General features: G+C 39.3%; 1 protein-coding gene and 1 pseudogene across 1 annotated transcript; both read right to left on the bottom strand.

The window, feature by feature from the left end:
- Nucleotides 1–20,423: 20,423 nt before the first annotated feature.
- On the bottom strand, nt 20,424–23,632 carry Ldoc1 (LDOC1 regulator of NFKB signaling). The gene is made up of 2 exons (XM_032889881.1): nt 23,579–23,632; nt 20,424–21,971 (listed from the first exon to the last, which is right to left on the bottom strand). The coding sequence occupies exon 2, from the start codon at nt 21,643–21,645 to the stop codon at nt 21,208–21,210; it is 438 nt and encodes a 145-aa protein (XP_032745772.1). The 5' UTR covers nt 21,646–21,971; nt 23,579–23,632; the 3' UTR covers nt 20,424–21,207.
- An 18,573-nt stretch (nt 23,633–42,205) lies between these two features.
- On the bottom strand, nt 42,206–49,910 carry LOC116888190 (annotated as a pseudogene).
- Between the last annotated feature and the right edge of the window lie 22,179 nt (nt 49,911–72,089).

Below are 72,089 nucleotides of genomic sequence, written 5' to 3'. Positions count from 1 at the left end.
TAGAATTCGGCACTAAAATCACCTGGTTCTATGTTTTTTGTTTGATTGATTGATTTTGTTTTTGTTTTTCTTTTGTTTGGGAGACCTTTAATGATGGCTTCTATTTCTTTCCAGGGTTTAGGGACTGTATAAATGGTTTATCTGGTCCTGATTTAATTTTGGTACCTGGTATCAGTCTAGAAAATTGTCCATTTCATCCAGATTTTCCAGTTTTGTTGAACGTAGGCTATTGTAGTATCATCTGATGATTTTTTGAATTTCCTCTGGCTCTGTTGTTATGTCTCCCTTTTCATTTCTGATTTTATTAATTTGGATACACTCTCTGTAGCCTCTGGTTAGTCTGGCTAAGGGTTTATCTATCTTGTTGATTTTCTCAAAGAACCAGATCCTAGTTTTGTTGATTCTTTGTATAGTTCTTTTGGTTTCTCCTTGGCTGATTTCAGCCCTGAGTTTGAATATTTCCTGCCATCTACCCTCTTGGGTATATTTATTTTTTTTTTTTTTCTATAGCTTTCAGATGTTATGTTAAGTTGCTAGTGTATGCTCTTTCCAATTTCTTTATGGAAGCACTCAGAGCACGGAAAGCTTTACTTTTAGCATTGATTTCATTATATCTCATAAATTTGGGTATGCTGTGCCTTCATCCTTGTTAAATTCTAAAATTTCTTTAATTTCTTTATTTCTTCCTTGACCAAATTATTGAGCAGAACATTGTTCAGCTTCCTTGTGTATGTGGGCTTTCTGCTGTTTTTGTTGTTGTTGAAGACCAGCCTTAGTCTGTGGTGATCTGATAGGAAGCATCTATTGTATCTATTGAAGCCTGTTTTGTTAGTGATTATATGGTCAATTTTGGAGAAGGTACCATGAGGTACTGAGAAGTAAGTATATTCTTTCATTTTAGGGTGAAGTGTTCTGTAGATATTTATTCAGCACTTTTGGTTCATAACTTCTCTTTGTTTCACTGCGTCTCTATTTAGTTTCTGTTTCAATGATCTGCCAATTTATGAGTGTGTGATGTTAAAGTCTCCTACTATTATTGTGTGGGTTTCAATGTTTATTTTGAGCTTCAGTAATGTTTCTTTTAAAATGTGGGAGCTCTTGAATTTGGGGCATAGATCTTCAGAATTGAGAGTTGTTCTTGGCGGATTTTTCCTTTGATGAGTATGTAGTGTTCTTCCCCATCTTTTTGGATAACTTTTGGTTGATAGTCTATTTTATTGGATACTAGAATTGCCACTCTAATTTGTTTCTTTAGACAATTTGCTTGGAATATTTTTTCCAGCCTTTTACTTTGAGGCAGTGTCTGTCTTTGACACTAAGTTGTGTTTCCTGTGTGTAGCAAAGTGCTGGGTCTTTTTTACATATCCAGTCTGCTAGTCTATGTCCTTTTACTGGGGAAATAAGTCCACTGATGTTAAGAAATATTAAGGACCAATGATTGTGGCTTCCTGTTACTTTTGTTGCTGGAGGTGGAATTTTGTTGTGTGGTGCTCTTCTTTTAGTTTTGTCGTGAGAATATTTTTTTCTTGCTCTTTCTTGTTTATAGTTTCCCTCCTTATTTTGGATGTTTCTTTATATTATCCTCTGTTGGGCTGTATTGGTGGAAAGATATTGTTTTGTCATGGATTATCTTGGTTTCTCCCTCTATGGTAATTGAGAGTTTTCCTGGAAATAGTAGTCTGGGCTGGCATTGGTGTTCTCTTATGGTCTCTATGACATCTGCCCAAGATCTTCCGGCTTTTAGATTCTCTATTGAGAAATCTGGTGTACTTCTGATAGGTCACCTTTATGTGGTACTTCTGACCTTTTTTTCCTTTACTGCTTTTAATATTCTTTCTTTCTTCTGTACATTTGATGTTTTATTATGTTTTTGGAGGAATTTCATTTCTGGTCCATTCTGTTTTGAGTTCTGTAGGCTTCTTTTATGTTATGGGCATAGCTTTCTTTAGGTTAGGGAAGTTTTCTCCTTCAATTGTGTTGAAGATGTTTACTGGCCCTTTGAGTTGGAAGTCTTCACTCTCATATATACCTATTATTCTTAGATTTCATCTTTTCATTGTATCCTAAATTTTTGAATGTTTTCAGTTAGGAGAAATTTGCTGTTTATATTTCCATTGACTGTTGAATCAATGTCTTCTATGGTATCTTCTCCACATGAGAGTCTCTCTTCTATCTCTTTTATTCTGTTAGTGATGCTTGCATCTGTGACTCCTGATCTCTTTCCTAGCTTATCCACCTTCAGGGTTTTCTCCCTTTATGTTTTCTTAAATGTTTCTATTTCCATTTTTAAATCCAGGATGGTTTTGTTCATGTCCTTCACCTGTTTGTTTCTGTTTTTCTCTAATTCTTTAAGGGATTTTTGTGACTCCTCTTTAAGGACTTTTACCTGTTTACCTGTATTTTCTTATATTTCTTTAAGGGAGTTATTTATGTACTTCTTAAAGTCCTCTATCATCATCATCACGAGAAGGGAGTTTTAGATCTAAATCTTGCTTTTCAGATGTTTTGTGTTATTCAGAAGGGGACGATGAGGTTCTGATGTTGTGAAGTAGCATTGGTTTCTGTTGCTTATGGTTTTGTGCTTGCCTCTTGCCATCTGGTTATCTTTAGTGCAAACTGCCCTTGCTGTCTCTGACTGGATTCTGTCCTTCCTGTGACTTTGGTTGTGTCAGAACTCCTGTGAATCTAGCTGTGTCTTTGACCCTGTGATTCCAGGATCCTTCGATCCTGGGTGCATCACAGCTACAGTGATCCTGGGTATGTTAGATCTCCTTGGGAGTCATGCTTCCTCTGGGTATTATAGTAGTAGTTGGAGGGGGAGCCAACACTCCAGGTCTGCTACAGGCACAGGTGGAAACCAGAGGGAACCCATGCCTCTGGCTGGGTGGTGGTAACTGTCTCCCTGGATTCTGGGGGGTGCCAGTAACTCTGTGTGGTGAGCCAGATTTTTTTTGGCAATTCATCTTTTGAATGAATTGACAAACTGGGTATAAATTTCAGATCAAACTGAAAAATATTTCTAATACATTTCATAGTCTTAAAAGGATAATGAGGCTTGAAGTCTTATATTCTCTCAATTTCAAAATTTATTCCAAATTCAAATTAAATAAATAAACCTATATATTTATGGTAGGTTGATTTTTGGTAAGAATACAAAAATAATTCAATGGGAGTGTGTGCATCTTTTCAATAAATAGTACTAGGAAAACAGAACTACTACATATAAAAAATAGAGTTGAATTACTTCTTTACATCCACATAAAAAAGTCAGATTAAATAAGATGAGGTTAATATGAAAGCTTAAAATATAAAACACAGAAAAGTACCATGAACACATAGTTACAGAACATGAAATCTAAATATAGTTGTAATTAGCACGATCCTGTGTTAGACAATGATTTCTCAAGTATACCAAACACTGCTTCAGTGAAAGAAAAATATTCAAACTTGACTTCACTAAAATTAAGTAGTTTTGTACATCAAAAGACAGTATAAATAATGTGAGGAAATAACCCTGAAATTGGAGAAATATTATGTGCATTATATATGCGATAAGGGTCAATTGCACACAAAATATAAAAAGTTCTTATAACAGCAATACATCATAGTGATTATCTTAAGATAGGAATTTATCTACAAAGAGGAAATAGCAAATAAATACACAACAACATGTCACAATCTGCAACCACAATCTGCATATCACTCTGCACCTATTAAGACAAACATAAAAAGCAAAGTTCATATAGTCATAGTCACTGTATTCAAAATCCTATCTCATTAGGGACCACTGAAGGTCAGAGATCTGGAGTTCAGCTGATGTATGTAAAGAGAGCCCCTCTCAGTAAAAAACAAAAGCAAAATGCAAATGATGAAAGATTTTTCTAAAAATGTGAAGCAATTAAAAAATCTATACCTCACTAGTAATAATGTAAATATTACAGCCTCTTTGGCAGCCAACATAGACAAAGTTGCATTAATTTATTAGGAACATTCAGAAAAAATGAAAGCGGATTCCACCCATATGAGCATGAAGTGATTAATGTAAAAACAGTGCAGCCACAGTGTAGAATATTATTACGTCATAAAAAATAATTAGGTAGTGATATGACATAAGAGAAGCTTGGAAATAATAAATAAAATAAATAAATAAAATAAAAAGACATGCAATCTGTTATTTTATTTATGTAAAATCTACAAAATTAGATTCATCCCAAGAGGGGGAAAATGGATAAAGAAAAGACGAGTAGTCACTGAGTCTTCCTATTCTTGTTTTTTTCAAAATGATGAAAATGTTCTCAAGTCCATGGATAACTTCTTATAACTCAGTGAATGAATTAAAATCACTGACTCCTGAAAATAAAAGAATGTTGAAGTATATAAATAATATCTAAACAAAAAGAAAATTTTCAGTTTGAAAAAGAGTAACCCAAGCATTTGCCCTGCAACTGAGTACTGGCTCCTATTAGGATACTTCTGTTTGCGCAAATAAAGCAAGAACCATGGAAATTCAGAACCGCAGGAAGAGCTCCATGCCCTTATTTTCAGGGCTCCAGTGCTCATAACAACACTGAAGATTGCAAACAAGGAAATGAGGGCAAAGAGGAAGTGGGAAATCTGCACAAAGGCATTATTTTCAAGTGGAACACAGAGTTGTAAACTCAGCACTGGACCTGAGCTGGGAATTTCTGGCCCATATTCTGGCATGACAAGAGGATAATCAGCACTGATTTTTAATATCTCAATTTTCAAAATGTGAATAAAAATTTCCTATACAAGTTGTTGGAACAAGTAAGAAGCATTATAAAAGCCAGACATAAGGGAATTACCTTCACACACTAATCCCTAGAATCTCCCTGACCTTCTTTAGGGTATAAGTGTATTTATTTTAAAGAACTGATTATGATATTCTACATCTTCCAGAGACTAAATCTATCATTGTTATCAGTTTTTATATTTTTACTAATATAAAATATAAATACACTAAATAATAATACACTGAAGAAAACGATGATTGAGGCTAACAATTACTGACAATAAACCAAGATATTTCATAGATTTTCCCCATAAATAAAATTATCCCCAAGATATATTTATAGATGTCTAGAATCAGAGATGTCAATGGAAGTTGTCTTAGCTAGCCATGGCATGACTATATTAAAATGCTGACAAAGAGAATAATATTTTTGATAACCAAGCCATCTTTAAAGAACCAAAACATTCATCAAATAGTCTCTTATTAGCTCACAAGCTGTGCTTTCTTTATATGCTTGTCTATTTCCTCTCTTGTCCTTTATAAGATAGGAGCATTGCTATGCTGTTCAAACTAGGCTCAAATTTGCATTCCTCCTACTTCAACTTCTTTCACAGATATCTTGAGCTCCAGACATGCAGCATTATGTCCAACCCTGTCTATCTTTAATGAGGTTCAATATTCACATGCTTGTTTAAGCCTTCTATGCTTTTTTTTCTAGTAAGTCAAAGATTTCTTTGTTTCACACTAATCAGGTCTTGCACATAGGCAAATTCTCTTTCCCAAAGACTAGCAAAAAATCTATTTTTATTCTTGCACATAGGAGATACAATTTTATTCTAAAAAGATCAGAAAACTATTGACCTTGCTTTTGAAAAGACACACACACACACACACACACACACACACACACACACATACATATATACACACACACACACACACATACACACACCACTGTTTGTGTGAAAGCAATGTAATATATTCTCTTTTTGCTACATAGCATCTGAGTTCTTGCATCCCCAGAGGTGAATCTTTTTCAATCCATCTCAATCCCCACTGTCCAAGAATATTGACTAATTTATATTATTTAGATATCAAAACTATGGCTCTGCGGGGATAAAATCAGAACAGACAGTCTGTTACTCTAGAAAATAATGCAAAGTGTCATTCAGATTCATCCAAATCTATTGTGGACAAGAGAGTGTTATTGAAATAATCTGTTAAATGCTATAAAAGGATAAAAGGTCAGAAGCAAGATGTTTATCTGGACTGTCTCATCTCTACAAAACATGAAGAATGCAATGTTCCAGGCAATAGCATTGAGTTATTTCTACCTCAGGGAGCACTGCTAAAACGTGGACTGGAAAGCACAGAAAGCTGATATCTAACTCCCCTTACAGAGAAAGAGCCATGTCTTAGTCACTGTTCTATTGCTATGAAGAGACACCATGACCAAGGCAACTCTTATAAAAGAAAGAATTTTGTTAAGGGCATCTTTACACTTTCAGAGATTGAGTCCATCATCATGTCGGTTAGGCAGACATAGTTCTGCAGTCATACCTGAGAGCTGTATTCCGATCTATAAGCAGAAGGAGAGAGATCCACTCTGTGCCTGGTGTGAACTATTAAAACCAAGCCCACCTCTAGGGACACACTATTCAAAAAGCCTATGCCTACTCCAACAATGGTACACTTCCTACTTTATCTGAAACAGTTTAACTCCCTGGTGACTACGCATTAAAATAAATGACTCTCCCCTACTTATTCAGTATAGTACTCAAAGTCCTAGGCAGAACATTCAGACAACAAAGGGAGGTTAAAGGGATACAAATTAAAAAGGAAGAAGTCAAAATATCACTATTTTCAGATGATAGTATAATTAAGTGACCCCAAAAGTTCCACCAGAGAACTACTGAACCCAATAAACAGTTTCATCAAAGTGGCTGGGTATAAAATTAATTCAAACATATCAGTAGGCTTCTTCTATTCAAGGAATAAACAGACTGAGAAAGAAATTAGGGAAATGACACCTTTCAGAATAGTTCCAAATAACATAAAATACCTCTGTATGACTTTAACCAAGCAAGTGAAAGATCTGTATGACAAGATCTTCAAGTCTCTGAAGAAAGAAATTGAAGATCTCAGAAGAAGGAAAGACCTCCCATTCTCATGGATTGACAGAATTAATATAGTAAAAATGGCTATTTTGCCAACAGCAATCTACAGATTCAATGCAACCCCCATCAAAATTACAACTCAATTCTTCATAAAGTTAGAAAGAGCAATTTGCAAATTCATTTGGAATAACAAAAAAAAACAAAAAAACAAAAGAGGAAAGCGAAAACTATCCTCAACCATTAAAGAACTGGGGAAATCAACATCCCTGATTTCAAGCAGTATTACAGAGAAATAATGATAAAGACAATATGGTATTGGTACAGAGACAGGCAGATAGATCAGTGGAATAGAATTGAAAACCAGAAATGAACCCCACACCTAGGGTCACTTGTTTTTGACAAAGGAGCTAAAACCATCCAGTGGATAGTATTTTCCACAAATGTTGGTGGTTTAACTGGAGGTCAGCATGTAGAAGAATGCAAATAATCCAGTTCTTATCACCCTGAACAAAGCTTAAGTCCAAGTGGATCAAGGACCTCCACATCAAACCAGATACATTCAAACTAATAAAAGAAAATGTGGGGAAGAGTCTCAATCCCATGGGTACTGGGGAAATTTTCCTGAACAAAACACCAATGGCTTATGCTCTAAGATCAAGAATTGAAAAATGGGACCTCATAAAACTGCAAAGCTTCTGTAAGGCAATGGACACTGTCATTAGGACAAAATGGCAACCAGCAGATTGGGGAAAGATCTTTACCAATCCTACATTTGATAGAAGGTCAATATCTAACAAATAAAAAGAACTCAAGAAGTTAGATTCCAGAGAACTAAATAATCCTATGAAAAATGGGGTACAGAGCTAAACAAAGAATTCTCAGCTGAGGACTATAGAATGGCTGAGAAGTACCTAAAGAAATGCTCAACATCCTTAGTCATCAGGGAAATGCAAATCAAATCAAACCGAGATTCTACCTCACACCAGTCAGAATGGCTAGGATCAAATACTCATGTGACAACAGATGCTGGTGAGGATGTGGAGAAAGAAAAACACTCCTTTGTTGTTGGTGGGATTGCAAACTGGTACAACCACTCTGGAAATCAATCTAGAGTTTCCTCAGAAAATTGGACATAGTACTTACTACCTGAGAAGCCAGCTATACCACTCCTGGGCATATACCCAAAAGATGCTCCAACATATAACAAGGACACATGCTCTGCTATGTTCATAATATCCAGAAGCTGGAAACAACTGAGATGTCCCTCAACAGAGGAATGGTTGCAGAAAATGTGGTACATCTACACAATGGAGTACTACTCAGCTATTAAAAACAATAACTTCATGAAATTCATATGCAAATGGATAGAAATAGAAAATATCACCTGAGGAGGTAAACCCAATCACAGAAAAAACACACATGGTATGCAATTAACTGATAAAATGGATATTAGCACAAAATCTCAGATTATCCAAGACAATCCTAAGACCACATGAAGCTCAAGAAGAAGGGAAACCAAAGTGGATGTTTCAGTCCTTCTCAGAAGGGGGGAACAAAATATTAATAGGAAGAAATATGGAGACAAGGTTTGGAGCAGAGACTGAAGGAAAGGCCATCCAGAGACTGCCCCACCTGGAGATTCACCCCATTTACATACAACCACCAAACCCTGTCACTATTGGGGATAACAAGAAGTGCATGCTGACTGTAGCCTGATATAGTTGTCTCTGGAGAGACTCTGCCAGACCGTGAGAAATACAAAGGTGGATCCTCAGAACCAACCATTGAAGTGAGAATGGGGTCCCCAATGGAAGAGTTAGAGAAAGGATTGAATGAGCTGAAGAGTTTTGCCACCCCATAAGAACAACAATACCAACCAACCAGAACTCCCAGGGACTAAACCACACTTTAAAGAGTACACATGACAGACCCATGGCTCCAGCTGCATATGTAGCAGAGGATGGCCTTGTTGGGCACCAATGGGAAGAGAGGGCCCTTGGTCCTGTTAAGGTTTGACAATTCCCCAGTATAGGGGAATGTCAGGGTGGGGAGGCAGGAAGGGGTTGGTAGTTGGGTGGGAGAACACCCTCATAGAAGCAGGTGAAAGGGGGATGGGATAGGTTGTCTATGGATGACAAACCAGGAAATGGGTTAACATTTGAAATGTTAATAAAAATATCCAATAGAGTATTTGCTATCAAAACCTAGCAACACTAGGAAAGACAGTCTAAGTGACTAAGTTTAGCAGTACAGTGAAGGGAGAACAGGAAAAAATGGAAGTCTATTGTGATGGTTTGTATATGCTCAGCCAAGGGAATGCTACTATTAGAAGTTGTGGCCTTGTTGGCGGAAGTGTGTCACTGTGGGGTTGGGCTTAGAGACCCTCCTCCTTGCTGCCTGAGGATGCCCAATCTGTTAGTGGCTTCCTTCAGATGAAAACGTAGAACTCTCAGCTCCTCCTGCACCACACCTGCCTGAATGCTGTCTTGCTCCTGCCTTGAAGATAATGGACTGAACCTCTGAAACTGTAAGCCAGCCTCAATTAAAATATTGTTAAGAATTTATTTATCATAAAATACTAAACTAGTCAATGAATCAATTTGGTGTCTGGACATTAAGAAATATTACATGAAAATTCTAAGATAGAAAATGGGTAAATGAAGCAAAAATAAAAGATTACTTTTGAATACAGAAAATGAGACATGGGGGATTTATTACACCATTCTAATACTGTATGCATGAAAATTGTGTGTGTGTGTGTGTGTGTGTGTGTGTGTGTGTGTGTCTGTGTGTGTGTTTGATGTATGTACACATAGGTCAGGTGATACCTGCTTCCATGTACACAACTGTAGACCAGAGAAGGAAACTGTGTCCTGTTCTCTCACTGTGCTTTATTCTTTAAGACAAGATCTCTAACTGAACTTTGGAGCTAAGCTAGTGAATGACAAACCAGAAACATCCATCTGTCTCTCTGCCCCTGATCCTTATCACTAGAATTAAAAGTATGCCAACATAGAGAACTTTTGATGTGTATTGGGGTTGGAATGTGCTAATCTTTTTTTTATCTCTGGACCTCCCATAACGCAGTTCCTCTTGCTTGTGCAACAAATTGTCTTATTCACGGAGCCATCTCTCCAGATCACCGCCACCCTCAACTTTTATTATACATGTTCAAATTTGTGGTATTTAAAAGTGCTACATATCAGTATAATTATAAGTATTTAGAGAACAGATAAATCAGCTAATGACATTTAGTTCAGCTCCCACTGAAGTGTAATTCTATTTCCTTTTGCCAGTATTTATTTTTAAAGTAAAGCTTTAAAAGATGCATATCAACAAGCCAACAAAAGTATTTTGTGTCTTCAGCTGCCTAGAGAATTCTGTACTGTTTGTTCCATTCAATTAAACTATTTATGGATACTGGTTAAAATAGAAATATCATATTCTTCTCATTTCATTGATGAAATCATTCCTTAAGGAAGGGATAATATGTGAATGCTGTGGGAAAAGTCATAAGAAAAATACATATGTTAGTGATCTACTCAGTCAGCAGCATCTGTGTGGACAAAAGGGAGTTAATGCTAGAGCTGGATACTTTCTTACACTTTTGCATCCTCTCTTGCCCCTCTTCCTAACTTGTTTTTGCAAGCATTTCTGCCCCATTAACAAATCTTGCTATGATATTCATAATTCCTTCAAGCTCAGTATCACCTAGATCATGGGTTTTGTTTTTGTTTTTCATTTTATTTTGTTGTTGTTGTTGTTGTTGTTGTTGATAATGGCTCTAGACAATAGAACAAATGAAGACAAAAAACTGAATCAATGGTTCAAGCAGGTGAGAGAGTGCAACATGAATAATCAGCTTGTAACCCAGGAATAGAGAGGTTAACACCACTGTAGAAGGACACCAAACAGGAAATCAACCTTTGGGACTAAAAGAATTCAGACTGTGGGGAAAATATTTGACCTACTCAATAATTCAAACTGCTATTAGAAATTTTAATTGGGGAGAGAGCTTGACTCTCAGAAGTACAGATAATCCTGAAAGCTCAGAGGAGACAAGTACTGTCCACATTCCTGAACCAAGAGGAACCCACCTACTTCACTCTATGCCCTCTGGGCACAGGGACCTAGGAGCAGTCAGCGGTAGGACCCTTCCAGTTTCTGCTTGTGCCAAGAGCTGAAAACCAGTCATCAGTAGCACAGACAAGCCTGAGAGCTGAGGTAAGACCAACTCTTGGGCTCCAAGTCTGGAGACTTCATGTCACACATACCCAGGAGCAGCTTTCTGTTTCCAGATCTGGCTGAAAGAAAACAGGTCTAAAGGAGTGCTGACACGCAGGCCTATAGAAGAGTGAAGCCACTGTCAGAAACAGCAAAGCAAACTAACACTAGAGACAACCTGATGATGAGAGGCAAGAGCAGGAACCTAAGCAACAGAAACCAAGACTACTTGGCATAATCAGAGCCTGATTTTCCCACCAAAACAAATACTGGATATCCGAACACTACAGAAAAGCAAGATTTGGATGTAAAATCACATCTCATGATGATGATAGAGGATATAAAGAAGGACATAAATAATTCCCTCAAAGAAATACAGGATAACACAGGTAAAAACTTAGAAGCCATTAAAGAGGAAACACAAAAATCCCTTAAAGAATTACAGGAAAACACAACCAAACATATGAAGGAATAGAACTAAAACATCGAGGATATAAAAATGTAAATAAAAAAAAATAAAGCAAGCACAAAGAGAGACAACTCTGGAGATAGAAAATCTAGGAAAGAGATCAGGAGTCATAGATACAAGGATCAACAACAGAGTGCAAAAGATAGAAGAGACAATGTCAAGGCAGAAGATACCATAGGAAATATCAACAAGATCATCAAAGATAATGTAAAATGGAAAAAGCTCCTAACCCAAAACATCCAGAAAATCCAGGACACAATGAGAAGAGCAAACCTAAGGATAATAGATATAGAAGAGAGTGAAGACTCCCAACTTAAAGGGCCAGTAAATTTCTTCGATAAAATTATAGAAGAAAACTTCCCTAGCCTAAAGAAAGAGATGCCCATACACATTCAAGAAGCCTACAGGACTCCAAATATATTGGAGCAGAGAAGAAATTCCTCCTATCAAATAATACTCAAAACACCAAATGCACAAAACAGAGAAAGAATATTAAAAGCTGTAAGGGGAAAAAATACAAGTGACATAAAAAGGTGGACCTATCAGAATTATACCAGACTTCTCAACAGAGACTATGAAAGGCAGCAGATCCTGGGCAGATGTCATACAGACACTCAGAGAAAACAAATGCCAGCCCAGGCTATGATATCCAGCAAAACTCTCAATTAACAAAAATGGAGAAACCAAGATATTCCATGACAAAACAAATTTACACAATATTTTTCTACAAATCCAGCCCTTCAAAAGATAATAGATTGAAAACTCCAACACAAGGAGGGAAATTACACTCTAGAAAAAGCAAGAAAGTAATCTCCTTGCAAAACAACCAAAAAGAGAGACACACAAACGTAATTCCACCCCTAATAACAAAAATAACTGGAAACAACAATCAATATGTCTTAATGTCTCTTAACATCAATTGATTCAATTCCCCAATGAAAAGACATAGACTAACAGACTGAATATGTAAAGATGACCCAGCATTTGGCTGCACACAGGAAATACACCTCAGAGATAAAGACAGACACTACCTCACAGTAAAAGCCTGGAAAACACTTTTCCAAGCAAATGTTCCCAAGAAACAAGCTGGAGTAGCCATTCTAATATCGAATGAAATCGAATTTCAACCAAAAGTTATCAAAAAAGATAAGGAAGGATACTTCATACTCCTCCAAGGAAAAAAATCTAACAAGATGAACTCTTAATTCTGAATATCTCTCCTCTAAATGCAAGGGGACTTACATTCATAAAAGAAACCTTACTAAAGTTCAAAGCACACATTGCCCCTCACACAATAGTAGTAGGAGATTTCATCACTCCACTCTCATCAATGAATAGATCATGGAAACCGTAAGTAAACAGAGACAGACAGAAACTAACAGAAGTCATGAACCAAATGGATTAAACTGATATTTATAAAACATTCCATCCTAAAACAAAAGAATATACCTTCTTTTCAGGTTCTCAAGGTACCTTCTCCAAAACTGACAATGTAATCAGTCAGAAAACAGGCCTCAACAGATACAAGAAGATTGAAATAATCCCATTCATTCTATCAGATCCCCACAAACTAAGGCTGGTCTTCAATAACAACAATAATGATAGAAAGCCCACACATACATGGAAGTTGAACAATGCTCTACTCAATGATAACTTGGTCAATGAAGCAATAAAAATAGAAATTAAATACTCTTTTAGAATTTAATGAAAATGAAGGCACAACATACCCAAACTTATGGGACACAATGAAAGCTGTGCTAAGAGGAAAACTCATAGCTCTGAGTGTCTCCAAAGAGAAATTGGAGAGAGCATACATTAGCAGCTTGATAGCACACCAAAAGCTCTAGAACAAAAGCAGCAAATACATCCAATAGGAGTAGAAGGCAGGAAATAATCAAACTCAGGACTGAAATCAACTAAGTAGAAACAAAAAATACTATACAAAGTATCAACAAAACCAAGAGCTGGTTCTTTAAGAAAATCAACCAGATAGATAACCTAACCAGACTAACCAGAGGGCAAAGAGAGGGTATCCAAATTAACCAAATTAGAAATGAAAAGGGAGACATAACAACAGAATCTGAGGAAATTTAAAAAATCATCATATCATACTACAAAAGCCTATATTGAACAAAACTGGAAAATCTGGATGAAATGGACAATTTCCTATACAGATACCAGGTACCAAAGTTAAATTAGGATCAGATAAACCATCTAAACAATCCCATAACTCCTAAATAAATAGAAACAGTTATTAAAAGTCTCCCAACAAAAAAGAGCCCAGGACCAGAGGGGTTTAGTGCAGAATTTACCAGACCTTTAGAAGACCCTCAACAATACTGTCCAAATTACATCCACAAATATAAATAGAGGAACACCATCCAATTCCTTCTATGAAGCCACAAGTATGCTCATACCTAAATCACACAAAGATGCAACAGAGAAAGAGAACTTCAGACCAATTTCCCTTCGGAATATCAATGGAAAAATGCTCAATAAAATTCTTGCAATCCAATTAGACAAGATGATGAAGCAAAGAAGTGCAGAAGTGTAGATCGCCCTGAGAGACACAGCCAGAATACACAGCAAATACAGAGGCGAATGTCACAGCAAACCACTGAACTGAGAATAGGACCGCTGAAGGAATCAGAGAAAGAACTGAAGAGCTTGAAGGCCTCGAGACCCATATGTACAACAAATGCCAAGCAACCAGAGCTTCCAGGGACTAAGCCACTACCTAAAGACTATACATGGACTGACCCTGGACTCTGACCTCATAGGTAGCAATGAATATCCTAGTAAGAGCACCAGTGGAAGGGGAAGCCCTGGGTCCTGCTAAGACTGAACCCCCAGTGAACTAGACTGTCGGGGGGAGGGCGGCAATGAGGGGAGGGTGGGGAGGGGAACACCCATACAAGGGAGGGGAGGGGGATGGAATAACCGAAACTGGGAAAGGAATAACACCTAAATGTATATAAGAAATATTCAAGCATAAAAAAAAAAGAAAGAAAATGATAAAAAAAAAAAAATCTTGCAATCCGAATCCAAGAACACATCAAAATGATCATCCATCATGATCAAGGAGGCTTCATCCCAGTGATGCAGGGGTGGTTCAATATACAGAAATCCATTCATGTAAACAAAATCAAAGAAAAGAACTACATGATCATTTCATCAGATGCTGAGAAAGCATTTGACAGAATCCAACACCCCTTCATGATAAAAGTCCTGGAAAGAATAGGAATTCAAGGCCTATATCTAAACATAGTAAAAGTAATATAGAGCAAACCAGTAGCACATTAAAGTAAATAGAGAGAAACTTGAAGCAGTCCTAATAAAATCAGGGATTAAAGAATGGTGCCCACTCTCTCCCTACCTATTATAGTACTCAAAGTCCTAGACACAGCAATCAGACAACAAAAGAAGGTCCAAGGAATACAAACTGGAAAGGAAGAAGTCAAAATATCACCATTTGCAGATGATATGATAGTATAATTAAGTGACCCCAAAAGTTCCACCAGAGAACTACTAAGCCTGATAAACAATTTCAGCAAAGTGGCTTGGTATAAAATTAACTCAAACAAATCAGTAGCCTTCCTCTACTCCAAGGATAAACAGGCTAAGAAAGAAGTTAGGGAAATTACACCCTTCACAATAGTCTCAAATAATATAAAATCCCCTGGTGTGACTCTAACTCAGCAAGTGAAAGATCTGTATGACTAGTGCTTCATGTCTCTGAAGAAAGAAATTGAAGATCTCAGAATATGGGAAGACCTCCCATTCTTATGGATTGGCAGTAATAATATAGTAAAAATGGCCATCTTGCCAAAAAGCAATCTACAGAATTCAATGCAATCCATCAAAATTGCAACTCAATTCTTCATGAGTTAAAAAGAGCAATTTACAAATTCATTTGGAATAACAAAAAATCCAGGATAGCTAAAACTATCCTCGACAATAAAAGGACTTCTAGGGGGAATCACCTTCCCAGACCTCAAGCTGTATATAATGATAAAAACAATTGTATGGTATAGGTACAGAGACAGGCAGATAGATCAGTGGAATAGAATTGAAGACCCAGAAGTGAACCCACAAACTTATGATCACTGCATTTATTTTTTACAGAAAAGCTAAAACAATCTAATGGAAAAAAGATAGCATTCTCAACAAATGGTGCTGATTCACCTGGAGGTCAGCATGTAGAAGAATGCAAATTGATCCATTCTTATCGCCCTCTACAATGCTTAAGTTCACATGGATCAAGGACCTCCACATCAAACCAGATACACTCAAACTAATAGAAGAAAAAGTGGGGAAGAGTCTCAATCACATGGGCATGGAGAAAATTTCCTGAACAAAACACCAATGGCTTATGCTCTAAGATCAAGAATCGACAAATGGGACCTCATAAAACTGCAAACCTTCTGCAAGGTCATGGACACTGTCATTAGGACAAAATGGCAACCAACAGATTGGGGAAAGTTCTTTAGCAATCCTACATATGACAGAAGGTTAATATCCAAATATACGATGAACTCAAGAAGTTAGACTCCAGAGAGCCAAATAACCCTTTAAAAATGGGGTACAGAGTGAAAGAAAGAATTCTCAGCCGAGGAATATCGAATGCCTGAGAGGAACCTAAAGAAATGTTTAACATACTTAGTCATCAGGGAAATGCATATCAAAACAACCCTGAGATTCCACCTCATACCAGTCAGAATGCCTAAGGCAAAATACTCATGTGACAACAGATGCTGGCAATGATGTGGAGAAAGAGGAACACTCCTCCATTGTTGGTGGGATTGCAAACTGGTATATTCACTCTGAAAATCAATCTGGAGTTTCCTCAGAAAATTGGACCCAACTATACCACTCCTGGGCATATATCCAAAAGATGTTCCAACATACAAGGACACATGCTCCACTGTGTTCCAGTCTTATTTATAATAGCTAGAAGCTGGAAAGAACCCATATGCCCTTCAACAGAGGAATGGATACAGAAAATGTGGTACATCTACACAATGGAATATTACTCAGCTATGAACAAACAGTGACTTCATGAAATTCATAAGCAAATGAATGGAACTAGAAAATATCATCCTGTGTGAGATAACCCAATCACACACACACACACACACACACACACACACACACACACACACACACACACACACACGATATGCACTCACTGATAATAGCCCCAAAACTCGAATTACCCAAGATATAATCCACAGACCATATGAAGCTCAAGAAAAGAATGATAAATGCAGATGCTTCAGTTCTTTTAAAATGGGGAACAAAAATATTCATAGGCAGGGACATAGAGACATAGTTTGGAGCAGAGACTAAAGCAATGGCCATTCAGAGTCTGCCCCACATGTAATATATATATGCACATATACACACAATCACCAAAACGTGATAAAATTGATGAAGTTAAGAAGTGCATGCTGAGAGGAGTCGGATCTAGCTGTCTCCTGAGAGGCACAATCAGAGCATGTCAAATACAGTGGTGAATGCTAGCAGCAAACCATTGAACTGAGAACAGAATCCTGTTGGAGGAATTACAGAAAAGATTGAAGGAGCTGACAGGGCTTGTAACCCCATCATAAGAACAATACCAACCAACCAGAGCTCTCAGGGACTAAACCACTACCCAAAGACTACACATGGACAGACCCATGGCTCCAGCAGCATATGTAGGAAAGGATGGCCTTGTTGGGCACCAAGGGGAGAAGAATTCCTTGGTTCTGTCAAGGCTGGACCCCCACCCCCAGTGTAGGGGAATGTTGTGGAGAACAGGAAGGGGGATGGTTGGGGAGGGGGAGCATCCTCATAGAAGAAAAGGAAGGGTATGGGAAACAGGGAAAGGGAATAACATTTGAAATGAATGTAAAAATATCCAATATGAAAAAGAAAATTTAACATCAGTATAGCAACATTCTCTTTATAAGTAAATAATAACAATAAACATGTAATGAAATGCCACTATTAAAGAAAAGGTGCTAAGACCCTAAATGGACACTGAGTCATTAACCTTTACTTAGATGACTTAAGATCCTAGAAAATGTTCAAAATTCCTTTTATAAGAAGAAATTCAGGGTGTTGATGTGGGAATTGTTGGGTGGAAGTGGATGAGTGGGAATGAAAGCATTTTCATAGAAGCAGGGGGATTGGGAGGAGGGATGATAGAGAGGGAAGGAGGATATCATTTCAAATGTAAATATATAACATATCCAATAAAAATAAATAAAATTTAAAATGTAAATGGAGCATTCAAGACTTTTCCATTTATACTGTCTACCTCTAAACCCCTGAACTTTTCATTGATTAGGGACTGAAAATAATCAATTACATCACATACACAAGGAATCTCCAACTCTTCATTTCTCCCTGCAGAACGCAACAGCGTGGACCAAACAGATGGTATTGCTTGTTGATTCAAATAATGAAGGGTAAGGGCATAGGTACACTTGATTATTCAATGTTTATAAATTTCAGCATGCTTATTTTATTTTATTGGAAGTATACTTTCAGTGACCATTTCAATTCCAGTATTACGAGAACTCAGGAGCTTCTGTCTGTGATTTCTAATATTTAGTGGATTTCATCTAAGTGGAGTTTTCATTTTAGACATGCTTATCATTTTCTTCCTTAGTCTTTGCAGAATTTAGCCATCTTCAGGAATTTCTTCCCTAACTAGCAGAGGCATGGCAATCTCCCTACGCAGGAATCCCTCCCTTTCCCACAGAGAATGTACTTGCTTGGCTTTGGAATAGACAGACCTTAAATATCTTCAACTGTTAGCATAAAAGGTTTCATCTCAGATCTACCAAGAACACTTTCTTCAGGGCTGGAGATGGCTCAGCGGTTAAAAAAACTGCCTGCTCTTCCAGAGGTCCTGAGTTCAATTCCCAGCAACCACATGGTGGTGCTCAACCATCTGTAATGGGATCCAAAGCCCTCTTGTGGTTTGTCTGAGGAAAGCTACAATATATATATCCAGGCATCCTTATAGTTCTGGCCCAAGTATCATGTTGCTATGGAACCATCGTGAGATAAATGGTTCTGCACACACCAATGCATAATAGCTCCTCCCTGCTTACCTGGATTATAAATTTGGAAATAATATCTTGATTTTAGTGTCATTGTCTCTTTTACTTAATTCTTGTCTATCAGTAGCCTGCTGGCTTTCTAGCAAGGAAGAAACAGTGATTCTATGGCCTCATGTATATTATGTCTTAAAAGTGTATGTTTCTCTTCCAAGGATATTTTATTTCATGAGAAGAGGTAATGTGACAACTGAATCCCAAATTATTGCAATTGTCTTTATTCAGTAGCATTAGGCACAGCATCTCTGGAAGGGCTCCATTTCCACCCAGACCTTGACCCCTTTGTCCAGTCTTCCCTATACCCATCTGTCTCCACCCTCCAGAAAAATAAGTGTCCTAAGGCCTGGAAATGACTCCTGCTCTGATCTTTGTGTATTTATCAGGTAAAACGCTTCTCATGCTGGCATCTTGTAAGAGCCCCAAAGAGAATGGGTCCCTGTCATAGTTTTATTTCCACTATACTCAACTCATGGTAACCTTGACATCTTCCTATTAGACCTAGTCTCATAGCAAGCATTCGGCTGGCTGAGCCTTGCTACCAGGCCCTAGAGGGAAGTACCCATGCTTATAGAGTGCATAAAATGTAGCTGGCATTCTTCCAAATACCTTGTGGACAGAATCTGATTTAACCCACACATGTCAGGTTACTCATATGATGACCAGTGTCCCCCATTTCATCCTCCCTGGGGTTTAGCTGTATAATAAATAAGGTATGGTCATGCCTGAAACTCTTAAATCATGATGTATTATTTAAATTAATTAAAAGTTCTAAGTCCAAATTGGCTTTCAAACCAATGGAATGAGGACATTCAGGTAGATTCCAGAAACCTTAGATTCCCCCCATATTTCCTAGTTACCCCTGTATACCCCTCTACCAAGTTCATTTCATCAAGATAACAGACATAATGGACTGACTGACAGCCAGACAAAGCTGTACACATAATTCTTAGTACCCACCCTCTGAACTCTCTGGACCTAGAGAGATGTTAACTCAAACTACAGCCCCTGCTCTAGCTCAGAAGATATATAAGCAACTTGCCAATTTTCCTAGGCAAGAATCTGAGGCAAATGTATAAAGTGGAAGTCTAAGGATGTCTGCACAAGGAGGGTGGCATGTTGAGTTTAGGCTATACTGATTACAGGGCCACTAAAGTTAAGGGTTCTGATTGCTCTTCCAAAGGTTCTGAGTTCAATTCCCCTCAACCACATGGTGACTCATAAACCATCTATAGTGGATCTTTGACGCCTTTCTTCTGGCTTGCACTTTTGACATGTGCAAGCAGAACACTGATGCATAATAAACAAACAAACAAACAAACCTTAAAAAAAGTTGTCCTTAGCTTAAGAACTTGATATTTCACTAAGTTAGTTAATGTATGTCTGAGCTCAATGGCCACCCACAGGTAAGAAGGACAATGGATAAAACTTCCCTGTCAGGAAACTTTACTGTGCCCAGTAATATGCCCCCATTGCCAGTTTAAACAGTAATGGTGGCCCTTTATTTCTCCAATGATCTAATTTAAGACGATATGCCCCTTACCCAGTCACCCCTTTATATGCCACCTTGGAAGTTCCAGACAATGCTCCTTCCCCAAAGCCTTAAAAACCCTATGGCAGGGCCCTTCTGGAGCCTAAAAGTGAAAGTGAGAATACTGAGATTGAAACAAGTTCCCCTATCCCAAAGAATTAATGGAGACCAGTGGCAATAGCCAATAGCAGCGCTTAACCATGAAAAGACAACATTTTGCTTCTGTTTTGCAGTGCTTGATATTTATTGCAAAGAATTACATTGCTTTTCCAAGTACTTGAAAGGATCTGGGCTGAATGCCTGTCCGTTTGCTTTTATTTTAGTACTCCTTGTCCACATGTACACATCTGTGAGGCTGCTGCAGTTCTGAAAGAGCTGTGGAAAACTGATGCATAGGAGAAAAGAAATGTCAACATTTTAACTGTCAGATAGGCACATCAGGTTGCGGCAGCAGTCTGGTCAGGCAGAGGCGGAACCTGGGAGTAAGTACAGAACTAACCAGGCTGTAAAGACTGGCTGGCCCCTTCAAGGGTTGGTGAGTTGTCCAAAGAGTCTGAACGAGTATAGCAACGTCTTCATCTTCTCGGTCCTTATCTTGAAAAGTGCATGGCTTCAGATGAAATTCGGTGAGTGGAGGTGAAATGTCAGCAATCTGCTTCTGAGCAGATGGATGTCTCGCCTGAGTTCCAGTGGATGTCCGCAGCAGGAATGCAGGTGGTCTGACCAGTTCTAATAGGGACCTGGAAAATGGCTGGAACTCAAACACAGTTCAGATTAGGATAGGTACCTAGGGGTGGAAGTGAGTTTTAGAGCAAGGTCCAGGCCCAACTCACAGCAGGTAACTGGAACAAAGACAAGTTCTAAAGAGAATGATGGAGCAAACAAACTGGCAGGGAAGAGGATGGTGATGCAAAGGGAGAGCTCGGAAACAGCAGGAGTGGCGGGTGGGAGTAGGAGGGAGAAGGCTTGTAGGACACCAACTCTAGGCCTTAAGGGGCTCCGGCCTAGTAATCATCCTCCTCGTCATCATCATCTTCATCGTCGGTATCCCAGCCAAAATACTGCTTCATCTCATTAACAAAGGCCCGATAATCACCAAGGATGTGGCTATTGGACTCGATGTAAGGCATCACCCACTCCTCGGCTTCCCCGGACAGGAGGCTGATCAAGAATGCCACTTTCATGGCGTCGTTGCAGAAGTGCTCCTCATTCACAAGCATGTAAGACATGGTCTGCACAACAAACTCCGGGAGCCGGCCGCTCTCGCCACTAAACCGTGAGGGATAGGGCACCGGACAGCTTGGCGGACGTACCTGGCGCAGCAGCCTGGCCCGCTCACACACCAGTATTCGCAGCTGCTTCAGGAGCAGGTTGTTCTGGATGCACAGGGCGCGGTGCCTCACCAGAAGAGCGTACAGAAGTATCAGCAGCTGCTCCACCATGGTTAACCGCTTGGAAGGTCTTGGGCTCGGATCGGATCGGGTCCGCGGAGTTGCACAGAGAGACAGAGCAGGAAGTGCGTGTCCTCAGAGTAGCGCTGACCCTGGGCAATAAATAGAGGGGTCCCAGCAAGTGGCAGAAGTTCCGCCCACAAGGTCACTTTAGAAACCAGCGCGCTAGCGCAGTGCGGGGAGGAAGGTGTGGCTGGGAGGGGTGCGGGATGGCGTGGGGGCGTGGCCAGGGTGGGACTGGTGGCCAGAGTGGACGTGGCGGCGGAGGAGGGCGTGACCCAGGGAGCATCGCTGCGGGCTCCCGCCAGTTCTTCCACCTGGAAGAAGGGAGGGGAGGAGCAAAGCTTAAGACGGTGGAGGACAGATGCTCAGCCCTCAGGGCTGGCCTGCTCCAACTGAAACTTTTCTCCAGTAAGCCTGATCTGATGCTTCTTAACACATTTCCTTGCCCATTTATAAATCTCACTCGGAGAAATAAAGTTGACTCTGAGGGCCACAGTGCAGGAGGTCATCTGGGTTCTGAGTTTAAAAGTCTTTCATTAAATAAATAAATAATACTCAACAAAGTGACTTCTCTTTGAGAAACAATTTTGATAAGACGATTTGGAAATTATATACAGGGTGTCTACTTGTAAACATCCTATCTTTGATTCTTTTCACGTCCTGTTTATCAGTGCCCTTGTTCCTGAGTAGTTAACTAACATGAGCACTTTAAAAATAATTCTGTTCACCTATTTTGACTAGTTGTAGATAACTAAGCGTCTTTCTGGATCCTTGAGCTGATACATATTGGGCTTGCTTTTAAAACCATATCTCCAAATTCAATCAGTTCTCGTTCTGTCGGCTACCCTGATCCCAGCCTGCTTTGCTCAGTTGGCTACATCTAATCCTTTAGCTGCCAGCCTTCCTCTTTTGCAGCATGTACTCTCTTCAGTAAGTAGCCCAGAACACTTTACAAGGTGAGTATACCCTTTCACCCCCCTGTTCAAGGCCCTCCAGTAGTTATCCCCTCTCTGCCTCCCCCAGTAAAAAGCAAACTCTTGGTCATAACTTACAAGGTCCTGCTTCTCCTTGCTATCTTCACATGGCGTCCTGTTAGGTTCTTCTGCTGCCCTGTCTACAGATTCCCACACATATCAAGTTGTAATGGCTTCACCTTAGAGCCTTTGCCCTTCCACCCACCCTCCTTCCCCTTTAGCAGCCTAACTCATTTTTATACTGCTTTGAGAAAGGGCTTCCCAAACTATCTCATCTATATGTGAATTGTCTTCTCTATCAATTTAGAGCTCCCATCACATTTCAATTATCTATATAGTATCCATCATATTAAATGTCAACATTATCGTCTGCCTCCACTTTCAAATGTAAGACAGTACAGCAAGGGGCTTGGCTTCGCCAGCTTCTCTGACCCTAGTGCCTGCAAAACATACCTAGCCCAGAGGAGGAGCTTCCCTAATTGTGAGTCCTTGTCTTCTTCTGTGCTATGAATGCTCTCACAAGAAAAGAAGCTCTTTTAAGTGGGATAGGAGCACTGGGGAGAGGAGAGAGTACAGGTGAGAATACGCAAAGAAGCTTACTAGAAACCAATTATTTGTAAGCTAAATAATAAAATATAATGCATAAAATGGAATTATGGATAGATAGTGCTACTCCTTGAAAACATGGGTTATTAAATGAAAATTTCAGTGCCAGGCATGGGATACCTCCTTAACAGTTATTGGTCAGGGAGGACCCAGAGGCCCATAAAACAATACATGTTACTGCAACTGCTCTTGGTTGTGCATCATAACTAGATGGTAAAAGCCATTAGCTGAAGACACCACATAGCTTGGGTACAAGGCATACAGAAAACAACCTCAAAACAATCCCACTGCTGGCTATCTGTCTTTCAACAAAATTAGAACATTTTGGAGGCCAAGACTACCTTTGTCCTGTTTCTGCAAAAACAGGATGAAGTAAAGCAGATAAGACAAACACCAGTAATCTCTCTGGGGAGCCCTTTGATCCTGGAAAGCAGGAAATGGTCTGTTAAAAAATACCAAGAGCTAAGCAGTGATTTTTGTAAAGCAGCATTTACAAGGTTTGAGTTAGAAAAGACAGGCAGATGAGGATGTCAAACAGAGAGCAGTGGTGAAGCAAATTCAAACTCAGTACCAGAGGACAACATATATAGAATTCCGTGGTTAGTTAACCATCATTCGGGTGGCATATGGCTCACACACCTTTGTTAAGATCCATCAGACTTCCTGCCACCATTTACCCTGTTCAAGAGTACGTGTAGATTTCCTCATTCCCTTTCTCCCCATTAACTGGCCTTGACTGTTCCTTTAGATCTGTGTAAAGGTGTCAAAGACAAAGAAAGGTAGTCCCTGTGACTCTTCTCAGGCTCATTAACTTTATTATGGTGGTTTAAATTACACCATGTGTCAAAAACACAGGCCTAAGGGCTGGTGATGTGTAGTTTCTTGCTATGTCCTCTTTCTTATGCTCCAACTTCTGTCTCAGTATATACCTAACAGCCAGACTGTCAAATTTCTTTAAATAAACATAAAAAGATATGCCTTGGTCTCTTGGTTACCAGAGAGATATAAATAGCACAGTGGCATTAAGATATGCCTCTCACAGTAAAAAGTAGCTTTGGAGAACATTTTATGAAATTCCATGTACTTTTTTGACACAAGCATGTGCTCATACTTGGTTGGGGATGCAGTGTATGCAGAGTTCAGAGAACAACTTGCAGAAGTTCATTTGTAAGACAAAGATCATGGCCACTCTACAGATCCAAACCTATGTCACCATCTTACTAAGCATACCCAAGGACTGCTTTATCTAGGAGGTAAATCTGGAAGACTTAAGAACCTCTAGATGACACTGCCCCATCTGGGGTATCCATCCCATATACAGACACCAGACCTAGACAATATTATGGATGCCAAGAAGAAGCATGCTGACGGGAGCCTGATATAGCTGTCTACTGAGAGGCTCAGCCAAAGCCTGGCAAATACAGAGATGGTTGCTAGCAGCCAACCATTGAACTGAGAACAGGGTCTGCAATGGAGGAGTTAGAGAAAAGACTGAAGGAGCTGAAGGTGTTTGCAACCCCATAAGAAGAGCAACAATATCAACCAATCAGAAACCCCCAGACCTCCCAGAAACTAAACCACCTTTCCAAGAGTACACAGGGATGGATCTATGGCTCCATCAACATATGTAGTGGATGCCTTGTTGGGTATCAATGGGAGGAGAGGCCCTTGGTCCTGTTAAGGCTAGATGCCCCACTGTAGGGGAAATGTCAGGGCAGGACGGGGGGGAGGGGGGTGGTGGATGGGTGGGTGAGAGTGCCCTCAGAAACATGGGGAGGATGGGATATCGGGTTTCTGGAGGGGAAACCAACTGGGAAAGGGGATAACACTTAAGATGAAAATTAAAAAAAATATATCCAATAAAAGAAAAAAAGAAAAAGAACCTTTGGAGGCAAAAGCAGGCAAGCAAGCAAGCAAACAAACAATAAAGCAGGAATGAGGAAGTGTCTTTCATCCTCCCAGCTTATCAAAGTGCCAAGAAACAGTGTGGGGTTTCTTTAAATTAAAAGTACTAAATTAATAAACGCTATAGTTGAATGAAATTAATAAATAATGATGTATGTTAAGAGGAAAGATTCCAAATATTTCCTTGCACCACCAAATAGCTAGTTTAACAGAGTTGTTGGAAATTACAAAACAATCTTTCTCCCACCCTCCCCATTACCTCTCCTCCCCCTCCTCTTCCTCCTCTCCTGTCCCCTCCCCTTCTCTTCACCTTCCCAGGATCCTTGATTCCTTCCATCCTTCCATCTTTTAGCAAACCATTTCCTCTCTGTCTTTCAAAATTCTTGAAACTATTCCCTTCTTCAGAAGTGAGGAGACATAACTTTCTGTTTACTCCTTCAAAGGATACTAGAAAAGCATGGTACCAGATAAATCTATAAAATTCATAGATTTCTAGCAGTTAATATGTTATAAAGATTAATTTGTACAGTATATTTATGTTTTACATTACTACAATATAGAATTTTTCACCTCTCACATATTGCACTAGGATTGTTACTCATAATTAATATAATTAGTCACATTCATAAAACAAATGATTGTAGACCTATTTGGCTCCTAATAGTTTAATCTATTTTAGGAAATGTGTGCCAAAACATTAAATTTTTGAAGCAGACTTTAAGAGAGTGGTCTGGCATCATTTGCGGTTGCTCTAAGTATTAGTAACTATTCAGTTTAATGTAGGCTCAGTTTTCCTTGGAACAAAATAGCATTCACATGTTAAACACAACATGTTAACTATTTAGCAAAGCCATAGGAACATGATGCCTTGAAATTTTATCTGACAAGTAATGGAATAACTTAAAATCTGGGAAGCAAATTCTCACAGGCCTATTGTCTGCCTTTTGCAATTCATACCATTGGGTAAGTGGCCCAAAGAATCCACATGAAGGAGAACAGCAACAAGGCAGTAAAGAAGCAGGAGACAGGCACTTCCTTCCTACACTTCAGAGTTCAGCTGAGCCACCAAGTGGGAGTGAAGAACCCCAACTAGACCAACTATTAATGAATTACTAATTTACAAATCACAAATAAGATGGCAGTTGCTAGAAGTCTTAAAGATATGGAATAATTTGCTACATGAAAATATGGACATGAAACCTGTGGAAATAAAGATATATTACATTTAGAAATATAAATCCCGGAGTTGGGTATTTAGCTCAGTGGTAGAGCGCTTGCCTAGCAAATGCAAGGTCCTGGGTTCAGTCCTCAGTTCCAATACATATATATATATATATATATATATATATATATATATATATATATATCTCCAAGATCTGACATCCTTTTTGAACCTGTGTATTATTTTTTCATATATTCTATTTTTATATATTTGGCATCTGTTAATTATATAGTCAGGCTAATAGTCAAAGTTTTTAGCTCTCCCCGGTAATCCAGAGCTCATACTCTGAAAATATTTCTCTGCTCTTACTTACAAACCATGGTGAAGGAGCCCACACCAGGTAGCAGACAAGTAGAGAAAGTCCCTGTCTGCAAAGTCTATGAGAATGGTTTAAATGAACAGTCTTAGTTAGGATTTCTATTGCAGTGAAGAGAGACCATGGCCACAGTAAGTCTTATAAAGGAAAGTATTTAATTGTGGCTGCCTTACAGAGTCAGAGATTGAGTCTATTATCATCATGACAGGGGAAACAGGGAGACAGGTAGGCAGTCATTCTCCTAGAGGAGATGAAAGTGCTACATGTGGATTGGCAGGCAGTAGGTAGAGACAATCTGTCTGGCTTGAATTTTTGAATCCATAAAGCCTAATCCAGTAACACGCTCCCTCCAACAAGGCCACACCTATTTCAACAAAGCCTCGTATCCCAATTTTTTCAAATTAGTGGCATTCCCTTCAAGCCTATAGGGACAAATTTTATTCAAAATACCACAAACAACTCCAAAACTGTTTGTCTTATCTTTTATTTTTCATAAATACCACACACACACACACACACACACACACACACACACACAGCATGCACTCACATGCAAAATTAACCTGTGACTCCCCCATATTTTCTTCTCCCTTCTGAACAAAGTGTGTGTTTTCCTCCCAAAACCATAGGTGACTACGTAAAAACCTGAAATGCATCTCAGGAATGTATTATAGGAGAAAATATTTTATAAGACGATCTCTGAATTCAATTCCTGCTCATTAACTGTATGAATTGAGCTATATTAGTTTGTTCCTCACTTGCCTTAAAAACAAGTGTGTCTAGTAACAGGACTTCTATCACAATAATATAGGAAGAGCAAGACATTGTCTGGAAAATTGCAAAATGCCAATGTGGACTAACATATTTTTGTTCACAGGAGTATTATGATTTACTGGACTTGCAGTCACTAGATTACAATCACCATTTAGATTTTATTGTGCAGTTATTTCACTTCCCTTATTTAACCTAGTAAGAAAAGAAAGAGATCAATATATTGATAAACCTCAGAACCTATCCTGTACAAAGACCTGGTAGAAAACATTGCAGTCATGAAGCCTAGCTTGGCCTCAGCCTTACTATGAGCTGAAGAAGACCCCAAATTCCTAATTCTTTTGCCTCCTCCTGAAATTTGGAATTGTATCTGTGTGCCATCGTGCCTAGCCCCTAAAAAGACTTTCAGAGTTACTAGATAGCAGTTTTCTGACAAGACTGAAAAATTGTTACAAAATACTGTAATGGCTTTTCCTAGTTGTCACCTTGACTAAATCTAGAATGAACTACAATCTAGAATTGGAGGGTACACCTGTGATCCAGATCTTGAGGTTGGGAGACTTAAGTTTCTGACCTGGATCTTGGCATGGCGATTTTGAGGCACAGTAGCTATGAAAAACCTTAGGCCCTGGCAAAGTCGTACATACCTTTAATCCCAGGAGACTAAGGCAAAGGAGATCTCTGAGTTCAAGGTCAGCCTGGGACGAAACAAGTCCCAGGTCCAGGCATGGTGGTACACACCTTGAATCTGTGCCACAACTTCTGCTGGAGGCCTACAAAGAACATTGGAAGAAGGAAGATTTGCTCTTCTTCACCTGCTTGCATTTACTTGCCAGCACATCTCTTGGAATCTACTTCTACAGAAGACCAGCTGAAACAACTAACCTTGTGGGACTGAGCAACTACTAGACCCTTGGACTTCACATTCACAGTTGACCATTGTTGGAGAGTTGGACTACAGACTGCAAGTCATAACAAATTCCCTTACTACATAGGGACTATCCATAAGTTCTGTGACTCTAGAAAACCTGAATACAGCTACAAAGAGTATACAGACTTCTTCAATAAGTATAGTATGGAACTTGTGAGCTTGTGATCTGAGTAAAGGTACTCTACACTGGTGGGAGTGGATGTTTAAGAGTGGGAGCAGGTAGAGGGGAGAAGATGAGAATGGAAGGAGAAAGGACTGAGGAAGAGGGAGGGAGAAGCCATGATGAACTATAACCACATGGATGCCAGGAGAAACCAAGTAACAAGGAGTCTTAGCTGGGGATAAAGTTAGTCTAAGAGTTGATATGCCCAAACCAAGCAATACAGCTTATAATCTCCAGAAATACTCATTGAAGGAGACCTCATTACCTTTTGGTGAGAGAGCTGTTTTACAAAAATAAAGATGATATGCTTGAAATGCAAATTGATATTATTGATTTTTTTACTCTAGAGCTACTATAGAGTCATAAGAAAAAATCCTTATCTCGTTAGTTATACAAATATTAATTTCAGATCATTAAGGACCTAACATGAAATTTAAAACTATGATATATCTAAATACAAAAAGGCAATTAATATTTGAATATAATAAGATTATTTTCTTAAAGAACAGGATTAAGTAAATGAAACAGACAAACCACTCACTATACACATCACATATGTATATATACAGACACACACAAAGGACACATATATCTGGAGTAAGTAGTGTAATTGAACCATCAAACCATAGTAAACATGAAAACCATGAATACACCCTGTCAAGTAAAAATATGTGCATATTGCTTTTAAAGAAGAAAATATAAGAAAGTTACAGTCTCAACCACATGATATTCAAGAGAAAAGCCAATAGACATGGTAAAAAGATAACTGCTAGACGCAAGAGTCAGTGTGAAAAAAATAATTGGAATGCAGAGGACATTTAGGACCCTGAAATTATTTTTTATAAAACTGTAATGACACTTTATTGAAGTTACAGCTAAATTTCTAATTTTAGCTGTATTTCACTTACAGCCAAGTTTCATAAACATCAGGTACTCTCCTTGTTGAAATCAGTTGCCATATATGGCACAAATTACAGTTACCATGGATTCTGTATCCTATCCATGGCATTCATATATTCAAGTCCTAATTACATATCCAAAATATAACCTTATTTGGAAATTGGGTCTTTGTAAACATTAGTTAAGAATCCAGCCATTATGGAAGGAGTTAAAGCAACTGTTCCTGAGAGAAAGGAATATCTGAAAATGAAAGGAAATAAAAACCATCTATAAATCAAAGAAAGGCCTAGAGCACATCTTTCCTTTACAACCCTCAGAAGGAATCAACCACAATCCTACATCTGATAGAGGGCTAATATCTAAAATATGCAAAGAACTCAAGAAGGTAAGAATTCAGAGAACCAAATAACCCTATTCAAACATGGACCCCCAGTGTAGGGGATTGTTGGGGAGGTGGTAATGGGAGGTAGATGGTGAGGGGAAAACCCATATAGAAGGAGAGGGGGAGGGGTTAAGGGGCTGATGGACAGGAAACCAGGAATAACATTTGAAATGTAAATAAGAAACACTCAATTTAATAAAAATGTGGGGAAAAAGAAAAATAAAAGCATGTCATACACCTAAAAAAGTGGGGTACAGAGCTAAACAGAAAATTCGTTACTGAGGAATCTCAAATGGCTAAGAGGCACCTAAAATAAGTGTTTAACATCCTTAGTCATCAGGGAAATGCAAATCAAAAGGACCATAAGATTCTACCTCATACCAATCAGAAAGGCTAAGATGAAAAACTCAGGTGACAGCAGATGCTGGTGAGGATGTGGAGAAAGAGCAACACTCCTCCATTGTTGGTGGGATTGCAGACTGGTACAACCATTCTGGAAATCAGTCTGGAGGTTCCTCAGACAATTGGACATTGAACTACCTGAGGACCCAGCTATACCTCTCCTGGGCATATACCCAAAAGATGTTCCAACATATAACAAGGACGTATGCTCCACTATCTTCATAGCAGCCTTATTTATAATAGCCAGAAGCTTGAAAGAAACCAGATGCCCTTCAACAGAAGAATGGATACAGAAAATGTGGTATACTTACACAATGGAGTACTACCCAGCTATTAAAAACGACTTCCTGAAATTCTTAGGCAGATGGGTGGAACTTGAAAATTTCATCCTGAGTGAGGTAACCCAGACACAAACGAATACACATAGTATATACTCACTGATAAGTGAATATTAGTCCAAAAGCTCACTATGCTCATGACACAACCCACAGACTAGATGGAACTTAAGAGGAAGGAAGACCAGGGTGGGATGCTTCAGTTCTGCATTGAAAGGAGAACATAATGATGGTGGGAGATGGAGGGATGGGGGACCTGGAAGGGAGAGAGCTTCGATAGAAAATAGGGGGGGGGGCAGTATAAGGTACTGGAGGGGGTAGGAGATTCGTACAGAGGATCAGGAATTCGAACAAAAATATGTAGCACTGGGAGATGAGGACTGGGACAGCCACTGGAAGTTCCCAGATGCCAGGGAAATGAGAAGCTCCCAGGACCCAACAGGGAGGACTTTAGCCAAAATGCACAGAGAAAGGGAGATAGACGCTGTAGAGACCGCCTCCAGTAGATAGACATGGCCACTGGTTGAGGAATGGGGCCACTCACCCACCTCAAAGTTTTGAACCCAGAAGTGTTCTTGGTCCGAAGGAAGATCAGGGACAAAAAAAGGAACAGAGACTGAAGGAAGGGCCATCCAGGGACTGTCCCACCTAGGGATCCATCCTGTTTGCAGACACCAAACCAGACTCTATTGCTGTTGCCAAGAGGCACTTGCTGAGAGAAACCTGGTGTGTTCCTTGGGAGGTTTGGCCAGCAACTGACCAATGTAGATGTGGATGCTTGGAGGCAACCATCAGACTGAGTGCATAGACCCTGGTGGGGGAGTTGGCAGAAGGAGTGGAGGAGCTGAGAGAGATAGCAACCCCAAAGAAAGAACAACATCAGCTGACTGAACCACTCAGTGTTCCCAGGAGAGACCACCAACCAAAGGAGTGGGTACAGGGAGGATCCGCTATCCTGTTACTACACATACAGTAGAGGATAGTCTTGTTGACATAATAGGAGGGGGAGCCCCTGAAGAGCTTGATGTCCAGTATAGGGGAATGCTGGAGGGGTGGACAGGAGACGGGTGGGGGAGCACCCCATAGAAGTAAAGGAGGTGGAGGGCATATGAGATGAGAGAGGTTGTGAAGGGTAACTGGGGATGGGAATATCATTTGAGATAAACGAATCGGAATGATTAATATAAATAAATAAACAAACAAATAAATAAATCAGAAGCATAGCTAAAACAATTGAGAGGCTTGATCTGAAATGAAAGGAGGTCATGTGAACTGAGAGCCAACAGTCTATGTTGTACAATGTACTGTATGTACTGTCAGGAATTAGGGTCACTCAGCGAGTACATACTACAGAATCACTAAACTAGTATGTGTGTGGAGGGGATCATTCTCACACACTTAATGTGAGTAGCACCTATTGTGGTAAGGATCTAGTAGGAGAAACTGTGTGTGTGTGTGTGTGTGTGTGTGTGTCTTTTATTTTAATCATTTTTCACAGTCCAGTATTTATCCCCCTCCCAGTCTGTTCTCTGACTGTTCCTCATGCCATAAACCCCCAATCTCTAAGAGGATGACCCTTACTGTACAATCCCAACCCCACCAGACCTTCCCATTCCCTGAGGCCTCAAGTCTCTTGAGGGTTAGGTGCATCTTCTCTCACTGAGGCAAGACCAGGAAGTTCTCTGCTTCATGTGTGTCAGGGGCCACATTATCAGCTGGTGTATGCTTCCTGGTTGGTGGCTCAGTGTTTGAGAGATCTTGGGGGTTCGGGTTAGTTGAGACTGCTGGCCTTCTTATGGGGTCACCCTCCTCCTCTGCTTCTTCCAGCTTAACCACAGGGGTCACCAGCTTCTGACCATGTGTTTGGTGTATCTGCATCTGATTCTTTCAGTTGTTTGTTGGGTCTTTCAGTGAGTAGCCATGCTAGGCTTCTGTTGTAAGCACACCAGAGCCTCAGTAATAGCATCAGGCCTTAGGGCTTCCCCGTGAGCTGGATCCCAACTTGGGCCAGTCACAGGACCTCCTTTCCCTCAGGGTCTTCTCCATTTTTGTCCCTGCATTTCCTTCAGTCAGGAACAATTCTGGGTCAGAATTTTTGACGGTGGGATTGCAACCTCATCCCTATACTTGATGTTTTGTCTTTTCACTGGAGGTGGGCTCTACAAGTTTCTTCTCTCCACTGTAGGGCATTTCATCTAGGCTCCCCCACTTTGAGTCCTGAGAGTCTGTCACCTCCTAGGTCTCTGGTACATTCTAGAGGGTACTCCCACATCCTACCTCCCGAGGTTGCCTCTTTCCATTCTCTCTGCTGGCCCTCAGGGCTTCAGTTCTGTTTCACCCTGCCCAATAACTGATCATGTTCCCCTTTTCTCCTCCCTGTCCCCTTTCCTACCCAGGTCCCTCCCTCTCTCTGCCATCCTCTGCCCCCCAAAAAAAGACTGCTTTCTTCTCCCTCCCAAGTGGGATTGGGGCTTCTTTATTTGGGTCCTTCTGTTTGTTAACCTTCGTGAGTCCTGTGGATTGCGTCCTGGGTATTCTTTAGGTTTTTGACTAATATCTATTTATTATTGAGTACATACCATGTGTGTTCTTTTGTGTCTAGGTTACCTCACTCAGGATGATATTTTTAAGTACCACCCGTCTGCCGAAGAATTCCATGAAGTTGTTGTTTTCAATAGCTTAATAGTATTCCATTGTGTAAATGTACTACATTTTCTGTATCCATTCCTCTGTTGAAGGGCATCAGGGATCTTTTCAGCTTCTGGCTATTTTAAATAAGGCTTCTATGAACATAGTGGAGCACGTGTCTTTGTTATATGTTGAGGCATCTTTTGGGTATATGCCCAAGAGAGGTATAGCTGGGTCCTCAGGTAGTTCAATGTCCAATTTTCTGAGGAACCTCCAGACTGATTTCCAGAATGGTTGTACCAGTCTGCAATCCCACCAACAATGGAGGAGTTTTGCTCTTTCTCCACATCTTCACCAACATGTGCTGTCACTCGAGTTTGATCTTAGCCATTCTGGCTGGTGTGAGGTGGACTCTCAGCGTCATTTTGATTTGCATTTCCCTGATGACTAAGCACTTTGAACATTTCGTTAAGTGCTTCTCAGCCATTGGAGACTCCTCTGTTGTAAATTCTCTGTTTAGTTCTATACCCTATTTTTTGATTGGTTTTTTTTTTTTTTCATGGTTAGCTTCTTAAGTTCCTTTGTGTGGTTTTAAATCTGCATTAGAACTGTTTTTCAGTTTGGCTTCCAGGTGTTCTTTCTTTCTGTCAGTGACCTATGCGCTGGAAATCTGTTGTGATTTTTATCTAACCGGTTCTGCCCTAATGAAGTGGAGGTTGCTCAATAGCTTAGGGGGAAACCCTTGTGACTCTGAAACTTCCTTCATTGACTGATCTGAGCCACTTTCTTAGTCTAAGGTCAGTGTCTCTCATTGGCAGACTTCGACTAGGAAAGAAGATGCTAGAAAACTGTTCAAGATTTTTTCCCCTATGATTTTTCAAAGAAAACTTTAAAATAGTTTGGTGGTTGTTGCAGACAGAAAAAATAATTGACCTAGAGATACCCAATCCCTAAAACTACTTAATGTGTAATTTTACATGTAATTAAATTTAACAAATTAAAGAGTACTATAATATTGGAAGAATGCCCTGGATAATTTGCACAGTTCCAGTATAGCTGGAACTATATACAAGTGCTTCTTCAAAATGAAAAATAAGGATGAGGAAGAGGAGGAAGATGAAGATGAGAAGGAGGAGAGAAGGAAGAGAGGGAGAGCGAGGAAGGGCAAGGAGGAAGAGGGAGGAGAGGGGAGGAACAAGGCGGAGGAGGAGGAGGGATAGAGAAGTGGTGTGCATAATGATCCTTTTTAGAGATAGAGGAATGGACCAAACGGCCAAGTGCAGTCAATCTCTACAACTGAATATAACCATGAAAGTTGTCTGATTTTTGTTCCTACAGAACCATAGATTAATAACCATATGCTGATTAAGTCAAATAAATTTGCAATAATCTATTATGACAGCAGTAGAAAAAGAAACAAGGAGATAAGTGGAAATCTGGACAAAAGGATTTTAAATGGAAAGCTAAACTAAAATTAATGAATGAGGTTATCATACATACTTTAAAAATACAAATTCTATGACACTGGTAGGGTACAAATAGAGTAATTAAGACATGGACTGACCCTGGACTCTGACCTCATAGGCAGCAATGAATATCCTAGTAAGAGCACCAGTGGAAGGGGAAGCCATGGGTCCTGCTAAGACTGAACCCCCAGTGAACTAGACTGTTGGGGGGAGGGCGTCAATGGGGGGAGGGTGGGGAGGGGAACACCTATAAGGAAGGGGGGGGGAGGGGATGTTTGCGGAAACCGAAAGGGAATAACACTCGAAATGTATATAAGAAATACTCAAGTTAAAAAAAAAAAAAAAAAAAAGACAAGGACAATAGTAACATCACTGGCATTCTTCATTACATTGAGTTTCACTTTCAGAACTTAGTTTAACTCAGATTAAATAAATAATATAAAATCTGTATATTTATAAGTAAGTATGTATACTTGATAAAAACAAATAAAATTTTTGAAGTATGAGATTTGCTTTGGATTTTACAGTTAAGAGATGATCTCAAGTCTCAAACTTTAGATTTTATACTTGTACTTTAAAATGGTGTTTAGACTGTGAAAGGTGATGGAAACTTTTGATGTTCGACTAAATGAATATTGCATTACGATATGACCACAGGTCTATGAGGGCCCAGGAGAGAAATGAAGTGGTTTGAATAAGAGTGGCCCCCAGAGGCTCATAGAATGTATGGTCCCCTGTTGGACAAACTGTATAAAACAGATTAGATGATGTGGCTTTGTTGGAGGAATGTGACTAGGGGCAGGCTTTTGAGGCTTCAAAAGCCTACACACCATTTCCAGTTATTTCTCTCTCTGCCTTATTTCATGAATCAACTTTGTAAGTATCGGCTTATGCTCCAGAAGCATGGTTACCTGCTTGCTGACATACTTCCTGTCACTAGATCATGAACTCAGTCTCTGAAACTGTAAGCCCTCAATAAACCATTTCTTCTGTAGCTGCTTTGGTCATGTGATCTTATCATAGCAATAGAAATGTACCTAAGAAAAGCTTTATGGTAGACAGAGGAGACTGTTAAAGATTTGAACATTATTTATAGATGTAAATGTCTCAAAAACATAAAACTTATCTACAACTTTTTATTTGGTGTAATAATTTCTACATCAGTTGCCTTTCATTAAAAGAGAACAGACTATATCCTCAGGGTACACATTTATAGACGTTCACACAGAAATTTATAGCACAGAAAGCCTGATGGTTTTCTCCTACTTTGGATATATTTACATATATATATATATATATATATATATATATATATATGTCTATTCTTTTAGTAGTGACTCTCAGAAATGGTGAACACAAGCCTTAGACTTGGAAAACAATGGAGATAACACTCTAAGGTTTAATTCATCTTCTGTGAGATATGCTTTCTTCATTTATTTAAGAGCTTTGATTTTGCTTGGTCTTGGAAATGAGAGAAAATCACAGCTTAGAGAAAGGGACAGCCAAAATGAAGCCCCAAACACCCAGTTTCTCTTTTATTAAAGGTGCAGTGTCTTTGTCTTTCTATACTTCCCCAAACAATGGCCAACAAACAGTTTGTTGCCCTCGTTTAATGCACAAAGCAAAACAAAATTTCAGTGTTGACAATATTTCTCTAATTGCTCATATAGCAAATTACATTAGATTTACACATTGTCAAAATTTAAAAAAATGTTTTAAGTGTTTGGCACAAGAGCTTCTCTGCAAATATACTTAGTTACTTTTCTCAATGCTATGACAACATACCTGACAGAAGAAGTTTAAGGGAGAAGAGGCTTATTTTGGCTCAAAAGTTCCCCTCGTGGGGGGGAAGGTATGATAGCTAATAGGGCTCAGACCATGGAATCAGGAGCATAAGGTATGGCTTACTTATATCTTGGTGGATTTGAAAAAAATGCACAGAAAGCTATAACTCTCAACGCCTATTCTTATTGATCCACCCCAAATATGCTGTGACTCTAGTCTCACAGCATCCACAATATTCCCAAACCTACTGTTTTTAAATATGGGATCCTGCACTGGATTATCAAGCCACATAAGTAATCACATATTAAGAATATGAAAACTGTGCTTTTTCATAACACCTGCTTCTCAAATATTCAGGGAAAGAAAGCTAAAACAGGCAGTTGATATCATGCTGGACTTCATCACCAAATCCCTAGGATTACTATGAAAATTGAAAAGGAAAATTAAGAGATCAAGGAGGTGAGTGTGGAAAGGTTTGGAGGGAAAAAAAGGGAGTGAGAAATGACATAATTATATTATAATCTAAAAAAGGAAAATAAAATTTTTGAAATATTCACTGTTGTTGGCAAGATCAATCAACTCAGTTAACTAAGTATCCAAAACCTACCATTCTATCTATGGTGGTTTGTATATGTTTGGCCCAGGGAGTGGCACTATTAGGAGGTGTGGCCTTGGAGAAGGTGTGTCACTGGGGGCATGTGCTTTAATAAAATAGTCCTAACTCCCTGGAAGTCGGTATTCTGCTAGCAGCCTTCAGATGAAGATGTAGAACTCTCAGCTCCTCCTGCACCATTCCAGCCCAGATGCTGCCATGGTCCCACCTTGATCATAATGGACTAAACCTCTGAACATGCAAGCCAGCTGAAATTAAATGTTGTTCTTTATAATACTTGCCTTGTTCATGGTATCTGTTCACAGAAGTAAACCCTAACTAAAACAGAAGTTGGTACCAGGGACTGGGATAATGTAGTGATAGATCTGATAATGATTTTGTTAGGAAGAATGTGGATTTGGGACTTTGGATTTGAAAAGCAGTGGAATGCTATATATGGGGTTTAATGGGTTATCCTACAAGGAATATGGAAGACTTCATTGCTGTGAGTTATTTGAACTGTGCAGACTTGACCCAAATGGGTTCAGTGGAGAAGAATTTCAGTATGTGGCCGAGAGACTGTTTTTGTAGTATTTTGGTGAAGAACATGGCTGCATTTTGCCCTTGTCGTAACAGTCTGCCTGAGGTTAAGGTGAAGAGACTAAGATTAATTGCACTGACAAAGGAAGTCTAGAAACACCCATCATAGATATAATTCTCTGGTTAAGTCTTAAAAGAGCATTTTTAAAACACATAGCAAGCTGAGAAAGGAAAAATACAAAATATATGGTTTGAGTATTAAAGAGCTCCAGGAAGTGAACTGGAGCTGAATCCTGTGTTTAAAAACATTAAACTGAATAAGGGAGTACTGACCTTGGGGCAAGCTACCACTTAGCAAAGTTTAGGTTCAAGAATGGCAAAACAAGCCTTTAATCACAGGAGGCAAAGCAAGCAGATCCTGAGCTCAAGGCCAGTCTTGAACAGAGCAGGTTCTAAGTGAAGAAAAGCTTAAGGCCAGGCATGGTGGCACATGCCTTTAATCCCAGCATTACAGGAGATAGAGCCATGCAGATTTCTGAGTTCAAGGTCAGAACAAGTTCCAGGACACCCAAGCTTAGGCAGTGAAGGAGTTGGAAAACAAAGCTGGTGATAATATAATAAAACGGGGAGGGGGGCATGTTCTAGCCACATCATGCAGCAGAACTCATTACACAGCTTCAGCCATTAGAAAATAGAAGGGACTACTGGGACAATTGATGCTGGTTAGCTGGAGCTGATAAATTAGTGATGATCAGGAAAAGACCAGCATCAGTGAGGTGAAATCTTCTGGGAAGTGTTTTCTGAGAGCACAAAGAAGCTGTGTTCCAGAGATAGTCAAGGTTGTACCTCATGCTGCAGTTGTACTTGGTAATGAGTAAGAGTCACTCAGGTGGTACTGGTTCTGAAGGCATGAAGGTGTCATGAAGAACAGCTGAGGCTGGGCACTGTGAGAGGCCATGGAAGGCCATTGGTGAAGGTGCAGCCCCAGTTGCAATTGATGGCTCAGAACTGAAAGGACTTGAGTCTTGGGACCATGAAGAAAGCTATTGGTGAAGCCTAGTGGAAGCAGATGACCCCAGTGTATTGGACATGCCAGTACCATGTGATGATCACCAAGAACAGCAGCAACAGTGGAGTGGATCAACCAGAGCCTAGAATGCTACAGAGAGCAGGGATGAAGATGTGACCCCAGATTTTGGGAGTGCCTCAAAAAATCATGTGTAGATTCCAGGCATTGGAACAAGAAACTATAACATTGAAGTTGCCTGGGAGACCCAAGACGTTTGTGATACCAGAGCCATGCGCTATATGTTGAGGAAAACTACTAACAGGTAGTGGAACCAGCCAAGGACAAAAAACTTTGTAGCAGTCAACAAAGATGGAAAAGGAGTTGGAGATCTGAAGACCACTTTGGCATCAGAAATGGAGATGTTTGGAGTTTGCCCAGCTGGTTTCCTGTCTTGCTTTGGGGGATTAGAGTTGAGTGTTGGGATGAATCTTAAAAGAGACTTTGGACTTTGGACTTCAACATTGTCGAGACTGTTATAGACTGTTGAGACTTTGGGAGTTAAACTAAATATACTTTTATTATTATGCTATAGCTAGGTATGGCCTCCATAGACTTATGTGTTTGATCAAGCTTATGGGACCTGGGAGTGGAATATGATGCTTTGTATATGCTTGGTCCAGGGAGTAGCACTATTAGGAGATGTGGTCTTGTTGGAGTAGGTGTGGCCTTGTTAGAATAGGTTTGTCACTGTGGGCATGGGCTTTAGTACCCTAGTCCTACCTCCCTGGAAGCCAATATTCTGCTAGAACTATTCAAATGAAGATGTAGAACTCTCAGCTCCTCTTGCACCTTGACTGGCCAGATTCTGCCATGCTCCTACCTTGATGATAATGGACTAAACTTCTGAATGTGTAAGCCAGCCCCAATTAAATGTTGTTCTTTAGAAGATTTGCCTTTGTCATGGTGTCTGTTCACAGCAGTAAAACCCTAATATGTCACTATCAAAGCCCGCTTTTTTATGGAAAGGCAGTAAACCTCTGTGTTGTCTCTTTGTGAGAACTATTATCTCCATTAGTACAGTGCAATGAAAACAGGATCTTTATAACTTTATTAGAGTATTACTAAAAACGGCGACACAAGTGATTTGAATGAACATTCTCAGTTACTCAAATGATTTGGAAACTCAGTGCCTCTTTTCTCCCATGGGTCCATAAAGGTCCACACATATGAGTGCTCTTAAATCAACTCAAATCTGAAGTCCGATGACTGTAGAGTTAACATATTTATAAAAGCAGAAGATAATAGCTACTAACAGAGAGTATGTGCCATATGTCCAGTATGGATTCATAATAAAAGTGGACAGAGGGTGATTTTTGAATTTTAGTTCTTTCTGTGCTTGCTATTTTTCTCACCAGAAGAATGTAGGTTTGCCTCAAGCACTTGGTGTCCGGACTTTAAAGTTATAACACTGCCTTCAGTCTATTCATGATCTATAAGGGGGACACATAAGAATGAAATTGGGAGAAATATTATGCAAATTTCTTACTGTACTTACAAACATTTTCCTACTAAAGTTACATCTCTGTATTTGAAATACAACTATCTTGCACTACCTGAAAGCATGACTTACCAGAACTTTTGGGATATATCAAAAACTGATATGACAAAAAGTTATAGCTCTAGTCTCGTACATTAAATAGAGAGAAGATTTCAATTAAATAATGATACTGTTTACTATCATAAAATATAAATAAGTTAAATACAAAACCAGTAGAAGAAAAGAAATAATGAAGACCAGGGCATGATTCAATAAAGTGAAAAATAAAAGAATCGCACAAAGAATTAAACAAAGATGGAGCAGAGACTGAGGGAATGGCCAACCAATAACTGGTCCAACATGAGAGACTCATTCCATGGGCAAGCACCAATCACCAACACTATTAATAATACTCTGTTATGCTTGCAGACAGGAGAATAGTATGACTGTCTGACATGGCCCACCTAGTAGATGACTCAGACAGATACAGAGACCCACAGCAAAAATTGGATGGAGCTCAGGGAATCTTAAGGAAGAGTTGGGGGAAGGATTGAGGAATTCTGAAGGAATAGGAAATCCATAGGAAGTCGAACAGAGTCAAATAAACTGGAACCTTGAGGGCTCTCAGAGACTGAAGCACCAGCCAAAAGGCATATATGGGCTGGACTTACTCCCCCCGACTCAACACACACACACACACAAATATGTAGCAAATGTGCAGCTTGGTCTTCATGTGGGCCCCAAACAATCCAGTTCCCCTACTAGACTGCCTTGTCTAGCCTTAGTGGCAGAGGATGCACCTAGCCTTGCAGTGACATGATGTGTCATGGTGGAAGCATATGACCAAAGAGCTGAGCTCTACCCTGTCAGAAGAGAAGGGTCTGCAAAGATGGAGATGTAAAGGGACTGAGGGAGGAGGATCTGGAGGAGGTTCGGGAAGAGGAGGGGCAGCAGTAGAGATGTAAAGTGAGTAAATACATAAAAAAAATGGAAAAAGAATTAATGAAACAAAGCACTGCTTCTTTTCAACCATGGAAAACCATTTAGCCAAGCAAAATAAAACAAATAGATGATCCAAATTAACAAATTAAAGATGAAAATATATAAATGGAATCAATGAGATGATTAGGAAATATTTTGAAACCTCCATTCCAAAATGGTGAGTGATGAACAGTTTAGAAGGAATACCTAAGTATTTCTGAGAAACATATGAACTACCAAATTTAATCAATAAACAATTTTATAGTGAGCTGCAATATTGAAACAAATTGTCTCCCAATAAAGAAAATCCCGGGATAGGACCAACCAATTCTCCATAAGTTAAACACGGTTTACATGCTTTATTTAGACTTAACTTTTTCTTTGAGACTTTGTATGAGTGTGTGTGTGTGTGTGTGTGTGTGTGTGTGTGTGTGTGTGTGAGAGAGAGTGAGAGAGAGAGAGAGAGAGAGAGAGAGCATGTGAATGCATGCCAGCACATGTACATTAACACGTGTGTGTGGACATGTATGCAAATGCCTGTGATGGCCAAGAAAGCATCAGATATGCTGAAGGTAGAGTTACAGGTGGTTGGGGGCCTACATGTGTGGGTGATAAATATCAAACCTGGGTCCTCTGCCAGAGCAAAGTACTCTTAACTGACCCTGTATATGACCGGTCTAGTGTGGTTTTTTTTTTTTTTTTTTGCATGTATTTTATTGGGTATGTTCGTGCCTATATTTATTTGAGAAATTGATCTATAATTTATTTTGAGGGTTGACACATGGTCATGCACATTAATTCTGCCCCTGATTACCTCAGATCTTACACATGCAGACCACAATCATCACTGTTCCCATGGCCACATTGGACAGAAAGCAGAACACCTCATAGGTCCTTCTTAGAGGTAGCATCGCCATGTTTTTGCTCCTAGATTCTGACAATGTTTCTAAAGGACATTTGGAGTTTCCAAAACCCTAGGCGTCTCTCCCGGAACTGAGTTCTGTTTTCAATGAGTCATTCTCTGTCCAGGTTCAACACCTGGTTCCAATGAGTCATTCTCTGTCCAGGATCAGCAAGGCTCACACCTCCCTCCCCAGAGGCATTCAGAGGCAATGATCCTTTCTGTAGAGTTTGTGTCCCACCTGGGATCCCGCTGGGAAGATTTCACCAGACCTTTAAACTGTCCCTATAGCTTCACTTTTTTCCTGCAGTTGAGCTTGGTTCTGTTGAATGGGGTGTAAGCATAGTGTTCCAGGTAGTCCTTCTCCTTCACATCACCCTTTGCCTTCTAGGCCTTATATTCACTCCAGGTGCAGCCTTCTTAGCCACAGGGCAATGGATGCTGGAGCCCCCAGCTTGTAACCAAGGGGGATCTGCAGTTCACCTTCCTCTGCTGCTTAAGCTTCTTTTTACTTCTGATTCTGTCATCGTCCATTACATTGGCCATCTCTTCATTTCTCCCTTTAGTGACATCTTCTTCCATCTTGTCTCCATCTTCCTCCTTCTGTATGATCAGCCGGCCAGCAGCACTCCACTTGAAGCCATGGTCATTTTTCTTGCCCTGCCTGGGCCCACACTGAGTGGCAAGGACTCAATGGGCCTCCTTGGGATCCAGGAAATTGAGGGGCTCATCACTACCACCTACCTTCAACCATGCACAACTCCTCTGTCATCCAAGCTTCCACTGCTCCTTGCCTTGGCCTCGTTTTTCTTCCTCATCTTCTTCCTCAATGTTAGCCAAAATCTCCTCAATGCTGTTACCTTTGCTCTGGACAGACTCCTCCTCCTCTTATTCCTCTTACTCTTCTTTCCCCTCCTCTGTAGCACCCTGGATCAGGGTACAATGCTTCTTGGTCAAGGTCACAGCTTTTCTGATTTTTTATTGGATATTTTCTGTATTTACATTTCAAATGTCATCCCCTCTTCCTCCTCTCCCCTCTCCCCTTCTTCCTCCCCTTGCTTCTAGGCAGATGTTCCACTCCCACCTCAACACCCAGACATTCCCCTAAACTAGGGAAACAAACCTTCACAGGACCAACAGCTTCTTCTCCTATGGATGCCAGACAATGCCATCCTCTGCTACATATGTAGCTGGAGCCATGGGTCCCTCCATTTGTACTCTTTGGTTGGTGGTTTAGTCCCTGGGAGCTCTGAGGTTATGGTTGGTTGATATTGTTGTTCTTCCTATGGGGTTGCAAACTCCTTCACCTCTTATAGTCCTTGCTCTAACTTCCCCACTGAGCTCCCCGTGCTAAATCCAATGGTTATCTGGTACCATCCTCATCTGTGTCAGTAGGGCTCTGGCAGAGCCTCTTAGGAAGCATCCATATAAGGCTCCTGCCAGGAAGCACTTCTTGGCATCAGCAATAGTGAATGGGTTTGGTGGCTGCATATGGGATGGATCCCTAGGTAGGGCAGTCTCTGGATGGCCTTTCCTTCAGTCCCTGCTCTACTCTTTGTTCCTGTATTTCTTCCCATGAGTATTTTGTTTCCCCCTCTAAGAAGGACTAAAGCATCCACATTTTGGTCTTCCTTCTTCTTGAGCTTCATGTGGTCTGTGAATTCTTTCTTTGGTATTCCAAGCTTTGGGGCTAATAATATCCACTGCAAAATTTCTATAAGTCAAAGGACACTGCCAATAGGACAAAACAGCAACCAACAGATTGGGAAAAATCTTTACCAATCCTACATCCAATAAAAGGCGAATATCCAATATGTACAAATAACTCAAGAAGTTAGACTGCAGAGAATCAAATAACCCTATTAAAAATGGGATACAGAGCTAAGCAAAAGAATTCCCCAGCTGAGGAGTATCAAATGGCTGAGAATTACCTAAAGAAATGCTAAACATCCTTAGTCATCAGGGAAATGCAAATCAAAACAACCCTGAGATTTCACCTCACACCAGTTAGAATGGCTAAGATCAAAAACTCAGGTGACAGCAAATGCTGGCAAGGATGTGGAGATAGAGGAACACTCCTCCATTGTTGGTGGGATTGCAGACTGGCACAACCATTCTGGAAATCAGTCTGGAGGTTCCTCAGAAAATTGGACATTGAACTACCTGAGGACCCAGCTATACTTCTCTTGGGCATATACCCACAAGATGCCCCAACATATAAAAAAGACACGTGCTCCACTATGTTCATAGCAGCCTTATTTATAATAGCCAGAAGCTGGAAAGAACCCAGGTGCCCTTCAACAGAGGTATGGATACAGAAAATGTGGTACATCTACACAATGGACTACTACTCAGCTATCAAAAACAATGACTTCATGAAATTCTTAGGCAAATAGATTGAACTAGAAAATATCATCCTGAGTGAGGTTCCAGTCCCAAAAGCTTTCTGATGTTTATTTGGACTTTGTGGTATTCTCTAGGTAGCAGACACTTCACTAACTGGAACCCAAACTTATGGATGAACTTGATGAAAAGGTTCCAAAGCTTCATGTGGGAATGCCATCCCATATCCTCTGACAACTTCCCAATGGCTTCATCACTAGCTGTACCTTGATGAAGCCTAGTGCAGATTTGACCACATCATGGGTTTGAGAGGCCAGCAGCAGACTCACAGTGTGAATGTATTCTTACTTGCACCCACCTACACCTCCTTGGTGCACAGGATCACCTCTGGGATGAGAGCAGTGATGAACTTCTCATGCTGTGCTCACAGCTTTTTCACAATGTGTATGAGGCCCTTCAAACCAGGCCCTTTTAGCATACGAGGATATACTTTGAAGTGAGTCCAGCAGTCTTCTTCAGATCATCCAGGTGACTTTGTATGAAGCGGGCTGCAAGGCTCTGAAAACCGGCACACACCTCCACCAGCACACCATAGGCCTTCTTCTGTACCCCACAGACCTTGTTCTCAAGGTAGGGCCAGATAGTAGAGTATAGCTTACTGATGGCAGCTTATTCTGAGTAAGGAGCCAAAGCCACAACCAGGTCCAGGACAGACAATCTGGTAAAATCAGAGCTGACAGGATCAAGAACCCTCTCTTTGGCTTTTTCCATTCACTAACTGAGACTCAGTTATGGTGAGGCCAGCACAGCATGGTGAGGGTCCATCGCCTCTCCAGCTGCAACAGGATGCTCATACAGGTTGGCAGGAAGTTTTGGCAAAATGGCTCACTTCAGCATGGTCAGTCTCTGCTACTTAATCTTTAGTGATGAGGATGGGTAGGACCTGGCATACAGTGACCCTCAGATCTGAGCGTTCATTGAGGGATGTGCTCAGAGTCCATGCCAGGTCTTTGAAGGAGGCAGCCACATCTGTGGGTTTTGTGCAGAACCCAGGCAGGAGGGTCCAGGTCTGCCACTGGAGGGTATCATAAATCTTTGACTCCACTGTGCTGTTTCCCTAATCCAGGTCCACAGCTTTTCTCATAAAAGTGTTGGCCAGCAGCAGAGTGAAGAAACCAAGTGGTTCCCTGAACATGATCCCTTAGATAGGCAGCAGCCAGCTCCCTGGGAAATCTAGACTCTCCTCAGAGCCATCACTTTCCAAAGGCATGGCCTGCAACGCCACCTTGGGTCCATACTAGTCATTGCAGCCCCCACCGCCTGGTCTAGGGCTGCTGTGTGGGGAAAGTGAGGGGAGAGGCGCCAGGTCACACAGGGACTGGAGGCATGTCTTCATCACAGGATGGACCTGCTTCCACAAGCTTCAAAGAAGACACCCAGTAGCTGCATCACAGAGCTCTAGGCAGCAGGAAATTTGTCTGTCAGGCCCACTTCCACTGCCCTGAATGTAGCGATGCACTGGGAGGACCTGAGGCTGAAGAGGTCACAGAGCCAATATCAGTAATGTGTGGAACACGCTCCTTCAGGATCTCCTTGAAAGTTTGGGTAGCAACTGCCATCACTTGTGAATAAGGGGAGAAAAGACAGGTTACTGCAGTTCCAAAAAATTGAGCAAGATGGCCTTGCCCCAGGCCCTGCTGCAACCTGACCAGGTTGATATGGGCTTTCTCCATGACCTTAAGCTAGGCCAGCAGGGACTATAAATCATTTTCACTGATAACATAGTCATATAATGCTGTGGTGATCTGGGCATTGAGTTCTGCTGACAGGGTGGTAGGGGTGGGCATGGCATGTAAGGAGTTATGGAAGATCTGCATGGAATAGGCTGTCACAAGCACATTGTTCAAGGTCATAATCCGAAGCAGAGTCTCACTGCAGCTCTTCACCAGGCCTTCCGGGAAGCAGGGCAGCATGTCCTTCAGCATTGTTAGAATGTGCAGTGTGGTAGTGACCTCATGGGAGCCTCCAGACTTCTCAGTCTCCTGGATGCATAACTTGGCAGTGGAGACAGCAGCAGGGTGATGGGCGGAGCCTTTTCACCAAACATGGAGTCACTGTCCTTGAGAATTGAGCAGATTCCATACTGAGCAGCCTTATGGATCTTTGGCTTGGCCTGCACAGTGAAGCTCCTGGTACTCCCTGAGAGGTAATAGGATAGCCCTGGGCCTCGAGGTCTTGCTTCTGAAGGGGAATGTCCAACAGGAGAGGAGCCATCAGAGTGCAGAGGTGGAGCCACTACTCTCCTGGGCAGACATGATATCCATGACGGTGTTGGTGGTATTAGAGAACTTCTTCATGAGCACAGGACTTGGCACATGCTTCAGAACAAGGTTCAGTACACACTCAATGGCACCCAGTGACTCTGGGGTCTCCACTGCTTCCCTTGTCATCAGAGCAGCAAAGTTCTCAGTCTTTGTCTCCTTGCCTCCCTGGGATCGAATCACCTCCTCAACAGCAGCCAGAACAATACAGATGTCCTTGTGAGGAGCTGAGTAGGATTCCCAGAAGCACTGCATGTTGCTGAAGGTGATGTTTGTATAGTCAGACAAGCCACTCAGAAATGTGCCAGAAGACTTTTCAGTGAAAGCCACCTCCTGCTTTTGGTCCATGGTCGTGTCAGTGGCTTGGCTTTTGCCCAGGCTCAGGGTCCCAGACTGCAGCCCATTATGCAACTTCACAGCATCAACTGTCAGGTCGCTCTTTCCTGGCAGGGACTGAAGAAGGAGCTGTGAACTGACCAATGCAGATGTGGATGCTTAGAGCCAACCATTAGACTGAGTTCAGGAAACCTGTTATGGGAGCTGGCAGAAGAAATCGAGGAGAGGAGGGGGATTGTAACCCCAATAGAAGAATAACATAGGGTGGCCTGACTACCCAGTTCTCCCAGTGTCCAGACCACCAACTAAGGAATGTACCAGGAGTGCTCCAGGGCCCCAGATACATATGTAGCAGAGGATGGCCTTCGTGACAGCAACGGGAGGGGAGGCCCTTGGTTCCGGGAAGGCTTGATACCCAAGCTTTGGGGGATTCTGGGTGGTGGGGCAGGAGAGTGTGGGTTGGTCAGTGGGGGAGCACTCTCATACAGACAAAGGGTAGGGGGAGGGCAGATATGGGATGGGGGTAGAGGGGGTAACGAAGAAGTAGAATATCATTTGAGATGTAAATGAAAAGATTAATAATACTGATAAAAAAGAAGCAGCTGCGAGAAGCCTGGCAATGGTGGCAAGTAGCAAGGTTGCTGTCACTGCTGTAGTCTTTCTCCAGCACTTCAGCTTGGCCTAGACACCAGAGAGACACAAGTTGACCAAATGATGTCATGGACCCACTCAGAGAACACATGTCTAACCATGCAGAAGAGACAGCAGAACTCACACCAGAAGCTATGTGTGTCAATCTATAACTTCTTGATTGTTGTTCTATCTTTATTAGGTTTTGGTATCATATCATAAAATGAGATTTTTCAGAGTTGTTTTTCCCGACTTTTATTCTATGGGATATTTTGAAAAGCACTGGTTTTAATTTTCTATGAAAAATCTGGCTTTAAGAGCTAGGGAAAATTAAAAAATATTTAAATACAAACTAAACCAAGGGTGTGAAAGACTGTTACATTGATAAACACACAACATATGATGAGACTGAAGACCCCACACATAAATTAGAAGATATTCCATGTTCATGTATTAGAAGAATTAATTACTATTAAAATCCAAACCATCAAAACCAATACAAAGACTAAATAATACAATCTCTAAGTAAAACATGAATCACCCACATTTTTTTAAAATTATGCCAAAACCTACATTGAATACATCAACCAAGTAGAAACAAAAAGGACTATGCAAAGAATTAGCAAAACCAGGAGCTGTTTTTTTTTTTTTTTTTGAGAAAATAAAAAAAATAGAAAAACCCTTAGCCAGACTAAGCAGAGGCCACAGAGAGTGTATCAAATTAACAAAATCAGAAATGAAAAGGAGACATAACAACAAAATCTGAGGAAATTAAAAAAAATAATCAGATCCTACTACAAAATCCTATATTCAACAAAACTGCAAATTCTGGAGGAAATGGACAATTTTCTAGAAAAATACCAGGTACTAAAGTTAATCAGGAACAGATAAACCATTTAAACAACCCCATAACTCTTAAAGAAATAGAAGCAGTCATTACAAGTCTCCCAACCAAGAGGAGCCCAGAACCAAATGGGTTTAGTACAGATTTCTGTCAGACCTTCATAGAAGACCTCATACCAATACTATCCAAACTATTCCACAAAATACAAACAGATGGAGCACTACCAAATTCCTTCTATGAAGCCACAATTACTCTTATACCTAAACCACACAAAGATTCAACAAAGAAAGAGAACTTCAGACTAATTTTCCTTATGAATACTGATGCAAAAATATTCAATAAAATTCTCCCAACCAAATCCAAACCAACACTGAATCAAACTTTTCACAAAATGAATCATAACATCTATTCACATGTTTACCACTGTTTCCAGTGCTTTTAATTGTTGCTGATACATTCACTGAAACATTTCTATTTAGTTGGATATTCTAGAAACAATGAAAATGATGGGCTGACTTTAAGGAAATCATTATATAAACGCAACTCTGTAGCTATTTCTCTAATACTTAGTATACATGGAGAAGCAAATGCCAGAAAATTCTAGAGCATAAAACACACAGCGTTTTTGTTTTCCTAACGGGAAAATGATATTTGTCTTTTTTAAGAGAAACTAATATACTTTTTTAAAATTTTTTAGTCATTTTAGGTTTATAGGAAAAATTAAAACAAAATACTTATTCATTTCTATGTCATGAAAAGCTGGTATCTTTCTCATTCCAGATTGTTAAATTTTCTGCCACCTTTCTCTCCTAAGCAACTTGATTTCAATATGAACAATGTTCTAAAAAGAAATTACATTTAATCATCACATATTACATCTCATTATAAACTCATCCTAAGCACAACACTCTCCTGTTTATAAGCACTCACAAAGAAGAAAAAAGATAGGAGAAAACTGTCCAATTTAGAATATGAAAAATATGGAGGATTTTTTTTTAAATCTTCCAACATCAATAAAATACTAACCATAATTTAGGGAACATAATTGGCTTTTTGAACAATAAGAATTGCTTTAACTGGCTAATTCTCACACTGGTTGGCTCATTGGCTCCTGGGAAGCAGAACAGGTTTGGAACCACAGCTGCTGCTCATTGAGGATTGCTGTTATTTCCCCGTCACTCGGAAGCCGAGGCCCCAGAACAGTTCATAGAATGAAGACATCATCATGTCTTCCTTAAGGGTTTGAAAGAAGATGACTATAAAATCACCCATATGTATGCAAACATTCTTGTGTATGATGGTACACTTTTCACAGGTGTATTTTTTATCTATGTTGTAAATTGTCTTCTTTCATTACAGGTATACTCACTTTTCCCAGAATTTCTTTTGTGAAATGTTTTTAAGAAGTATTGTTTCTCCGAAAAGTTGTCCATTTTGTAATCTTTAAAAATACAGTAGTCTAGAGTTGTATAAAGAATATCTTTAGGTTTTGATTTGTTTTTTTTACATTTTGGACTGTACTTGCATTTATGATTACATTTCCTTCAAAAGATTATTTATCTGATCTTTTTGCTTCCTTTTTTTATATTTCCAGATTTTTAAATGCTATTCTCATTCTCTCTCTCTCTCTCTCTCTCTCTCTCTCTCTCTCTCTCTCTCTCTCTCTCTCTCTCTCTCTCTCTTCTTTTTTTCTTTTCCCTCTTTTTTGTACAGTACTAGAGATCAAATTCATAGTCTTGCATATATATGCTAGGCAAGTGCTATAACAATAAATTAATCCTAACTTTTTACTCAACTAAACAACTAACACATAAACCACACACACACACACACACACACACACACACACACACACACACACACGCTAAATGTGATAATTTTTAAAAGCAACTAATTTTGCTAAAGAAATGATGAGGCTAAATTCCTCTATGTAATAATGTCACCAGCAGTAAAGTGGAGACAGATATTAATTCAGAAAACCACCTTCATCTGAGCTAAAGAGTCAGCTGAGGTATTGCAGTCCTTCCGCTTAGTAAAACAAACTGGAAAAGTATATAAAAGAAGGCCAGAAAAATGTTTTCTGTCTTATCCCTCCTCAGCTCCAAGCACTATAGATGAACGCTTGTTTGAAGGGAGAAGGAATTCAATTCAGACAATAGACATGAAAAATTTTACCTTTCTTAACAAATGAAACAATGCCAGTCTACACCCATGAAATTGGTTCCTGGAACTGCCTTATCCAGGCAGCTAAAAAGTTGTCTACACCTAATCCAATTTTGGGTGGCAGAATGAGAACCACACCTCCCCAGAAAGGGAACAAGGTAGAAAAGCTAGGATATTTTATCCTGGAAATCAGTAGTGGGCTCATCATGGTGATAACTACAACTAGGAAGAAACCAAAGTCTCCTATACATAGGCAGAACTCCCAGTCAGACCCTGTGGAAAATGACTGAGTTTGAGTTTCCATTAATGCCAACCATACCTTAATCATGGCACAAGATTTTTAACCGTGAGTAGTATCACTAAGTTCCTACGGCTATGAGATTCAGTCGCAGCACACTTTAATATCATTTTGGTAGCTAGAAGACTGCTTTCATCAATAAACCCACCTCTTCTGCAGCATAGCATGAAGCAAAAGGTGGGTTAAGACATTCAATTAGACATGGGTTCTTACCTTGGATATCATTGTTGGGCTGATGAAACCTAAAAATGAGAACAAACTGACAGTCACTATTGTGAGAATTGTTTACAAACAGAGTCTTTGAAAAATTCGGGGACAAAGGAAAATACCATCCTATGATTCATAAATTTATTTTAGCTAGCCTTATTAGGCACACTCAAGCTCTGCAAAGGCAACTTACAGTAGTGTGGGCCTTCATCCTATCCCAGGCTGGACCATAAGTGTGAAACACCATCTCAGCCCTTTATCAATAAATAACAGGACACTGGGGAAATTCCCTTTAAGGTAATCCTGTTTAGGAGAATTCCACAGTGCCTGATCATAGGCTGTTGGCTGTGAACAAGTTGTACAGGCCCACCCAAGCTCACAGAGAGACTTGCAAGGATGGATTGCCATTTTTATGTATTTCACTAAAGCTTATGAGAATGTAGGGACAGTATTAATGAATTAACATTATTGGAGCCCAAGAGGACTTGAGAAAGCTATGGGAACAGAAAAGTAACAAAATTTCCGCAAACGATAAAAACATACAAATCCAGGTAAAAATTATCCAGGAAATCATGAGTTAGAGTTCATTCAATGATACCTACAAATTACAGTCAAGTTTTTAAAGGTAAATAGAATGAAGAGATTTTTAAATGCAGTATACAGTCTACAATCCCTACCTAGGAAATAGTGCCAACAGTTGGTGGACTTTCCTACCTCAGCTACATAATCAAAGCAGCCTCCTATAGACATATCTAGTCATCTATGTCTTAGGGGTTTCTAAATTTTTCCAAGTTGACAATTCACAATTAGCATTCTCTCTCTATCTCTCTATCTCTGTCTCGGTCTCTGTGTGTGTGTCTGTGTGTGTGTGTGTGTCTGTCTCTCATGCTCCCTCTCACTTTGGCTCTCACTTGCCCTTGTTTACATCCTCTCTGTTTCTGTGTGCTTGTCTGTGTGTCTGTGTACAGATCATGGAAACATAACAACATTATATTTTAAGTGAGAAGGGACTAGAATATATGTGACATGAAGGCAGAATGTAGTATTATTTGGGGACAGAAAGGCAACCAACTAGATGGAGACAATAGTTGTAGAGGGAAGTGTAATGACATAGATATATAAATGTCACAATGAAATTGATTATTTTGTATGCTTACAACAAAGGAAGAAATCTTTGTTGATTTAAGGTAGTCATCATTTTGATACAATAAAAACACAAACTATTATAAAAAAAAATAATAAACCTGCTAAATTAGACAATATACCAAGAGCTTCTGATTCTTCAAAAACACTGTTGTGGCTATAACGACAACAGAGGAGAGTGAAATGAATAGTACATAGAGGATAAGGTGTTCAGCATCACTCATCACCAGGTCAATGTAAATGAAGTCAATGATGATACATATCACATATGGTGCCTTGAATGTGACTATCTCCCATAGTTGCAGATATTTAAATTCTTGGGTTCCAGTCAGTGATGGTGTTTGACAATGTTTGGGGAGATTTGTTCTTATTATAGGAAGTATGTCACTGGTGGCAGGTTTTGAGAGCTTAAAAGACTAGAGCCATTTCTGGTTCACGGTTTCTGGTTCCTGCATAGGTTTGAGATGTGAGCTTTTGTCTGTCTGTTTCAGCTGCCATGCCTGCCTGCTGCCATTGCTCCCATGCCATGTGCTGATGAACTCTCTAAAACTAGAAACTCAAAAAGGCCTTTCATTCTGTAATTGCCTTAATCACAGTGCCATGCATCACACCACCCCCAATAAGAATAGTTATTTTCACAAATACTAAAGGCGTGCCTCTGAGGTATAAAATAAAATGGAATTCCAGCCCACTAGTTTTATGAACATCATGGAAAAACTGTATGGAAGTTTTTAAACACCAAAAATAGAACTACTTTAGATTTCAGTAATTCCACCATGGAATATATATGGAAAAGAAAATAAGATCAGCATGTCAAAAACACTTGAGTGTTCCCATGTATGCTGCAGAACTATTGTCAGTTGTCACAAAAACAATAAGCATAATTGTTTATCAACTGATAGTTGGATGAAGAAAATGCTATCCATATGTTTGATGCAATACTACTTAGCTACTGAAAAATGAAATCCTAGGATTATTTTTATCTTATTAGGGGAATCAGTTTTATGCTAAAAAGCAATTTGAATGGTTTTATTTACTAAATTTGCTATGTAGCACAATTTTTTACCCTTATCTATTGATTTGAACAAAGAATATCTATGCTTAGAAGCATAAAGATCACAATGCTGTCATTTGTGACCGAATGGATTGAATGGGACGAAACTGAAATTAAGTTGGCATAAAAAATACAAAGTATGCTTAACTTCAGTCACATGTGGAATATAAAATACTATGCCATGGAAATTTTATTGTTATTATTTTACCTAACTTTTTTCCCCCTGTTTTATAATGTTACATATTCTTTAAGATATTTCTTATTTACCATTTTATTGTATAAAATAACAAACTAATCAAGAGTATATATTCTATGACATTTTAGAACATATTTCTCATAATTATGCATGACAGTCAAAATATATATTTCATTGAAATGTCCATATCCTTTTGAAAGAAATATAAAAAGAATAAGGTTCATTCATTTTCTGAAGATAAATATATGTTATAAAAATAAATTAGGAAACTTATACAGCAAACAGCTTATCTCAAATAAATATATCCAATATAAAAGTAATTAATGCATTTATAACTAGTATAGATTTTATAAAACTTAATAAAATTAAACAACAACAATCGAGTTTCATCAGCAAATTCTTAATGTTCATGAAAAGTCCATGTTGCCTGCACTACTTTATTCAGGACAAGCATATGTTTGCTTCTTGGCAATATATTTTAGCTTGAATTTTATAGGAATTCCATTTTATAAGTAACTCAAACACAAAAGGACACACATGGTATGTATTCACTGATAAGTGGATGAGTCCACTTGTCAGAATACTCACAATACAACTCACAGATCATATGAAGCTTAGCAAGAGGGAGACCAAATTGTGGATGCTTCAGTCCTTTTAGAAGGGGGGAACAAAATAATCATGTAGAGGGATGGAGGGACATGGGAGGGAAAGAGGAGGGCAAGGGAAAAAACGGTGGGGCGGGATCAAATATGGGACAAAAAAGAAGTTCAGAGGGTCAGGAAAATGAACAGAAATATGTAGCAGTCGGGGGTGGGAAACCAAGGGATGCCACTAGAAAGTCCCAGATGCCAGGGCAGCAAGAGTTTCCCAGAACCCAATGGGGGTGACATTAGCTGAAATATCCAACAAAGGGGAGAAAACCTGTAGAGACAATATCCAGAGGTTAGGCACAGCCCCCAGTTAGGAGATGGGGCAACCCACTCATCTACATATTCTTAACCCAGAATTGCTCCTGTCTAAAGGAAATATGGGGACAAAGTGTAGAGCAGAGACTGAAGGAAAGGCCATCCAGAGACTGTCCCACCTGGGGATACATCGCATATACAGACACCAAACCCAGATACTATTGCTGATGCTAAGAAGTGCTTGCTGACTGGAGCCTAATATAGCTGTGTCCTGAGAGGCTCTGTCAGAGCCTGACAAATACAGAGGCAGATGCTCACAGTCAACCATTGGACTGAGTAAGGCAACCCCAGTGGAGGAGTTAGGGCAAGGAGTGAAGGAGCTGAAGTGGACTGCAACCCCATAGGAAGAACTGTATCAAGTAACTGGATTTCCCCAGAGGTCCCAAGGACTAAACCACCAACCAAAGAGTCATGGATGGATACATGGCTGCAGTTACATGTGAAGCAGAGGATGGCCTTATCTGGCATGAATGGGAGGGAGGCCCTTGGTCCTGTGAAGGGTTGATGCCTTAGTGTAGGGAGATGCCAGAGTGGTGAGGCAGGAGTTGGTGAGCGGGTGGAGGAGTACTTCTTAGAGGCAAAGGGTAAGGGAGATGGGATGGGGGGTTTGGGGAGGAGAGACAGGGAAGCGGGACAGCATTTGCTTAATGGCAAGCAAGCTGAAACTTCAGGTAGAAATATTCTCCTGTAGCTAAGCCACTAAGTCTGAGCTGGACCTAGGCTGAAAACCTAGTCAGTGCTGCTATACCCAAACAAACCAATGTCAGATGAACTGGCTAGTTTTATGTCAACTTTATACAAGCTAAAGTCATCTGATTTTGGCGGGGGGGGGGGTGTTCAGTTAAAATATAATTCCTCTACAAGATCCTGCTGTAAGGCATTTTTCTAATTAGTGATTGATGGGGAAGAGTCCCAGCCCATAGTGGGTGTAGCCATTCTCAGGGTGGTGGTGCTGAGTTTTATAAGAAAGCAAGCTAAACAAGCCATGGGGAGTAAGCTGCAAACAGCACTCCTTCAGGGCCGCTCTTGCCTACAGGTTCCTGCCCTGTGTGACTTCCGGTCCTCAGTACTTTGATGATGAACCGTTACATGGATGAATGCAGGAAATGAACCTTTTCCTTCCCAACTTAATTTTTGGTCATGGTGTTGTATCACAGTAATGAAAACCCTATCATATTTTTATAGAAATATATTTCTGGCATTGAATAAGGGGACACTCTTCAACCCTTCTCTGTTAAATTTAATTGACCTCAATTTTATTTTATATTTAAAAGGAGAAAGGATGATCAACCAGATCATTCAGAAGACCTCATCTCAGCTATTGTATAGCCTTTCTGACACATTAGGCCACAAAACAATTACTTGTAGAAACTATTTTGCCACTTTAACCAGTGACGGAATAGAGACTAAGTTCTCCTTGCTGTTAAGTTACTCAATACCTATTTTTTAAATTTCACTTTAATAAGAGAATTACTGTTTTATTCAAGTTACCCACAAAGAATCATTTCTGTAGGCAAGAGCTAGCTGTCAAAATCAGTCCTTTTTCTGAAACTCACTCTGCTCTATTCTCTAGCGAATACCTTTCAGCACTTACTCACGCTTGCTGGTTTCAATCAATTCCCTTGGTTGTATGATAATATCAAGGTACAGTGATGTCTTGCCCTGTTTTAAAATCTTCAAACAGTTACTGAAGACAGGTGGAATACACAGTGGTCATCTCAGGAAACATTTACCAAGCAGCTACAGCATAACATTTTCTTTCAAATATTCTGTCCTTGTGGTGTGGCAAACATTTTAAGAGTATTTTTATGTATTTTTAGACAAGATAAATAAATAAGTAGTGCAAAAACTTGATAAATGGGGACAACAGACTGTTAAGTATGAAGACCTAGGAAGGACAGTACTTATAAAAACTATCCATTAAATCAACTAAGAATTCTAATTTTTTTCTTTTCTTTTTTTTTTTTTTCAGAACTGGGGACCAAACCCAGGGCCTCGCGCTTGCTAGGCAAGCGCTCTACCACTGAGCTAAATAAATCCTCAACCCCAAGAATTCTAATTTTTAAGTTTTGTTTGGAATAGACACATGGGGCATTTTCATTCATATTTATCTTGCTAGTGATGAATTTGTGCTTGGTTCTGATTGTTTGGATTTGGTTTTCTGAAATGGGTCTCCTTATGAGTAATAAGCTACCTTAGCCTATTCTCATATGCTATAAAATATATTTGCTTCAACTTCACAAAATTCTGGGAATATAGATGTGAGCCACCATGTCGATCTCTTTGTGATTTTTTAAGACTTATAAACAATTCATCTTGTTTCTGATGAGAAGAATGGCCCTCCTCTTTTCAAGTATGGATATACAGAAACAGGAACTTAAGAGTACTCCATCAAGAGGACTTAACTGATCTTCCTAGGATGAAGTACTTCAGCACTCTAGTCATGAAGATCATGGAGAAAAGTTTGTTATGTAAGGATCCTTATGTGGCACTCCATTTTTTTCAATGAGAGTCATAGTTATTAGAACTGCAAATGAACTTGTCAAAGCAATATTTAAATCCATAAATGAACCATAGATTTTACTTATCATGTTCAAACAGCATAATGTAGACCACTTGAAAAATTCTAGTGATTCTAGAAAATATATACTTTGCATTTCATAATTTAATATCTATGACAGGAACTTCAATGACTTAAAAGTGATATGTAGATACATCAACTTAGAGATGATAATATGTTTCATAATGCTATATAGAAATTGAGAAAAATTTACATCTTAATTTAAGCTAACACATTTTGCTTAAAATAGCCAAACATTCCTCATCTGTTGTCTCCAATTCTTGTGAATGCTGAATCAACTCATAATTTCCTACAGAAACACAAATGGGAACATAAAACCAAGAGAGGGTCACTTGTAATTGGCCACTTCTTTTGAAATAAAAATGTAAGAAGACACCTATATAATTGAATCGCCAAAAACACACTTAAACATAGTATTTAATAAACCTAAGTGTATTATTTTTGTAACAACCAAGCAGAGTGTGAAATAGACATTCATAACAGATGACATACTTGTAGTATGGCTTTCCAAGTTTACAATCCCATTTGGATGAAATTAGAAAGTAGGAACATATATTCATTATATTTTTGTTTACTATGTATTAATTTAAGTTTATTCTAATAACCATGTATTTAAGATTTCGATAATTACATCCATCTGCAGGTTTTAATGTATTTAAGAGTCCCTTGAAACAAGAGAAAAAGAAAGTCATTGAGAATATTTGTGAAGATGAGATTTGAATGTTTGATTCTGGAATTGGAATTGCTGAAGGATGAAATGGCATAAAGTCTGAAGGTAGTAATAAGGGTTCTAAACAAGGTGGGTAAGATGCCCACATATGATTGAATAGAAAATAATTATTTAAATTGATGTAATAGAAGAAATTATCTGGATAACAGGACACAGTGAACAAAGAAGAAAATTGATGTTGTAGTTATGGCCTTAAAAAGTAAGACTAGGAGAATGATTAAAATTAAAGCTATGATCACTTGGGAAGGGGTACTGGGATGTTGATACATCACCTATGTCTTATAAAATTTGTTAGGGCAGAAGCAATAATGAAGAGTATTCCAAAGCACCAAGGCAGATAATCTTTGAAAATTACAGTATAATGCCTCAGGGGCAATGTACTGTCTAGTTTTATATTAAATTGAAACAAGCTAGTGTCATCAGAGAGGAGTGCGCCTAAGGTATTCCAAGTTTTTGAGAAAATACCTCCTTAAGATCAAGCTATAGGTGTTTATAAAAACATTTTTCTTAATTAGTGATAGATGGGGAGCTCCCAGCCCATCAGGGAAGCACCATCCTGGACAGGTCCTGAGTTACATAAAAATGTAGACTGAGCATACCATGATGAGCAAGGCAGTAAACAGCACCTTTCCAGGGCCTCTTCATCAGTTCCTGCCCCTGGATTCCTGCTGTGTTTGAGTTCTTGCCCTTGCTTTCTTCTGTGATGAACAGTGATGTAGAGCTTAAGCCAAATGAACTCTCCCCTTCCCAACTTGGTTTTGGTCATTGTGTTTTATTTCAGCAATAGTAACTCCAACTAAAGCAAGCCAATAATAAGTCACTGTGGCATCTATTCATACGTGTGTGTGTGTGTGTGTGTGTGTGTGTGTGTGTGTGTGTGTGTGTGTAAAGAAATCATTAGTTTGGGGAAGAACAAGAGTGAGAGAGATGGGGAGAAATAATGTGAATGTATGTGGCATGTGCAAAATTATTTAAAAACTAAATAAAGAAATTTAGAAAAATATTTCGATAAAATAAAATAATATAGATAGAAAGAAAGAGGGGGAGGAAGGAATGAGAAGGAGGAAGGAAGAAAAAAGGAATAATGAATGAAAGGAAGGAAGGAAGGAAGGAAGGAAGGAAGGAAGAAAGAAAGAAAGAAAGAAAGAAAGAAAGAAAGAAAGAAAGAAAGAAAGAAAGACCAGCAATGAGGCAGAGTGACTACTATAGCCTTATGACGTGTGACTAGAAACTAATGCCTGTGAGAGAGAATGATGGGAGAAAGTCTGGAAATAGTTCTGATGACTCATGCAAATGTAAAGGAAACAATGTGCAGGAAGTGAGTTCAGTAAGAGATGACAGCAGAAAATAAACTTCCTTAAAATAAGCCTAAATTTTAGGTACAAGAACAGGAAGGAACACAGCAAGCCTCCAGAGATACAGGCAGAGATGGGATACCTAGTTATGGAGTGCAGATCCAGAATTGCAGGTAGATGTGTAGTACATATATACAATGGACTATTACTCAGGGAGAAGGACAACAACCCATGCACAAAACCCTAGACCCAAAATTTGTCCTGCCTACAAGAAGGACAAGGACAAGTACTAAGATGGAGCAGAGACTGATGGAATGGCCAACCAATGACTGGCCCAACTTGAGACCCACCCCATGGGCAGGAACCTATCCCTGATACTATTAGTGATATTCTGTTATGCTTACAGACAGAAGCCTAGCTAGCATAATTGTCTCCTGAGATGCTCCACAGAACAACCAATGGAAACAGATGCAGAGACCCACAGCCAAACATTAGATGAAGCTCATGGTCTCTTATGGAAGAATTGGGGAAAGAATTGAGGGATCCAAAGGGGATTAGGAACTCCACAGGAAGACGAACATAGGTAACTGGACTGGACCTTTGAGGGCTTCCAGAGACTGCCTCACCAACCAAAGAGCATGGGTTGGACTTAGGCTTTCCACATATATGTAACATGTGCAGCTCGGTCTTTATGTGGGTACCTCAACAACTGGAGCAGAAGCTGTCCTTAAATCTGTTACCTGCCGGAATCTCACTCCCATAACTAGACTGCCTTGTCTGGCCTCAGTGAAAGAGTACATGCCTAGCCCCAAAGTGATTGATGTGACAGGATTAGGTGATACCCAGGGTGAGACTCCGTCTCCTCTGTTTCTCCCCTTTCTTCCACGATGTTTCCTAAAACTTTTAGGTGAGTGTTTTGTAGATGTATAGCATGAGATACGTGATCTGATTGATGAAATGGGGAAGGAAAAGGGCTCTATAGACAAAACTATAATACACGTAATTTTGTGTATAATTATACATATATCATTTTAATGAACTTTTAACATATGGGTTGACAGTGCCCCTTCAAAAGAAAAATAACACTTAACAAAGGTCCAATATAACACATGAGAATCTCTCCTTTGAAATCTTGCTCAAGGCTGTCCAGTGGATTCCCATTGGACATTCATACAGCTTATTGTTATTGCTCTTGGTTGCCCTCCCTCAGTAGTGAAAGGTAAATCTCAATTGATGACAACACCACACACTTCAGAAACAGGACCCAGAAGCCCCTGAGATAGAATTAATTGACCAGAATATCTCCATCCTAAGAACTAATTTTCATGGTACCAAAAGAACCTGTGCAAGCTTCCCAAAAAGGAGAGAGGCAACCAAGAGGAGATCTATGGAAATATTATGACTATGGACATAAACAACAAGTTGTTGAACTGTTAACTTAAGAGAACAGTAACACTAAGTAAACATTAGTGCTACAAAATACCCTAGCAGTAATCATAGGCTTTCTAATAGGGCTTAAGACAAACTTAACAAGAGGGAAATCATGCCTGGTACTGGAAACCTATCCTACTACCCAGAGATAGTAAAGTCATGGATCTTGGAGATGACAAAATCACCACAGTAATTAATGAGCATAATTCTCTAACAGCAATCTAAACAATAAGTTCTTATATACATTCTAATCATGTAAGCAAGTTCTTAGAGTCACAGATAAGTGTAATCTTCACCCCTCATCAAGGAAACTTCTATTAAAACAGATGGTAACCTTTACCACAATTTAAATGCAGATGTTTAATACATTGGATTTCCTAGTACCAGCTACTCAAAAGATACAGAGGAAAGTTTATATACGCACCTAGAATGATGCCTTCAAATAAGGGCAAGGTTTTTTTTAACACTTCCTGAATATCAAAACTGATTTTAGGTGTCTTCATCTGATTCTATAATCCACATTTTACTCATGCCTGACCGAGCTTTAGCACAATGTATGTATGGGGACATGGCACAAACTGTCAGAGATATTGCAGAAGTTATCTTTGGATAATGACTAGAAATAATTATTGTTTCAGAATTGAAATCATGCTTGCCTAAGAAAGTTTACACTACATAAGGAATGATAGTTATATCACTTGCCACATTTTTCAGAGTACCAGATAATAACCCTGAGTGAATTGTATATGCTGAGACTGAAGTCACAGTTTTCATAGTTGTCAACTGTTAACTTTCAGAGTCTATAGTTCTTTAGAGACAAGAGTCTTAGATATTCTAGTTTCAGTCTTTCTGGGGAAAGACTGCCAGTGCTCACTGTGGCTTTGTCAGCTTTGTTCAGCCCACTTCTTTGGAGTCAGCAAACATATTTTTAGGGAGACAACTAAACTAGAAGCAAAATCAGGAGTTATACCTAATTCTTCAAGGAAAAGAACAATGCCAACAATAACAGTACACTGGTATAAGGAGGAATTCAAGCAAAACAAGAACCTCTGTTCATAGACTTATCTATATTACTGGGCAAAGTATACCAAATATGCTCTGTTGAAAGCCTCTGCATGTACTGAATGTAAGAGTTGAGGGAGAAATTATAATGCCATTCTCACCACATCAGAGTTTGCAATCAATTGTTGAGGACTATCGGACAGGTAATTAAAACATGGTTCAATAAGACTTGTGATAGAGTAATCATGTCTACTTGTAGATGTATTTTGGAGGAGTGTCCAGTGAAGATTTACCAGGCTGTAACAGTTTATAGAAGATCCCCTAATGTTGAAGCTGTCATACTTGTATTCAAATTGTCATATTGTCATTATTGTCATAGTGACAAGGGACATCAATTATTTAAATAATGGTTTGGTAAATATTAATTGAGTGGTACTATCTTTGGAGTATTGCTGTATTTATCACAATAATGAATAGATAAAAATATGTAGAAGCATAACCAATGCAAGTAACCAAGAATATAAATTTCAATATAGTATTTCAGAATCATCAAAATTGTTACAGAAGTAAAAATTTCAAGGAAGGGGAATAGGAAGTGTCACATAGGCACCATGAGAATGAGGAGAGAATGGTGCAAATACTAAACACTTCTCCTCTAAGAGACATATAAATCTAAAGGTATATTTTAGTAAAAGAAAAAGAAGAATATATATCATGCATGTCCTTTAGGATTGGGTTACCTCACTCAGAATGATATTCTCAAGTTCCATCTATTGGCCTGCAAAATTCATGATATCTTTGTTTTTAATAGCTGAATAGTTTTCTATTGTATAGATGACCACATTTTCTTTATCCATTCTTCAGTTAAGGGACATTGAAGATGTTTCCAGTTTCTAGATATTATGACTAAAGCTGCTATGAATATAGTTGAACAAATGTCTTGGTGGGATGTTGGGGCATCCTTGGGGAATGTGCCCAGGAGTGATATAGTTGGGGCTTGAGGTAGAACTAGTTCCAGTTTTCTGAGAAACCACCAAATTGATTTCCACAGTGGTTGTACAAGTTTCCACTCCCACCAACAGTGATGAAGTGTTCTCCTTGTTCCACATTCTCACCAACATGTGCTATCTCTTGAGTTTTTGATCTTAGCCGTTTTGATGGGTGTAAAATGGAACCTCGGAGACGATTTGATTGCATTTCCCTGATGACTGAGGACTTTGACGTTTCTTTAAGTTTTTCTCAGTCATTTGAGAATTCTTTCAAATTCTGTTGAGAATTCTGTTTAGTTCTGTACCCCATCTTTTAATTTTGGTCATTTGGGTTTTGGTGTCTAACTTCTTGAGTTCATTATAAATTTTGGAATCAGCTCTCTGTCAAATGTAGAGTTCGTGAAGATCCTTTCCCAATTTCTAGGCTGCAGATTTGTCTTGTTGTCAGTGTCCTTTGCCTTATAGAAGTTGCATGTATGGTATGTAGTCAGTGGATATTAACCATAAAATGGAGGTACCCTGCTACTCTCCACAGACCCAAAGAAACTAAACAAGAAGGAAGGCTCAAGTGAGGAAGCTTGAATCTCACTTAGAAAGGGGAATAAAATAGTCATAAGAGGCAGCTTGGAGGAGAGAACTGGAAGGAATGGGAGATGAGGAGGGCAATGTGGGGTAAGGATCAGGTGAGGGGAAATGCAGGAGAGATGGCTAGATGGCCAGGGGAATGAATGGAAATTTGCAACTAACAGGAGTGGTGAGGTAGGGAATATCTCCAGGATGAGACAGAGACCTGGGATAAGGGATGCACCTAAGAATCAATGAGTGTGACTTTAGCTGTGACTCACTACATTGGGGATGTGGAACCCTAAGATGCCACCTCCTATAGCCAGGCAGGAATACCACTGGAGTGACAACGCGCACACACAACTTTCAAAATTTAACCTTTCTACAAGAATTGCAGGCATGGGGAAAGGAACGGAGACTGAGGGAATGGCCAACCAATAACCAGCCCAACTTGAGACCCACCCCATGGGCAAGCACCAATCCTTAACACTATTAGTGATACTTTGTTGCGTTTGCAGATGGGAGCCTAGCATGGCTGTCCTGAGAGGCTCCTCCCAGCAGCCATCTCAGACTGATACAGACACTCTCAGCTAGACATTGGATGCAGTTTGGGGACTCTTAATGAAGGACAGGAGGAAGGATTGCAGTTCCCTAAGAGGATAGCAACTCCACAGGAAGACCAACAGAATCAACTAACCTGGATCCTGGAGCCTCAGTCTGAATACCAACCAAAGAACATACACAGGCTGGACCTAGGCCTCCCCACACATATGTAATAGATGTTCAAGCTAAGTCTTCATGTGGATTCTGAACTGGAACAGGGCTATCCCAAAAGGTGTTGCCTGTATGTGGGATATGTTCTACTAGCTGGGCTGCTTTGTTTGGCCTCAGTGGGACAGGAAGTACCTAGACTCAAAGAAACTTAAAGTGCAAGGGTTGGGGAATACTGAGGGACACCTGCTTAGAGGGGAAGGGTAGAGGGCATGAGGGAAGGATTATGGTAGGGAAAACTGGGAGGAGGCAGTGAGCAGAATGTAAAGTGAAAAGTAAAAAAAAAATGAATTAAATTGAAAATACAGAAAGAGAAAAATTAGTTTCTGTTTCAACCATGTCTATGAAAAGGTTCATAGGTTAAATTTGACAACAAGAATATTTTTACCTTAATATATATGGTAGAAGAAGTGACTGAGTTACTTTTTGTAGAAATGAAATAAGTAAGAGGTTGTTTGATAATGCATATATACTAAGCATATCACTTGGAACATTTCTGGGGTTCTGTTTTTTTGAGAGGAAAAAGAGAAAAGATGACATTAATAAGCTCCTAAACAAAAAGACAAATCTATGAAAATATAAGAAAAAAAGGAAATCCATACACAGAAAAAGGGGGAAGGCAAATTAAGAGTTAAGAAAAATGAGTCTCCTGTAAGAAACAGCTAGAGGAGCAGGCAAATATTTAAGAAAGAAGACAAAGCTGCTTGGACAAAATAAGAGAATTTAAATGGATAGAAAAAAACTTCGCTGGTTGAAGTGATTTGGGGAAAGGTTAGTGTTAAGAATAACATAGTTTTAGGTATAAAAATGTACAAGATAAACTGTATCTCAGTAAAATTATAACAAAATTACACAGGAAAAATTATGGTATATATGAAAAATGTTGCATTCCCTTTGTATATTACATAATTCCATATTAGGAACTGATGGTAAAAGTAATCCTGCAGAAAAATGAGTAAGATTCATGTATAATTCTTTTGTCCTTCCAGTGAGTATGGTGGCAGGAATTATATGGTGTGTATGCAGAGACATGTTTACCTACTTACAGCGGCAATCCAGCTCTCCCAGTTAGTACTTCTAACAATCCACACCCAACACATGGATTAGAGCATGCTAAGTTCAAACATAAATCTCCAATAATGTCATTCCATCTACCAGTGAAGGACTTTTTGTTACCTTACTATACCATATCATTCCATACCCTAACATATCATAACCATAATCTTAAACTTTAAGTTATATCTATTGGGTAACTGCAAATTCCAGAGATCTCAGACAGAATTTAACTTGTCTTTTTAGTAATTTTGACATCCAAAGCAGTAGCCAAATTCTCCTAGCAATCCTGTCATATTAATTTCTAGTTTTCAGCCTGGGAAACCTATACTAATTGATCTCAGATGTCTTGTTTACAAGTGTCCTTAAATGGTATGGAATTTCAAAATGCATTGGAAGTTTTTCTATGACAAGTACCAGATCTTTGACTTATTTTGTATTTCTATCTAATATATAATGGTGTTTAGTGGAAATTATTTTACACATCAAGAGTTGCAAGTATTCATATTTATTACCAAGCACATGTGCAAAATGGAGCCATTTATTATAATGGGATTACAGATAGATTCCTACTAAAAGACGTTTTTCTCTTTTAGGACTTTAAGTGCTAAATTCAAGGTGGCTTTTGGCCTAATTGATTCTCAGCTGTAACAACAAAAGGTACATATTTTCTGAACTGGATTTTCATTACTAATTCCTATTTTATTAAAAAAAAAAACCACTGCAGTGTGAATTAACCTCAAAAACGCATTAAGATAAAGAAATAATATTATCCTCAGTACTTTTAATGCGACTGTCTTGCTTCTTCCTTTCTAGGTGCAGAGGGTAAGGATATTAGGGATGCAAGCACTGTGTACATCTAAAATATTTCAATCCCCATTTGGAATGCAGTGACATTCTTAGTGTCAAAAAAGTATTACAGCTCTAAATAAGTAACTAAGAAATTATAAAAACATAATGGAGAATAAAAGGAAACTCTATAAAGATCAATCACAACACAACAGTTGTCTTTTGTTTACACTTGATAATGTTTGGGTTTTTTGTGACTGAAGAATGAAATATCAATTCCAGGCAGATGGCCATTAGCATAATCCATAATGCCAGAAGACAAAACAATGCTTTGTATCTATCACCTTCGATTAGTAACATAATGTTTTATTATACTCTGTATAAACAACACCATGTAATCGACTATGGCCCTGACAAAGCCACAGTTTGTTTTCAATAGCAACATCTCTGTTAGGAAGTAAAGGGAAGAAAATATTGGGTAAGTTCTCAAACATGTATCAAAGTGATGGATGTTTCTGATTTGTTCAAACCAAGGCCCCACAGTGCATATAGCAATTCATTTACATAAGGAAATCACATTTCTGTGAAAATCTTCTTTAACAACATAAAGTAATTTGGGTTTCTTAACATAAAATCTAATAGCTTTAGAGATGCATCATTGTAATATGTGTTTGAATGATAGCGGGTAGTTTCAAACTTAGATTTCACTTAATGGTCCTTTGACAAACTCTACTCAACTTGGTTTCCTTAACCTTAATTTTGCCCATTCCACTCCCATCAGAATGGAAAGAAATCAACAGTCTCATGTAGCAAAGCCTGAGAAAATGGATATCTTAGGACTTAAGGTACTCCTGTGCTTAGACTTACTAAGGCACGGATAACAGCAAATTCAGGTGAATGTCTTCTCAATAAAACCTGTGTAGAAAGAATAGGCAAAGGCTATAAAATATGAGACTCAAAGTTCTTTAATTTAACCACAGAACAAAAGTTGTAACCACTTTATAACCTTCATCAAATAGTTCGAGTAAAGCCCCAGAGATCCTGCAAAGCAACAAGGTTTAACTATAACTACGTTGCCTAAAGAGCTGACTGATGGTTGGGTAAGCAAAGGATGCATAGGAAAAGAAAGGGATTCTAAATAATAGTCTTCTAGGAAGCACTCCAAGCAAATGCCTTATTTTTCCTACTCATCTACCCATATGTAACGAGGTATCCATTTTTCAAATATAGTTTGTTGCAAATGTATTCTGTGGGTGGAGTTGGCAGGTCAGTATGCACTGAAGACAGCTGCACTGCCAACATTTCCCAGATCTCCAAAGACAGCAAATAGAGTCAGAGAAACATAAAGACAGGATGCTGGACAGCTGCCACTATGGTAAAATTCCTCCACACTGAACATTTTGTAAATTAGTAAAAAGACCTTGGGAACAGACTAAGGACCCTCTCTGCCTTAGGTGTCTGAATGCCCTTCGCCTTAAAGCCCCTCTCTTGGACTTAATGACATTTATGCTCTTTGGATCACAGAATTTTTATGTGCACATCATAGAAATTTTAGAACTGCCTAAAAAATATAAAGACAAGAGAAAATATTGTCATCTGTTGCTAATCCATACTCTCCACTAGCATGTAGAATCATCCAGTCTTCTTATTCAACTGTGGGTGTGCATGTATTTGTGTATTTGTGTGTGTGTGTGTGTGTGTGTGTGTGTGTGTGTGTGTGTGTGTGTGCCACATGTTTGTGTGCTTGTCCATTTGTTTGTTTTTGTAACACTGGTTGGTGATTGAAACCATGACTTCATGAACACTATCCTTAGCCCCTATTTCGTCTTTTATTTTTAAGACAGGATCCCATAAAACTCCCTGGGATTGTCTTGAGTTCTTACTCTACTGAAGTAGTTTTGAATTTGATTCTTTTACCTCAGCTTCCACAATATTTAGAACAACAGGCCTGTATCATCAGGTCTCCTCTTGGAGACCAGGGAGAAGGAATAGGATGAAGATCTGTCAGAGGTCAGAACAGGAGGGGAATAACAACTGGACTGGAAAAAAAAGATTAAAGATTAAAAAGACAAAACAAAACAAGCAAACAAACAAAAACAAAAAAGCTGTACAGGCAAAGTGACACCAAGGTTTGACAAAGTATCCTTTTTTCCTAATGGTGGAAATAGCTGTTAACTGCTATAAATGTGTGTGAGAAAACAAGAAAGGAACAGATAATAGAGCTTTCTCAAAGGAACATCATTCAGTGAAGTTGTCTACTTTAGAACTGACTAGAGGTTAACCGTTCAAATTCCTTCTAGGTTCCTGAGAGAAGTATGTGTCTGAGTATGCCACTTTGCTTCATCATGAAATTTAAATGTGAATTAAGAGAAAAAGAAGAGTTTTCTTCAGTGGCTTAGGTATTGCAGAAGCTCATTGTCATCCATAAACAATGCAAATTAATTATCTTTCTTTGTTATAACTAACTTTTGATGTTATATCCCCAAAGTAGGTATCCTGATGTCACCATAGTTGCCATAAAGGAAACTACGTATTTAACCAAGGTAGGTAATAGTTTTGTGAACTTCATAGGCACACTTTCTTTCATAGATCATGAGCATTCAGAATAGATAAAGAAATTGTTCAGTCAAAACCATTATTAGATCATTTATCCAACTTCATCCTTTTGTTTTCCTCCCTATGTATAAATCTTTAGATGTGGCGTAAAAGCCTATGGCACTACACAACATACTGTGATTTTGATCTTCCACTAAATTTCTCACTGTTCTACTGGCAAAAGTAAATAAAAGCCACTCGCCTAAGTACCTCAGATATGCCTTAAGTTACTATTTTTTTTTTTCAGACATATTCAAGTAAAACTTTATGTCACTCATCAATTCCATGAACACCCAATGGTGAATAATGTAAATAGGAAAATTTATATCATATGAACAATTTTCTAGCATGCCTTAAAGATTTTCCAACATATTCTAGCAAATAATTATTCATGGTTCTAGTTTTTTAGATTCCATTCATATAATTCATATATTTACTTGTACTGTGAACCAGTGAATCGTGTAAACATAATAGGGAGAATAATAAAAATCAAAACTGGCCATGTAAGACCACTCAGTGGAGGTAACAGAGGACCACCTGTGTAACTAGAGGAAACATCCCCTTAAGTGTGGTGAATTCATCAAGTGAGATAGCATTGGGGAGAAAACATTTTCCTTGAATGTGAATGTCAATTAGAGATAATTTCTTGGTTAGGAATGGGATACTGTGTCCACTTTTCCCTCTCAGTGATGAGACCGTGTTCAATTTGAAACTATGCATGTTGTCAGTCTCTATGTACTCATATGTGCATCAGTCCTGTTGTGTCTGAAAGACACAATTTCCTTGGCATCATGCCTTTCCTCTAACCTTTACAATCTCTCTGCCTCCCATTCCCCATAGTTCCCTGAGCCATGAGGAGAGGGTTTTGAGGGAAGGGATATAAAATATAGTTATGAATGTATGGAAGGATGGGGGACAGGAATGGAAAATTGAAGGGAAAGGCGGAGGGAAGAGGGTGAGACAGGAGGAAATATGGAGAGGGATAGCTAAACTGAGGACTACTTGAGTTGTTGTATGAAAACATAATGCAGTAGAAGATTATATATGAAACTATATATATGAATAATATGTGGTTACATATATAATTGATAAAGATATATAGTTTTAGGAACATGTGAAGTCAAAAAAACTGACAATACACACAGAGCTTGCACAAGATCAAGCCAAATAGGGCCTGAGCACTGAGAAAGAGAAGTGGACATGGGCTCCTATTCTTAACCAAGAAGGTAGCTCCAACTGACATTCACTTACAATAGAAAAGTTCGTTCTTTCCAATGAAGTCTCACTTGGTATATTAATCATACATAAGTGGATAGCTCATCTTGTCATACACATACCCACACATTTATATATACAAATATACATACATATATCCATATACACATATACATATGTATATTTGTGTATATATATATGTGCAATAAAGGTGATCTAAATATAATTGCCAAATAACAGGGGAGACAGAACCCCAACTGTACTTTTCATCACCAAATATAGCCTCCAAGCCCAGGAATCAGTTACATCTAATTGAATTGTTGGCCAAAGGGGCCCTTAAGTGTGCCCAAATAATGCAGGCCATGCTGAGGCTATTGGTTTCTTCCAAAAAATTACTGGGAAAGCCCTATAGCTAAAAACAATACCTACACAAGTCACAGAACACATTAATTGAGCTGATGCCTAGCTAGAGCCTTCACCCATAGTGACTGGTATTCGTAGTACCTGAAGATACTCTAAATGCTACCAAAGGAGAAAGGTAAGTACCAACTCAGATAAAAGACACATAATCCTCAATGGTGACCTGCCTTTAAGACATGTTGGTGCAATTGTGGCACAGAACTTGTGAGAGTAACCATCCATCATTTGATTGGATTTAAGCCCTACTCTATGAGATAGAGCCCATGCCAAACACAACTCAGGTGAACAAATTCCTAAGACTAGATAGGCTACGATCTTAGGGGAAAACAATATTACTGTTCTGTTAAAAGAATGCAGTAATATAACAACTCCTTAAAACATTCTTCTATACTCATAAATAAATCTCTTTTTAAGCCACCATAACAGAAGCTTCCTCCCTCAGTAAATGGCAATAAATGCAAAGACCCACAATGTTCAAAGAAGTGAACAACCTCAGAACCTCCCTAAAATGGGAAATCTATCAAATCCATCTCCTTGGGCATTAGGTAACTCTGTAGAAGAGGAGGAAGTAAAAGTATAAAAGCCAGAGGGGTTTGAAGTAACCAAACAAACAAGGCCCTCTACACATAAGAGGACTGACACACATATGAGTTCATAGAGACTGTGGCAGCATGCACAAGGCCTGCACGGATCTAAGCTGAATGTCATCCTATTACTGAGAGGGTATGTGTTCACAAGCCCGAACCCTAACTCCAAGTCTATGTCCAATTGACAGCCACTCAGAAAGAAAAAAAAAATAGTTTTCTCAAACAGAGTCTCAGTGGGTATACCAATCACAACTAAGGTCTGGAGTCACAGCCAACACAAAATTAACTCAGTGATATTTTTGGTGCTTCTTTGTTTCACAATGTTTTGTCTGGTAATTTTCCCCTTAGCCATCTTTGGCTTATATATTTTGCTTTCCAATTTTAGATTTTCATGGTATTTCTGTTTGTGCAAGTGTGTGTGTGTGTGTGTGTGTGTGTGTGTGTGTGTGTGTGTGTGTGTGTGTGTGTGTGTGAGATAGCCATGGGCTATCTGCTGAGAAGCTGTTAACAGGAGTGGAAACATCCGAGGAGAAAGAAGTTTGTTGCAGTTAACAAAGATGAAAAGGTAGTGGAGATCTGAAGTCCCGGCGACATCAGACATGGAGATGAAGAGTTTGGAGTCCGCCCAGCTGTTTTTTTTTTTATCTTTCTTTTTGGTGTGTGTGTGTGTGTGTGTGTGTGTGTGTGTGTGTGTGTGTGTGTGTGTACATCTGCATGTTCTTAGCTTTTCTTTGGCTTCCCTCTTATTCTGTTCTGATGTTGTTGTTGTTGTTGTTGTTATTGTTGTTAAGCGATCTGTCTTTCTAAAGAAAAGAGTAGAGAAAGGAATTGAGTGGGTAGAGACATAGGGAGTTGTGATATAAAAACTATGATCAGAATATAACGTATGAAAAGTCATACAGCAAAGAAGAAGGAAACAGGGGGGTTGGGATTTAGTTCAATGGTAGAGCGCTTGCCTAGGAAGCTAAGGCCCTGGGTTCGGTCCCCAGCTCCAAAAAAGAACCAAAAAAAAAAAAAAAAGAAACAAATTTATCTTTTCACACTTCTCAATGGTAGAAAATCTATGGTCAAGGCAATGGTGAATTAGAGTCTTATGAGAGCCTATTCCTTGTCTCATAATTGGCTTCTTGTCACTTTATCCTTATATGTCACAAGGTACAAACAAGGTTTTCTACTTTATAACAACTTAAACATAGCCCACGGGAGTTTCTTTCATACCTGTAGCACATAAGGAGACAATCTTGCTGTTAGCAGCATTTTTGTTTCAAATCAGTAAATACACTTAAACATGTATATTTTATTTTTTTGCAACATCTCTTATTTTATCAGCAACTTAAGACTCCTTTATTCAATCAGTAACTTATACATACTCATTATGTATAATTATTATATTAACTGTGAACAGATGGGAAAGATAATCATCAAAATGTCAATAATGTTGATTATCAGGCCTGTGGTCAGTTTTTTCCTTCCTCACAGCATTGTAGAAATTTAAAAAATATTTTGCTTGTATTTTAAAATCTTTAAAATAAATGAAGGCGACATGAAGAACAGCTTAGGCTTG

The sequence above is a fragment of the Rattus rattus genome, chromosome X (genome assembly GCF_011064425.1).
Source record: "Rattus rattus isolate New Zealand chromosome X, Rrattus_CSIRO_v1, whole genome shotgun sequence".
Lineage (NCBI taxonomy): Eukaryota > Metazoa > Chordata > Mammalia > Rodentia > Muridae > Rattus > Rattus rattus.
This window is presented reverse-complemented; position numbering and strand designations above follow the sequence as displayed.

Excerpts from the sequence above, each read along its gene's own strand:
- Ldoc1 (XM_032889881.1), bottom strand. The coding sequence starts at position 21,645 with ATGGTGGAGCAGCTGCTGATACTTCTGTACGCTCTTCTGGTGAGGCAC.